Consider the following 72,089-nt stretch of genomic DNA (forward strand, 5'->3'; position numbering starts at 1 on the left):
ATGAATCAGATGGGAGTCATCCTAAAAACATCCTTCATGATACTGGGAAACTATCTGAACTATTTAGATAATAGCCCACCCGACTATCAATTGACTAAGGAAAATAAGTTTTCCTGAATGATTTATTGCCTTTATCTTCCCCTTACTTCACCTTTTCTCTTTGCTTCCCCATTCCCTTTTCCAACAGAGGAGGTTTCAGGTTTTAATGAAAGGAGGAAACCCCCCAAATCTGGCCCTAACCCCCTTAGCCCTTTTCATTGAGGAGAATGAAATGGTTTTTACTGGTGTTTTTTCCTGTCTTCTCATTCTTGGAAACCCCCTCCCTTCCCCAGACCTGCCTTGGTCTGGTCCCAGAAAATTTCTTCCTCCATTTTGGTTCCAGAATAGACAGTATGGGGGGGTCAACTCTCAACAGGAGCCTGGACAGAGGGCATGGAAGCGGACAAGAGAACAGAAGGAAGTGGGGGTGAACTCAAAAAGGGAAAAGAGAGGAAAGACTCAGGAAAGACCAGGGTCCCAGAGAAAACTCCCCTTCCTCTCCCCATTGCCCTCACTGGCTCCTGCTGCTCTACCCGCCTCCCTGCCCCACAGCACTTGTGTGTATGTATGTACAAATGTATAATTCAATTTATTTTTTAATGATGTGCATATATCTATAATTCTATTTATTTATAGTGATGTTATTGATACCTGTTTACTTGTTTTGATGTATGTCTTCCCCCTTCTAGACTCGGAGCTCATTGTGGGTAGGGATTGTCTCTATGTGTGGCTGAATTCTACTTTCCAAGCACTTAGGACAGTGCTCTGCACACAATAAGTGCTCAGTAAATATGACTGTTTGATAAAAACGTATCAACACAGTTAGGGAGGGATATTGGTTAGAGCTGGGCTAAAGGAATGGTTATCAAAATTTTGTTTATCATCTACTGTAGAGTGGAGAGAGAATACTAAGCTCATTTATGTTCCTGAATTCCCACCTGTGCATTATTTCCCAGGGCTTACTACAGTGATTTTCAGTAAGGGCTTAATAAATCCTATTACTATCACCCCCACTCTGTTTGTAAAACATGCTCGGCTTATTTCATCCAGCACTCTCCAGTTTTCCGATTAAGAAGAACATCTCTTCCCTCAGGTTGGAGCCCAGAGCCCTTCCTAGCAGCCCCTGCCCCTGAATGTGACCTAAGCTGTGTAGCTCTAAAAGGGAGTAAATGTTGAGGGTGGAGTGTGGATGAGAGGAAGACTTCAGCAAGCACACCAGTAAACGAGTATTACTATGGCCAAGCACTGAACTAAGCCCTGGGATGGATACGTAGAAACCAGATAACCAGATCCCTGTCCCATATGGAATTCAATGACTCAAGTAGAATGGAGAACAGGTTTTGAAACCCCATTTTTCAGGTGAGGAAACAGAGTGACATATCTAAGGTCATATAGAGTCAATCAATTGTATTTATTGAGCACTTACTACATGCAGATCACTATTCTAAGCACTTGGTAGAGTACGATACAAGATAAATTAGCAGATACATTCCCTGCTGCCCATAATAGGCTTACAGAAAGCAAGCAGTGGAACCAGGATTAGAACCCAGCTCCAATAAAGAATGCCAGGCCTCTAAACTTTTCATGGCATTAGTGAAAAAATTTGCATTTCATAGGTGGTTGAGACAAACTGTACCAAAGCAAGATATAAACAAGTATCCAAACACCTGCAAAACTGTACACAGCTACAGTGCTGAGTGCTATTTTATCTTCAGTGAGTCAATCAATGACTGCAAACAATCATGGTCAATTAAGATTAGCCTTATGTTTGCAAAGTAGTTAAGATAAACAAATGAATAGGATAGTTGGAGTTCGGTTCTAATTTTTTGTTGTTCTAGTTCCTTTCTCTCTAAGCAGAAAAGGCTGCCAAAATAGAGGTTGGATATAAGGGAAGGAGCTGTAATACTGAAAATGCAAATTGATCTTCTTCTTTGTAGCAGTTCATTCTGAACAGAGGCTGATATCTTTGTGTACCTTCGAATAACATTGTTTTAAAGAGGACCGGATATGGTTTTGGTTTTAAAAAAGCAAAACCCATTTTTAAACATTTTATTTGTACAATTTCATTACAGCACTGATGGGGCAGCATATCTAGAAAACATCCAAGGCTGTTGGATGACAATGGGGTACTTTTCCATCTTGCCAGATTCAGTGGTAGAAAGAAGCAGGACTGAAAGGAGAACATGCAGCTGAAGGTAGCTGAGCAAAATATTCTCCCTTCTACTGTTAGTACAGGATTCCAAGACTAGGGAGGTGCCATTGCCAGATCTAACGGCTGGCCACCCTCTGGTGCGAAGAAGGAGAACACAATGGTCAGATCAGAAAAACAGCCAACTAGCAGTATCACAGTCAGTGGGCTTCTCATTTGAAAAGACATAGTGGGGTTCATTGAAAATAGATCATGAAGAACTGAGGTCAGTGCCCAGTCATCATATTATACGACAGAACCTGAAGTCTGCTGTTTTAGGCCACAGAACTCAGGAAAAGCTTTTCCCAAGCCAAACAAAGGCTCTGACTTGCAACTAAGACGCATGCTTGTTCAAAAGGAGGCTAACCTAACCACTGAGGCAGGGTTCATGCAATCATATTTATTGAGCGTTCACCGCATGCAAAGCACTGTACTCGGCACTTCCTCCCCTCTGCTGTCATATATTTCTAGTTCCTTTCAGGATGGATAATAATGATGTGATTAAGACTTACTGTGAGTCAAGAACTGTGAACTCTATAGTAGATAGAAGCAAATTAGATTGGACACAGTACTTGTCCTCAAACTCTCATCTTCAAAGGAGGGAGAATGGATATTTTATTCCCACTATATGGGTGAAGAAAACAAGGCCCAGAGAAATCTAATGATTTTCAATGATCAAACAAAAGAGAAGTGAAGGCACTGGGTCTAGAACGCAGGTCTCCTGACTCCTAGACCTATGCTTTTTCCATGGTTGCATTTTTTATTTATATTAATGCCTGTCTTCCACTCTAGACTGTAAATTCGGGGTGGGTAGGGAATGTGTCTGCTATTTCTGTTGTACTCTTCCAAACACTGAGTTTAGTGCTCTGCACATAGTCGGTGCTCAATAAATACCATCGTTTGATTGATGCCCAGATTTCTGTACAGATTATAGTGCCTTCAGTTTAGCATGCTGAACTCAAACCTGATGCAAAATAGAAAAGGCCTCATTTAGATTAAGTAAACTACTCAAATTTATTTTAAATGGAGTTACAAAAATCCATTTGCTTTTTTTTTTGGCCACGCACTCTCATTACTTTTGAAAGTCAATTTAACTTGTATTTTCTAATTTGTTCATACCTGATGTAAAAAAAAAACTATATTTACTGAGTGCTTACTGCATGTAGAGCATTGTACTAAGTGACAGGGAAAGTACAATCTAACAGAGTTGGTAGACACAACATCTGCCCTCAAAATCAAATTTGAAAGTCGCAGAAGCAGGAAAGCTTCATTTCCATGCCCAAGGCAAAAGGTCTGTCCCGGGCCTTCCCAGCAGACCTGCCTCAGAATGTAACCCAAGCTAAGTAGCTCCAGAGAGAGTAAATAGTTGGGGTAGGATGAGGGGGCGAAGCTCAGTGGAGCAGCCCTGACTTTAACTCTTGTGGGTCTTTTGCCTCAGATCCTTTGAAGGTAATAATAAAAATTAGGGTATCTGTTCAGTGCTTACTAAGTACCAAGCACTGTTCTAAGCACTGGGGTAGATAAAAGGGAATCAGGTTGTCCCATGGGGAGTACAGAGTTTTAATCCCTATTTTACAGATGAGGTAACTGAGGTACAGAGAAGTGGCTAGCCCAAGGTCACACAAGAGATAAATGGCAAAGCTGGGACTAGAACCCATGTCCTCTGACGCCCAACCCCGCGCCCTTTTCACTAAGCCACTCTGCTTACGTTCCATAAATAAAGCAAATTAGTAGGAACCCATGGATGTGGAGAGATTGGGCAGGATCTAAAAATAGTTTTAAGATTATTTTTAAAATCATCTCTCTCTTATAGGTTAAGTTTCTCCATTAATTTTCATAGGAACCTATGAGTTTCCTTAGACTAGTGATATGGGGAGCCATAGAAGAGAGTAGATATGTCAGTGTCAGGTTGCAGTTGAGAGAGGGTAAAGAGTGAAGCCAAAACAGATTTTTGCAGGCCAGGTTGTATTTTGACCAGCACAAAGATTCTTGAGTGAAGCTCTGAACTGCCTGTCTTGCAGGGATACTGTGATGCATAATGAAATCATATTTCATTTGCCTAATAGTGTTGTTAATCGAGGACAGGATTGTGACTTCTTTCTAATATGTTCTCCAGCACTTGGTGGATCTTTAACAAGGATAGAGTAAATACCTCTTGTCTTATTATTAACAAATAATGCAATATTGTATAGAGAAAGAAAAGACTACATTGGCATAAAATGTCATCTTCCTAAAATTAGGAAGCTGTGTCTGGCCAAGGGAACGGGAATCAAACAGTGGACACACTTGACAAAACACTCTTCAACCACCCCCGTCACACAGATAATAACAATTGAATTTTTAAAATATTTACTACGTACCAAGTGCTGGGGAATATACAAGATAATCAGATCTGTCATAATCCCTGTTCCATATGGAACTCACAGTTGAAGAGGGAGAGAGAATAGTTATTTTAACTCCAATATTAGAGATGGGGGAACTGGCAGAGAGATGTTGAATGACTTGTCCAAGATCACCAGCAAGCAAATGGTAGAACTGGGAAGAGAACCTGAGTCTCTTGATTCCCAGACCTGTGCTCTTTCCATTTAGACCACATTCTCTCATCTCAACATACAAACTGCTTTGGGCCCACTGATCAGAGAGTAGAACCTGCCTGGGGACACTCTAGGCTTAGTTTTATCAATCAGTGGTATTTATTGAGCTCTTGCAGGACAGTGCACAGCACTGTACTAAGCACTTGGGAAAGTACAATGCAGCAGAACTGGTAGATAAAATCCCAGCCCACAAGGAGCTTACAATCTACGAGGGGAGACAGGCATTAAAATAGATTATGGAGTGGGGGATAAATAGAATGTAAGCGTATGTATGTAAGTACTGTTCATTTCAGCATTTCCTGTTCAAGAAAGTCGGTGGTTACTGCAGCTTTGTTCTGGGTTGGATTGGGACTTGAATCAAGGAAGTATCTGGCCAGGGGACCCCACTGCAAAAATGAGGCCTAGCTGTAACGTGAAAGCTTTTCTCTCTGAAGAAAGGGAAAACATCCAGGCCCAAGGCTGCTTGGATTCTTTCCCTCTCCTCTCTTCCCTTTCCTCTTATTTTTCCTGCTTCCTTCACCTTGTTTTCAATTACTCTCTAGAACGACCAAACAACATCCACAGATTTGACAAAACCCAGTCAACCAGGGTGTGGTTTCTAAGTGCAACGCCAAGACGTGGTTTCTACTTTGCAGACGTCTCAAAAGGAATCTCTCTCATGGCAGCTGTGAAATGGCATATGTCAAAACCCAGGGATGAAATAAGGTCCTTAAACTGGCATCTGGAGAAGCTTTGAAATGTTTCTCAGAATTGCATTTGCAATCATCTTGTTCCAGAAAATATATTGTGTGGGAAGTCTCTATAGGCCAGAGTCTCTTTGGGAAGATTTCCAGAGTTTCATAGGATGGGCACGTGGCCTGGAAGATAAAAATGTGTTTAGCAACCAAAAGTCTTTTAAATTTCCACTATTAATCCTTATCATATTGACTATTAACTGTGCAGCTCAGGTTCAGAAAGAAAAAACATTCACTTTCCATGTATCATTTGTCTTCCCTCATACCTCCTAACCCAACACTTGCAACAACCTGTTCCTATTAGCAATTTTAATATAGCTAAACCAGTCCCCAAACTCCTTCATCATAATGAATAGCACCTTAGGTGAGTATTCATTCTTCCAGGACATTTCCTGTCCTCAAATAGTCTGCTCTGTCCTTCCTTCAGTGGCCCCTAGGAAGTCTGAAAGAATACCCTTTCCAAAAATGATTTAACTTATTCCCAAGCAGAACCTGCCTTCTTGGGAGAAAAGGGAATCCCTTGGGGATGAAAATACAATACTCTGCCTCCTTTTACCTAACCCAAATTGGAAAATTTTTTAAAGGGAAGCTCTTGGTACCATGCTCTGCTCACAATAAGTACTCAATAAATACCACTGATTGATGAATTGATTTTAATGTGCTACAAATATATCTTAGCTTGTTGTAAATGGATTTCCAAAGCTCTTAAATAGGGTTGTTTTGCAAAAGAGAATTTGCAGTTTTGTTAGACAAAATGCCCTCTGTGGTAAATATTTAAAAGCTTTTGCTTTGAAGTTTTATATGTTCTACAACTATCCCAGAGGAAATCCAGATGACACCATGACAGTTTTTACATATAATATCCATCCTATCATCTTCTCTGCCAGTTGACTCTTGCATGCACAGTCTCTAGCCTCAGGATTCACAGACACGGCAGCTAGAGTGCCTCTTAGAAAAATCACAGGGAATTTTTGAGAACATATATGGCTAAGTGCCCTACAAAGTCAATACAGAGCCACTATAAAAATCAGGGGAGAGAAGAAAACAACCAGCCCTGTAACTTTCACTTATGGAGCTGAAAATTTCTTATTGAACTTCTCCAGTGCTTGGGGAAGGCAATGAATAATTACTGCGGAATCTGGACTAAACGACCTTACTTTCAGGACAAATTACATTGTTTCCAAGAATTTAAATTAGATGCCCTTATTCTGGATGTCTATTTAAATTGCATGATGCCTATGGTTAAAGCAGATCACCAAAATAAGAAAGATAATATTTAATTAGAAATTAAGTATAAACCTTAACATATGACACTATCTATGAGCTGTGCTACTCTCATGGGGGTAATCATAGACAAACATAATGTATAGGCCTTATGCTGAAAGTCAGGAAAGAATAAATGTCAAACAGGATAAAACATTTATTTCTATAATACATAATATCAGGAGAGTAACTTCTTAAAACTTATGAACTAAAATAGTTTTGGTTGATTACAATGACTTAGCTTGTGAGTACATAATATCTGACCAATAACTATTTACTTCCTGAAAAATGAAAAAAAAAAATCTTTGCAAAGCAATACATTTGCCTACTTTGGTATATATCCTGGTAGGTATAGTGAAAAGGTGCATATTACAAATGGTAGAGTTACACGAGTAAGGGCCATAATTTATGGTGATTTCTTTTTGGGGGTGCAGCACAATGAAAACTACATTTCAGTAACGACTGACACTGACACTCAGTGCACAACACTTCAGGTGACTTTATCACTTTGTACAGCACACTAAAAATTTGATAAATGTACAAGATGTTTATAATTATAACGGGTAAATCTGAAGTGATTTTTGTGTAACACCAACTGCTACAAAAAAGTACCTTTTAGGATGCATCATTTTAGAACAATAGAGGTGAAATGTTAGAATATACTCTGACATGCAAAGTGGAATTCAAAAGCAGCATGTGTTAGCTCCTGAAACTTTAATACTGCTTTTCAGGTTTCTGTAATTCTAAAGTGCTTTCATAGGCTTCACTCAATCTCATTAGATATTAAAAAAATCAACATATCTAAAACATGGCTTCGCCAGAGGATGGACCCACAACTTAGTCTATTCCCGATGCCTTGCCCAGAAAGTTAGCATTGCCATCTTCGATATCTCCCTTTTGGAACCAGGCCTTTGAATTTGTTTCTTGATGGTAAGCATCCAGAAAGTGACAAATTCCAGGGATTTCACTGGGGAAGTTTGGTGGTAGGTCCTCTCTCGAACGGGGAGTAAACACGAAACCAGGGTATTCTTTCAGTAACCTAAATGAAAATTAAAATAGTCATTCCATTTAACATTTAAAAATGTACAAAGAGTCCTTCCCAACTCACAGAGCCCAGTGGAATTATATGAAGGAAGAAAAGTCAAGGAGATGGCATACATGAATGCAGTTAAGACGTGTATATATATATATATATATATATATATATATATATATGAGACTAAATCTAGCATAGAGACCATAAACCTGACCAGAGAAATTCCTGTTAAGTATATTAAAAAGATTCCTGTTTGTCCCCTTCTTGTCTTGTCCCCTTTATGCTTTTTGTTTTCCTCTCCTAGAGTCCTAAAATCGTGTTTATTCTTAAACTGCACAGTCCTCTCTAGGCCCCTTTTTTGCCACTCAGCATCAATTGCATCTCTCAGGAATCTGACCTACTATGGTTCCCTCCCTGCCAAAAACCACTCACAACCCAACTCCATCTCTCTCCAGCCCCCCTCTGCCTCTGTCCCTGACATCATCCACCACAATATCCAGTCCCCCAATCTACTGTAAGCTCCCTATATTTTCATAAAATAGTAACTGAACAGAAATGACTAAAATTTCAAGCAGAAAGTGCTTTTGTATGTGAGAACTCGAACAAAGAATTTGGGGGAGACAAGCAGAGATGGATATGAAGTTGACATTTGACACAGACTTTAGTTTTACTGCATTTAGGAGTGGCAGGAAATAATTTTATTTTTAGCCAATAGAAGATATGATCAAATTATATGTTCCATTCTGAATCTAAATGCTGAAGCTGAATTTAACTTAAGGCTATTCAGAAACTGTTTGGAATTAGACAGTGGATCAGATTCTTACACAGATCTTCTGCCAGAATTCAGCTTTCAACTAACATGATACCAAGAGAAATTTGTTGAGAAATATTGACTTTCAATAATATCCTAATTTGTTTTCTACAAACTTCTATTTGTGTCTGCCATTTATTTGTGTGTCTGGATTAGAAACAAAATTGTATTCCTATATCTTTAAATCAATTTTCAAATCATTTGTTTACAAAGCCCAGATTCTTGATGGAAATTCCAAACTGCCTTCTACATTTTATTTTTGTGAAAAATGCAGTTTTCAGGGTATAAAGCATTAAGATACTACTAAAGACTTCTCAAATTCAATTATTTATTCTTGATAACAATGAAACCTGTTGTTCTATCCATATCCCTGGTGATTTAGTATGATTCTTTTCCTTAGAAAAAGAATAGGAAATGAAAAATAGTTTTCAATAAAATGGAAGACAACATTCTTGTCTAGCTCTAAAGGTATGAAATGTTCATTTAGTACATGTATCCAAGTTCAGTTTAGAGCAAAACACAAGTCCAATATTAGCTTCTCTCCAAAATGCAGAAAAATGCAGCAACTGCTTCCCAAATTGCTGAAGTACCATTCACATGTATTATTGAAGTTAGAGTACTGATATCAATTGCTTGGCTTTTTCTGTCAAATAAATGGTCAGAAAACATGGGGAGGAAAAGTGAACAGTGCTGAAAAAATGACTGGGCTTCCCAACAAGATTTTGCATACCCCACACCACACTCAGTACCTGTATGTTGTTGGACTGACATTAATTTTCCGTGGCACACTGCACGACTCAAATTTGTTAGCCAGGGTTACATTGTTTCCAAAGAGACAATAACGAGGCATTTTCACTCCAACAACTCCAGCAAAGACAGAACCAGAATGCAGGCCAATTCGCATCTGAAAATCAGAGAGAAAAGACAATGTTCTTGTTCACTATAACAACGATTATCCTTGTTTTTGATGGCCCATTCAAATGTAATGGTCAAAACCACCTTTGCCCTGAGCCATTCTGACCACACCACACTCTCCTTCCAAACTGATTTCTTGACAGCCAGGACTTTTACTGCCTCTCCTTCCATGCTAAACCCCATTTGAATTGGTGGCCCACGTCCGCCTTTTTATTTGGATATTTTTCTAGACTCATCCCTCTCCCCCCTCCTTTCCTCCACCTCATCGTTTTTGGACCACCCTTCCTGCAGCTCTTTTAAACATCCATCCCCCATGGTTCCCTGGCACTTTCCCTTCCTGTTAGGTTTGGGTAAGCAGGTTTGGTTTATAGCATCAGGGCGCAGGCGCAGTTGGAGAGGATGTGCAGGGGAATTATGGAGACAGGAGAGAGCTGGGTTTTGGAGACAGGGAACGTGAGGAACAGGTGCATAAGGGAACTGGGGGGAATGGACATTTAAATGAGCTCAAGCGATGGCAGAGCAAGTTGGTATAGTGGAGTAGGGAAGGACTGGAGACTCATTGAGTGTTCTCTCTGCCAGCTCTAGAGTCAACTGGGGGCTTTTTGGACCCACAGTGGATCTAGGGCTAAGGCGGAGGCATCTCTCACCACTAGTGAGCTCCACTCTCAAAAGCTCTTAGGGCACTCACTCTTAGGGTGGTGCCAGACTGGAAAAACTTTTCCCTACTAGCCAGCTCTGGGACTAACTAGAATTCCTTTTTCAGGCCCTCTCACCCATCATTTGGTTTCCAGCGATATTTTATGCCCATTGGACACTCTATTTCTCCCCTAGCTGCCGTTTCTCTTGTGATCCACTCCGCCTCTTTCTCTGTAAGAGCGAGCCTATATGTGTGGGAAGAATAGTGATTGGTTCAATAACAATAGGTGTGTGGAGAAAAAAGGGAAAGGAGAAAAAAGGAGCTTAGACTGTAAGTTCAATATGGGCAGCAAAAGTGTCCTCTAATTCTCTTGTACTCTCCCAAGTGCTTATAACAGTGCTCTGCACACAGTATGTGCTCAATAAATGTCACTGATTTATTGATCTTCTACGAGCTCCTCCTATATGTCCCTCACCCGCAGCCCTTGCTTTGACCCTCATTCTCTGAAGCTCGGTCATAAATGGTTCCCATGATCAGTAAATATACTTGGCCCTGCCTGCTGATCTGCAGATTCTACAGAGCTGCATATGCAATCAGTTACCTTCAAACTGAAAAATTCTGAGTCCCAAAGTCACAAACTATTATACGCAAATGTTTCAGAGTTGCATAATGGGGAGAAGACATTAGCCACAAGTTTCCAACAATCAAAAAAAATTGATAAAACCACACATTGTACTAAAAGTTTAAGAAGTGAGGATTCTACAGAGGCTACTGTTGATGATAGGACATATCATGTTTAAACATTCCTGTTTTTAAAAATAGAAAGAGGAAAAAATTGCTATTCCCATAAAAGGAAATTATAGAAATTGAGGCTGGAATGTTAGGCAGACAGATCTCTTCCCCAGAATTCTGACATTCCTGTGTTTTATGAGGTTTGTCACAAATAGGCAGTTGTAAACATCCAGCAGAGTTCATGGAAGGATTAGTCACAAGGTTCTCATTAAAGCGAATGGGAGTCACCAGCTTAAATCCCTAAATATTACAGCTGATTACAGTATTTACCATTTTACTAGACCGGGTCTTTCTGACATGCCATATAGCCTGGAAGGCTTCCACGTTTCTGGGAATAGGAGCACAGGCACCGAGAACCCTGTTCCTAAACACAAATTCTTTTAAATTTCTCTCATGGAAATGAATGACAGCTTTATTGCACATGAACCAATGAAAGATAACTTGCGTATGTGTGGCTACCAAGATGACATTCAACTTCTTGACCTTATCCGAATATCTCTAACCAAATCTAATTCTTTCCCTCAGTGGTTACACGCCATTCATTAGAATTAGCTACAAATAGCATTTTTGGAGTGATGAAATAGTAACTATTCGATTCCCCCAAGATATAACGGTTATTACTTCATCCTCAAAGTAACCAATTCATTTGCCTGACCTTGATAGGTTCTCCATGGGGAGACATCACTTCGTCTGACAGCTCCATCATCTTCAGAGCCATAAGGGCTATTTGAACAGCATGAGTCTCACTTTCTTTATGCAAACCTCCAGCTACACAATACGCATCTCCAATCGTCTCCACCTAAACACATAAATTTGTTTCAAAATAAACATTGTTTCAGGTAAAGAAATCAAGAGGAGAAAGAATCAGACCAAACATGAAATAAGTGATTCCAGGACACTTAAACGCCATTAACACATAGCCATAGGCAGTGTTTTTCAAATGTTTTAGTCAGAGAATAGTTTTGGTGGGACAGATTTTCTGAAGGTCACCTCTTTTGGGTAGGGGGAAGGAAAGGAGAGTGTGAGCGAGCAACCCAGAGAGAGAGAGAGAGAGAGAGAGAGAATATGCACACGTGTGCAAGTGCCCCAGTGGCACTATTGCCGAAGACCTTCACTTCCAGTAAGGTGACCAGAAATTGAACTGCCCAAGGAATGCTGGAGACTGGGCCAGTGAAGTGGGGAGTTGAGGTGGAGAGAAGAAGGGGTGGGGAGAGAAGACTGAAAGGAGCAGGGAACTGACCAAAGGGAGAGAAGGAAAAGGAAGAGAGAGGAAAAATGGAAAAGAAGAAATGGCAGGATGTAGAAGAAAGGGAAAATGGGATGGGCCAGAAGAAAGAGAAGTTGTAGGAGAAGGGGTAAAAGAGTAAAATAGAAAAGGGAAAAGGGAGATATGGGGAGGGAGACCAAGGAACAGGAGGGAGAACTTAACTGCCTTCACTACCATGTCCCCTGAGCAGTCCTACTGGTGGCCAGCCACGATTAGGCCAATTTAGCCTTTGCCAAGTTTGCGATGTCAAAACTGACAGCAGCCCCAGCCAATCAATGGTATCAATCAATGCACAGCAGTCTACTAAGCGGTTGGGAGAGCACAATACAACAGTGTGGGTAGGCATGTGCCCTGCCCAAAAGGAGCTTAGAGCCTAGAGAGAGCCATGTTGAAAAGCAGCGTAGCTCAATGGAAAGAGCCCGGGCTTGGGAGTCAGCAGTCATGGGTTCGAATCCCGGATCTGCCACTTGTCAGCTGTGTGACAGTGGGCAAGTCACTTAACTTCTCTGTGCCTCAGTTACCTCATCTGTAAAAGTGGGGATTAAGACTGTGAGCCTCATGTAGGACAACCTGATTACCCTGTATCTACCCCAGTGTTTAGAACAGTGCTCTGCACATAGTAAGCGCTTAACAAATACCAACATTATTATGTCACCAGGGGAGCCGTGCGACTAGACCCCACCCCTCCTGGGATTTCAGAACAAACCACTTCATCCAAAACTGCAGCTGGTACCACCGCCACTGCTATCCAGCAGACAAAGCCTAGGCAGCCTCAGTGGCCTCCTTGGCTGGGAGCGTGCCTGGAAAGGAGCTTCTTGAGTGAGTGGGAAAATCCTGTTCAAGCATGATTCCTCTTCTCCCTTTTTCCTTTTCCTCCTTTTCCCTGGAGCAGCAGTCATGCTAATATTATCACCAATGCCACCATGAAGATGGGCTTCTCTCCTACTACCTGCCCCCAACTGGGACCTTTAGTGGGTCCCACTTTAGGCTATCTGAAAACCCTGAAAAATCATAGGTATCCAGCCTAATGTGGGAAGTCGGTCACTATGTAACTCCAGGGATTGAGGGAGGAAGAGGAAGGGAAATTATGATGACACCAGCTTCCAGATGCTTTCCCAAGAATACCACTCCTTTAATAGGAATGTGCAGTGGTAAGCCTTCCCCTGCAGGGAGAGAATTCCCAAAGAAGAGGATAAGAATGAAACAGAATCCCATCCGCTAAGGTTGAATATCCAGGAGCTCTAGCAGAAGGTGATGTGGGGTTACAGAGGCCCTGTGGGTTCCCCATGGACCATGCTAAGAGAAACACTGACTGAGTAATGACTACAGCACTGGACTAGAAGAGAGGAGATCTGGCTTCTAGCTCCAGCACCGCTTTACTATGTGTCTTCTGGCATGTCCCAATCTAGGCGACTCAGATTCTCCCCTTAAATGTGGGCATTTGAAAGACAGATGAGGCAGACTTGCTGAAGACAGATTTAAGCAAAAAAGTCAATCACTGTTAGAGGTGTTTTTGCCCTCAAAAATATAGCATGGCTGCCCAAATTAAAACGGATTATGTAAAATGTGTAATTATTTACTTACTTTGATTTTAATGCCCGAGGAAAGAAAAAGTACAAATACACATGTATTTTTAAAGTCCCTGAGAAAAAAATGGGGCTTTCCTGAGCACCCTTAAACTTAAATACATCCTCTGGTTTGGATCCCATCTAATTATCCATTTTACTCTGCTGCAAAATGTTAACAATACGTTTAGTGAAGCAACCAACTGTAGTTAAAAATCTACCACAAAACTCTCCAGACAATATATTTCCTAACTTCCATGGCTACAGAGGATAACCACTCTATTCCTCACATTGCACATACACAGTGTATGCTTTCATACAAAACAATTCTTTGCAGACCATGTAGAAATTTTATTTAAGAATTTCACCTCCCTCATCTCCTCTCCTCCCCCTTAGCCTGTCATCCCACTTTCCCAGAGGACAATGTGGCAATCCCCTAAACTGAACAATAACATCCTGCTCCAGTAAAAACTCCACAGCTATTTCTGGCACTTTGTTTCTCCTAACTGCCTCCCCTCCGCATAGACTATGAACTTGGCTGTGTACCTTTTAAGCACTTGGATACTCACCCCAGCCCCACAGTTCATCTCCAGCCCTGATCTCTCTCCCCCTCTGCAGTCTCGCATTTCCTCCTGCATTCAAGACGTCTCTACTTGGATGTCCTCCCATTACCTCAAACTTAACATGTCTAAAAACAGAACTTCTTATCTTTCCACCTAAACCCTATCCTCCCCTTGATATTCACTTCACTGTAGATGACACCACAATCCTTCCTGTCTCACCAGCCTGTAACCCTGGCACTATTCTGACTCCTCTCTCTCATTCAACCCACATATTCAATAGGTCACTAAATCCTGTCAGTTCCACCCTCATAACATCGCTAAAATCTGCCCTTTCCTCTCCATCCAAATTGCTACCATGTTAATCCAAGCACTTATCCTATCCTGCCTTGATTGTTATATCAGCCTCCTTGCTGATCTCCTTGCCTCCCCTCTCTCCCCACTCTGGTCCATACTTCCCTCTGCTGCCAAATCATTTTCCTATAAAAATGTTCAGACTATGTTTCCTCAGGAAACTCAAAGTGGTTGCCTATCCACCTCCACATCAAACAGTACCTCCTCACCATTGGGTTTATAGCACTGAATCACCTTGCCCCCTCTCACCTCACCTCTCTACTCTCTACTATAACCCAGCCCACATACTTCACTCTAAAGGAGTTAAATGCTAACTCTAAAGGAGTTAAATGCTAACTTCACTCTAAAGGAGAAGATGCTAATCTTCTCGCCATACCCTGATCTCACTTATCTCGCCACCGACCTCTCGTCCACCTCCTGCCTCTAGCCTGGACCGTCCTCCCTCCTCCTATCCTAGAGACAATTACTCTCCCATGCTTCAGAGCCTTACTGAAGGCACATCTCCTCCAAGAGGGCTTCCCTGATTAAGCCCTCCTTTCCTCTTCTCCCACTCCCTTCTACATCACCCTTACTTGCTCCCTTTATTCATCTCACTCTCCGCCCACAGAATTTATGTACACATCTGTACTTTCTTTATTTGTTTATTTATGTATTCATATTAATGTCTATCTCCCCCTCTAGACTGTAAGCTTATTGTGGGCTGGGACTGTGTCTATTTAGTGTTATATTGTACTCTGCCAAGTGCTTAGTACCTTGTTTTGCACACAGTAAGTACTCAATAAATATGACTGAATGAATGAATTAAGTATTCTTATATTTTGTTTCCCTTATCCCTAATCTATTTTAGTATCTTTTTCTTTCATAGGCTGTAAGCTCCTTGTGGGCAGGGATCACATCTGCCATCTCTGTTGATCTGAAGGCACTAAATATCATTGATTGACTGATTGGCCCAGCAAAGTGTCACTGTGATCAGTGTAGTATATGCCCCCTTCCACTATTACACATATGGCCAAACCATCCAGGAGAAGCTGTACATTTCCATTTTGTCAGGAAGCAAACCGAGATCCTTTTATAGGATTTTATAGGATTATGGTCTAGGGTAAAATAATTTCCCAAGCTACCTCAAGAGGGACATTCACCGGCTTTTTTTTAAAAAAAGGTATTTGTTAAGCACTTGCTATGTGTTGAATTCTGTTGTAAGCGGTTGAATAGATACCAGTTCATTAGGTTGGACCCAGTCCCTGACCCACATGGGGCTCACCGTAGGCTCAAGTAGGAGGGAGAACAAGAAAACTGAGTCACAGAGAAGTTAAGTGACTTGCCCATGTCACACAGCAAGAATCTGGCAGAGTCAAGATTCGAACCCAAGTCCTCCAACTCCCCGAGAATGTTATTTTCACAAATTCATTCCCCTTACCTTGTAGACATCCAACTCTCCACACTGGTAATCAAACAGAGTATACAGTTCATTAAGCATGGTGATAACCTGCATAGGTGAGCACTGGGAACAGATTGCAGTGAATCCTACAATGTCAGAGAAAAGCATTGTGACATTATTAAATTTCTTGGCTTGCACAACTTGTCCCTGCCAGAGCTGCTGAGCAACCTCGCCAGGAAATATAGAGCACAAAAGATCTACCGTCTTCTTCTTTTCCTCTTCGAGTGCTTGGTGGGCCTGCTCTAGGGTGGCTTTAAGTTTTCCTAACCTCTTCTTTAGTCCATCTTGAGCTCTGGCCTGTTCTCCTATCAGGACCACATCCCTCAGTGCATTATGAATCGGAATATCTGAAAGGTAGAGACCTCGGCCGGTGAAATCGTCCAATCTATCAACACAGGGTGACCCTAAGAACAAGATGGTGCCGGATTCAATGATGTAGATCATTTGGCCTTTGAGATCCATGACCTGAAAAGCAAAGAAAAATCCACAGATGACCATCAGTCAGAGTTTTCAGAACATTTCAACAAAGGGCGAGAATAAATTGCTATAGATCATCTGGGCCTCGGAAAAGCAGAGACTCTTTGAGAAGCAGTGTGGCCTAATGAAAAGAGCAGGAGATCTGGGTTCTAACTCCGTTCCACTACTTCTCTGCTGTGTGATCTTGGGCAATCACTTAACTTCTCTGTGGCTCTATTTTTCTCATCTCATTCCTCCTATTTTGACTGTGGGCACCATGTGGGCCAGGGACTGATTCTGTCCTGGTATCTTGTAACTTTACGGAACTTAACACGCAGTAAAAACTTTAATAGCACAAGCATTTTGAAAAAGAGGTGCAGTTGCCTTTCTGCGGCATAAACACCATGTTCATTCTGCAATAGCTGGTAAATACGTGGAGGCATTATGCCATGAGAGTGGTCTGTAAACTGAAGTGAGATTCCTAAACCAAACTGCACCTCTGCTGAGGTCCAGGCTCCCCCAAAACATATACAAGGCAGTTTCCTTCCTGTAAACTGACAGCACCCCTGAATCTGTCCACAAGTGGCACTGTCAAGTATTTATTTTGCCATCTATCTCCCCCTCTAGACTGTAAAGCTCTTTGTGGGTAGGGAACATGTCTACCAACTCTGTTATACTGCACTCTTCCAAGGGCTTAGTACAGTGCTTGGCACACAGTAAGCACTCAAAAACTATGATTGATTGATAGATTACCTGCCTGATTGATTCCCTAGCTATCACTCCTAAGCCAGCGCTCACCATTGTACCGTGTTACATTGGACAAGGTGAAGTGCTAGTAATTCCAAAGCTGTAAGGTTGGATGGGGGTCAGGAAGGGTGGGAACTTAAGTGCAACAATGGAACTTTTTCCTCCCTTCCCAAGTCAGTTATACCTCACTGATTTAAAACATCTGAAAACAAGCTAATGTGTCTTCAGCCAATGACTGGGATTAGGGTTCATTCTGGATGATGCAGGGCCATTTCAGGGATGTGGGAAAGTGGGGTAAAGAAAGGCTGCTATTTAGTGGAGGGGCCAACAAAGCCATTGATGGGGATGAGATGCTTTCAGAGCACAAGTTTGAGGCTGAGATTCCCATCAAACTGGTATTTAATATCCAAGATAGGCTCTTGATATAAGCAGGCCTTAAAAATCACTCAGCAGGACAATCTGGACAACCTAGAAAAGGTGGTTACCTCAGTGTGGGTTATTTAAAGAAACTGTTCAGGGAGGTTCCTTGAATTGCTACCTTCAAAGTGTGTTGTTTCACAAATGTTGCCTTGGAACATAACCCAATTCAACTAATTAACACAAAAGTGTTAAGTTTTGTCTCCTTGAGTTGAGGAGCAATCCATGAATTTGCACTGAAGGATTTCTACCTGGACTGCCTCAGTGGTTTACACCGTCAGGAAAAGTTAACGGCCTCAGGTGCTAATGAATATGTATTTCTAGGGTTATGGGTAACATTGCTTTGTAGATGATCTGTCACAGAACCTAATTAAGTCACAAAGCAATGTGACTCTTTCCACTTCACAGAATTTGTCAACCAGGATTGAACGTGCACTGAATTGTATCATTTCTAAATTATTTTTTGAAATGCAGACCAAATAATTCAAATGATCATGGGAAGGTGTGTATATTAAGCTGTTTCAGGCCAGTTTTAAACAACATGATAGTAACCAAATTACAGTTAATTGGTCTTCTTGTTAGTTTCCTCAGCAACACATAAAAACTACTGAGGTAGCCAGTTACCATTATAAATTGCTTTGGAACAGCACTGAAAAAATGGGTTGCAAAGATTTGTTGATACATCCACTATCTGCTTTTTATAAAGTCATTAATGTATAAGGTGCTTCAGTTTATAGGACTCTGCCAATATCTTCCACCAGCCCAACAATCCACTGCTTCAAATCAAACTTCTTTTAAGAAGCAGCTTCTACTGTGATTGTGCAGTGCTACAGAAGACAATTTTGTCTGATCTTACACAAGGCACACATTAAGCTTTCACATTTCTGTGAAACCCTGAAATATTGGCAACCATAATCATATAAATCGACTTCATTATGAATGGAGATTTCAATAATACACTTATTCGCTATTAACTGGACAATTCTGATTCTTTCCTTATTCTGTATCTAAGTTTTCATATCCAATACAAATATGCTTTACTGCCTCATAAAATAGATTTAAATATACAGTGCCTCCTTAATATTACAAACTAACAGTTAATTAGTTGGCGATGTTAAACAGATTAATCATCATCAATGGTATTAAGTGCTTACTGCATACAGGGCACTGTATTCAGTGCTCGGGCAAGTACAATACAGAGGAATTGGTAGACACATTCCCTGCTCACAACTATTATTGTAGTAAAGAATACCATGGCAAAGAAATTCTCTCTCTGTGCACCATTTCCTCAAGGAAGTTCTTTTAACAGTCTTTAGAAAATCTCTCTAAGTGGTTTTTGTTTCGCTTGTATCTTCCCAGAAAAGGCAGCAGCTACAAATAAATGATCAAGTTGCATCTGTTCTTACCCTTGAAGATTTCTTCACAGAGTTGTCCCATCTCCTCACCCTTATGACAAACTGCATGTTCAACATAGTCATAATTCCACTAAATGAGTAGTTAATTTTAGGCGTTAGAATTTCAAAGTATTCTTCAAAATTTGGCTTTCCTTGGAAATCTCTCCTATTTAACAGCCTCCGTATGCCATTGCCAAATTGCAAAACAGCCATATCCTTGTCGAACATGAAATGGAATGGAAATGTCTTACAGAAGAGAGATGCAGGGATCACCAGGGAGGACTGGGGCTTACAAGGGGAGAGAGAAGGTTTTGTGCTTTTGACTTGAACAGAGTATAACAAATAGGGCTGGTTAACAAATTCACTGCAGTCACTGTGGTAGCAGGGAGGCAGAAGTTTCACTTCCACCTCAGTTTCATATAATGTGTGAGCTGCTGCTTTAATGATGCCAGGGAAAATCAGAGTCGTTATTTTTTTGGGAAAAAAATAGTAAACATTGAGGAAGTCTTGATCCTTCTCCAGACATAGTATCGAAGCTTCTTCAACACGGCCCCTTTTCTCTGCCTCTTGGCAGTGACCACTCTGCTTCAGGAGGGTGCTGAAGCTGTTTAGGAAATCCTTAAGGGTTCCTCCAACAACACCTAAGATGTGTTCATCTTCTTCATAACAGATCTTGAAGAGTTCTTCACCGAGAGATGCTTTGAGAATATCCACTGGAACACCTGGAAGTATATGGCAACTACTGGGTCACACCAATATTGTCATCAAATGCTGGTTTGAGCAACACTGTGGCTTTGAACTACCATTTTCTCTCATCTAAGTGGAGAAATGTATTTATCTAGGATCGGGGAGCCAAACAAACGTTTCACCTGGCATTATATCTAGGTCATCTACACACGTTGGCATTCCACCAATTTGTTGATGGTAGACACGTAGTCAGGGTCAGAAACTATGCCAAGGAGGAAGGTCGGTCAGCCTAGTGTCAAACCTCCCAGAAAGGAGAGTTACCCTTACGTCTTACCCAATCCAACTTTTTAATTATTTGTTACGCGGTATTTGTTAAGTGCTTCCTACGTGCCAGGACAGTACTAAGCACTGAGATGGGAACAAGCAAATTGGATTGGACACAGTCCATGTCCCATATGGGGCTCACAGTCTTAATCCCTATTTTACAGATGAGGTAACTAAGGCACAGAGGAGTGAAGTAACCTGCCCAAGGTTATACAGCGGAGAGAGGCAGAGCCAAGATTAGAACCCAGGTCCTTCTGACTCCCAGGCAAGCTCTCTCCACTAGGCATCGCTGCTTCTTCCATTTTATCTAGTGGCAACATATAGGGAAAAAGTGGGAAGAGTTACACCACAAATTGAACTCCTTATAGACTGGAAGAAAGTATTAAAGGCTTTATATTAGTGGGAAGCAATCATCAAACATATATAAATATCAAATTGGAAGATGACTACTGATTGTGGATTCTTCTGCTCCCAAAGGCTTGACAGCCTTTATCAATACTATTACCTGCAGCACTTGCTTGATCTGTAAGTATTTTTTCGAAATCTTCTTTTTCCAAAGACTTTCTATAAGGATTATAACATTTTGGATTAGAATGAGCAAAAAGGATAGGAAAGTTCAGTAAAAATCAGAGCTCCACATAAAAGAGTAAAGAAAATAAAATGAAATTACTTTTTTTTCTATTTGCTTTATTTTTTTTCCTGTAGCAAATCCATGTTTTCTTTGTTTCAGAATTGAATCTTCATTAAGCACATTTTATCCTCTAGGCTTGCACTAAATTAGAGTCCCAAATCTAGATTTTGAACTGAAAGTTCCCCAGAGGTTACTACCACTACTTTCTTCCTCCTTATTTTGTACTTTCCAAGCGTCTAGTACAGTGCACTGCACCAAGTTAGCATTCAAAACAATGCTACTATTTACTACCACTAGTACTAAAAACAGTAGCTTTTTCCCATAAAGGAAACATAAAAGTATTATTATATAATTCCCACATTCAGATATATTAGAAATTAAAGCCAGATTAACCAATGAAAGCCTGTTCTTTGTACTTTTTTGTCATCTCTCTTCAAATTTGCCCATTCTATCATCTAGATAACTTCTACTTTTCTTCAAAAGAAGATGCAGAAATGTATCCAGCATCCCCTGCTTTGGTTGGACAAATTCTTTACACAGTCACCCAAGATCATTTTAGTTTGCATGCCAAATAAAACATTTTATTTGTCTTGAAAGGGTCTGAAATCTGATCCCATTTTTACTAAGTAAAACTGTTCATAGTTTACAAAGTTTTGCTTTACAAAATTTTTCCTCAAAATGCCACCCAAGTATAAAGTGAGGGATATAGCTTAATGTTTTCAGGGGGTTCTTCCCATTACCACTTTTACAGAATTTCTAATGACTTTTAAAGCTATTCAAAAGTTTAAACAGACATAGAGTACAGGTTGCTTTAGTTTTCTCCATCTAGGTGGTGAAGTTCAAGTTAAATACAATTTAACTCAAATTTCTGTTCTGTACTTTATAAATTAAATTTATTGGGACTTCAGGAAATGTTGAAATTAAATAGTATGAATGAGAGACTTGTAAATTTGGCTATTGAAACCTTTTTTGAAGTATTTCAGAGGGGATTAACAGTGAGAAAGTCTTTCAAGACAAATTGAAAGGGGAAATACTAAAGATCAGTGAAGGAACTGCCCTTATATAGAACTGCCTTATGCACTTGGACTGTGATATATCTCTGATTATTATATTACCGATAATCTGTGGGCAGGGAATGTCACTGTTTATTGTTGCACTGTACTTTCCCAAGTACTTAGTACAGTGCTCTGCACACAATAAGCACTTAATAAATTCCATTGAATGAATGAATGAATGAGTCTCATAACTTTACTCACTAGTACATCTAGAGGGCATGGTTTATGAAACACAAGGTTCAAATAGGGTCTAGTTGTTCATTTATATTTGTAAGTCACTTACCTGTTTTCTTTAATTTTATGCCTTGCCAGTGTCCTCTGAAGTGCAAGAAACAACCTTTCAAACTGGAGATCAAAAGGGATTTAATTAAAAAAACCTATTTCAAGTTCATTCACATGATTATATAAACTCGACTGAGCATATAACTCAAACCAAAAGTCTCCTAAAATGAAAGAAATACAGTATTTATGCTTTAATGAATTCAATGTTCTCCTCAGAAATTACACCTCTTCAGTGGATTAAAACATGTCCCCATAAGCAATAAAATATCCAGATCATGAACTTGAATGTTGAAGCTTGTTGAGGGGTCAGGCAACCAATTCCACTCTGAGAGGACTCATCACCTCTCCTAAAGCAGAGCCAAACTGGTTCAGCATTAAGAGATAAAGCTATCAGTAACATATATTGAACTGTTACTGGTTGCTGAGCACTGTACTAAGCATTTGGGAGAGTACAGCAGCACACCTCCCCTGTTGAAAGCACATCTTCTCCAAGAGGTCGTCCCTGACTAAGCTCTCATTTCCTCTTCTCTCACTTCTGCGTCACCCTTGCATTTGATTTGCACCTTTTATTCACCTCTCCCTCAGCCCCACAGCACTTATGTACATATCTGTAATTTATTTATTTATATTAATGTCTGTCTTCCCCTCTGTACTGTAGGGAAGACAGAGAGGGAGTGTGTCTACCAACTCTGTTATATCGTACTCTCCCAAGCACTTAGTACAGTGCTCTGCAAACAGTAAGCACTCAACAAATATGATTGATTTGACTGATTACAAAACAATAGAATGGGTAAACATCATCCCTCCCCACAAGAAGCCTGCAGTCTACAAGAGACACACATTAAAATAAATTACATATTGGGGAAATGGCAGAGCATAAGGATATGTTGATTAGTGTTGTAGGGCTGGGATCAGTATTAAAGTGCTTAAGGTGTACACAGTGTATAGTCAATGCAGAGGGGAGGACTCTGAGAAATGAGAAAGGGAAATGAAAGCTTAGGGAAGAACTTTGATGAAGATATGATTTTAGGAGGATTTGAAAGATGGGGAGAGGGATGGATTGTCAGATATGAAGTTGGGAGGAGTTCCAGGGCTGAGGGAGAAGGTGGGGAAGGGTTTGGCAGCAGGAGAAACAAAATCAAGGTAGAGAGAGTAGGTTGGTATTAGAAGAGTAGAGTGTGAGGAGTGGCTTGTAGTAAGAGATCGGCGAGGAAAGATGTAGGAGGAAGAGAGATGATTGAAAATCTTAAAGCCAGTGGTAAGGAGTTTCTGTTTGATATGGAGGTGAATGGGCAACCACTGGTGGTTTTTGAGGAGTGAGGAGATAGGGACTGAATGGTTTTTCAAAAAAATGATCCAAGCAGCAGAGTGAAGTATGGGCTAAAGGCAGGAGAGACAGGAGACAGGGAGGTCAGCAAGGTGACTGATGCATCAGTCAAGATGGGAAATAAGTGCTTGGCTCAGAGTGGTAGTAGTGTGGATGGAGAGGAAACCACCATTAGGGTTTATGAACCCCTTCCATCTTACCCCTACATAGGCATGGGGCAATGCTCAAACCAAGTTCAAGAAAAGACTGAAGTAGAGGACAGGAGGACACTACTTGGCGAAGTCATCTCTATTTCTGATTTAGAATCCAATGCATGTCTTTTTCAACCCCACAGAACTGCTCTCCCAAGCACTCAGTACAGTGCTTGGCACATAATAAATGCTCAAAAAATATGATTGATTGATCAAAGTTTAAATTAAACTTATTTTTATTATAGTTGATATTCACAGAACTGAACCATGTCTAATGTAAAGTCATTTTAAAAAGAAAATGGGGAGTCGCCTGAAACGTTTTCTGTAAAAGGCAATATTCTATACCTTGAAATTTCCTGCTTATTGCAGGTACGAATTGGGAGTCTTTCATTCTACTTATTAAATATTTGTATTTAATCTCAGAAGTGTTATCATACTCACTGAAATGGAGTCACTTACCTCAGGGAAGATCAGTTTGCAAATGCTCTCTGCTAAAGTGTGCAAGTACACTCGACTTCTACTGGTTTTTCTTTGAGGAAGATTTCCCTGGACCTTCTTCTCATGAACTTCCCTGCAAATGGGCAACGCTGCACTACAAATATCCGACCCTTCCGCACATTCCTCTTCCCGCTCTTCAGAAACCTGACTCTGTGTCAGTAGGGAGAAAGGGCACTCTCCAGTGATTTTCAGATCTTTCAGTTTAGTGCAGAACATATTGCTTGCTATATCCAGAGACAACAAAGCTGCTGTTTGTATTTTGTCCCTCTTTCTTCTTAGTTGAAGAAAACAACTGCAGAAAGATGAAGGCGGCGACGGTGGTAATCTAGTTACAACACAAAGTCAGCACAGGAACAGATGTGCTTTTACACCTTTATAAAAAAGAGGGAAGAGAAGTGTGAGCGATATTGTCTACAACTATATTCACTATCAAGTTCAGTGCAGTGTTAACGCTCATAGCGATCTTGAATGAGGTTCCACTCAGCTGTGATGCTATGACTGGAAATAATGTCTAGTAGTAATAAGCGGCCCCCACCTCCCATCCCCCCACGCATCAGAGTAGAATCAACTGCAACATCCCTGCTCCATGATATCCCAGTTTGCCCTCTGTGGACAGCTTTCAGAAAATGGAGGCTCAGAGTTGACATCGACAAATGCCTCGGGGAATCTTTTTCCCCACCACAGTCCGTACCTGAGGATGAAATCTAATGGAATTCTGCGTCCTTTCTTGGAATTAGATGTCCCCAGAAGCACTCTGAATGTCAGACTTCAGTGACAGATGTTTTGATTAACCAACCAATGAAAACTATCTGGATTACAGTTTGGCAAATAATGGACTGGAGTTTAATAAGACATACGGGCACACCTTGCCCACTAGTGTAGAAGAGGGAAGGAAGTACGTGGTTGGAGAGGTACTATGAAGTGGGAACCGATTAAAGGTGGGAGGCTCCCCTACTAGATTGTAAAACTGCTTGAGGGCAGGGATCATGTCTACTAACTCTTTTGTATTGTACTCGTCCAAGGGCTTAGTACAGTGCTCTGCACCCAGCAGGCCCTCAATAAATACTAGTGACTGATTGAATGATGATCCTTTTGATATTTTTCCCCTGGGCCTTTCTCGCATCCCCAAAGCCATTCTCAGTCACGATTTCCTTCTGGAAAGCCCTAGAGACTTTATTAGTTAGAAATAAATGGCTAATTAACCATCAGTCATATTTACTGAGCAGTTCCTGTGTGTGGAGCCAAGGGAAGTAGCCAAAGTGTTATAAACACAAAAATTCTAACTGTGTTCCAATTTACACTACCCTTAAATGACCCCATATATCTAACATCAGACTTCCGTCAAAATATGGTGGAAGGATGAAAACTATGACAACTCCCTAAATCTTAATAATAAAAACAAGTGCATTTCACTCAGAAAGCTTCCTGTTTCCCCTCATTAAGAGGTCTCTTTTATAGTGGATGTTTTAACTCTTCCGATGATGTGCACAATTGCTGCATCAATAACCTGGCCTCCAGCTTGCTGTTGCTGTTACAAAGTAAGCAGCCACTAGGGAGCCACGAAAACAAATGAGACTCTGAAAGATTCTGAAAGATAATAGCCACATCTGTAAGGAAACATTATGCTTCGGGGACCAAGTCCATTACACCTACTGAAAGGTACAGGACATTTAATATAAGTGTCCCAAAGCAATGCAGTGAAATCAGTGACTTTGGTTGAGTATTATTTAACATCTCTGTTATGAAAATCATTTTAAGACCTCCTGATTATAAGATCTAAATTGCCTGTAAATTGTTGAGCATCAATTATTTTGGAGTAGACTGTCCATTAAGCCACACTGATTTAAGGAGGGAACTTGTCTACCAACTCTCCCAAACGCTTGGTACAGGGCTCTGTGCATACCGTTGTTGGAAAATGATTATGAAATCAGAATTGTAAATATTAATTAATACTACTACTACTGATAATAATATTTGTGATATTTGTTTAGCACCTTCTCTGTGACATGCACTCTACTAGGTGCTGGGGGAAGATACAAGATAATCAGGTAGGATACAGTCCCCATCCCACATGAGGCTCACTGTCTAAGGCGGAGGGAGAAAAGTCATTTGATCCTCATTTTACAGAAAAGAAAGTTGAGGGACAGAAGTCACTTGCTCAAGGTCACTTAACAGGCAAGTAGCAGAGGCTGGATTAGAACCCAAGTCCCCCAATTCTCAAGCTTATGCTCTTTCTATTAAACCACATTGCTTTTAATACTAATTTTATAATGCATTTTAACCAACTCATTTTTAGATACAACCTTTTTAACTTCAGAGCAAAAATGTACTGTAAACACATTGCTTTTGAAATGTATTAGATGATTCAAGTATTCTTGAAATGGGAAGGGGAGGAAGCCTGAAGTCTTTGGGTTAAATCTAACTGCTGGCTACCCCTCCCTATTTACTGTACATGCCCAGCTGCACTACTGATGCTTTAATTATAATAATAATATTGGTATTTGTTAAGTGCTTACTATGGGCAGAGCACTGTTCTAAGATCTGGGGTAGATACACGGTAATCAGGTTGTCCCATGTGAGGCTCACAGTTAATCCCCATTTTCCAGATAAGGGAACTGGGGCACAGAGAAGTTAAGTGACTTGCCCACAGTCACACAGCTGACAGGTGGCAGAGCCGGGATTCGAACCCATGACTTTACTGGAGTGTCAGGATGGAACTTGGGTCAGACTGTGGGTCCTGAGATAGTCTGGTTTACACACTTATAGACAATGCCTGAGTCAGTCAATAAACTAATCAATGGGCACTTACTGGTTGCAGATCACTGTATTAAGTAATCATCTACTGAAGCAGATGGTGTAGCGGATAGAGCATGGACTTGGCAGTCAGAAGTTGATGGGTTCTAATACCAACTCTGCCACTTCTCTGCTGTGTGACCTTGGGCAAGTCACTTCATTTTTCTAGGCCTCATTTCCCTCATTGGTAAATGGCCATTAAGACTGTGATCCCCAAGTGGAACAGGGACTTTTATACAACCTGATTTGCTTATATCCACCCCAGCGCTTACTACAGCACCTGGCACATAGTAAGCACTTAACCAATACCACAATTATCATTATTATTATTGAACTGCGAAAGTTGACTTTAAGTTGAGCTGTTTGTGATTTTTATGTAGGGAAAGGGTCAGAAATGTCCACCTTTCCCTATTTTGAATTATTTAGAAAAAGTGAGAGCTAAGATTCTGGGGTTGCAGGTGCTAAGGAAATCACATACCCTATCAAAATGTTTTATTCAAGGTGTCTGAATGTACTTTATAATAGAAAAAATTACGATGACTGGCTCGCTCCATTTGTCCTAAGAGTCATAATAAAATCAAATACGTTAAAAAAGTATGAGGCTGGAAACCCCTTCTCTTTCAAAATATAATAGCCCTAGATTCCTGACATTTCTGGCCACAATAAAAAGCACCTACCATAAAATAAACCAATAAAAGACACTGATGAATACAATTCCATTTTGAGTAGGAATCACTACTGAAAGCCTAAGTAGCAAAAAAATCATAGATTTATATCCTTATAAGACCACTGCCTCTAAACCTTCTCTATTTCCCTTATGTCATTTCCTTGGCCATGGACAATTTCAGCAGTGGAGAGTCAATATTTCACTTTGGCCCAATGAGCTAATTTACTTCTGACAGTTTACCCCAAGAAATACCCAATGAGGTGTTTCCATGGATCATTTCCTAAAGGCATCCTGTTGTCACAGAGGGGCCGGTGTGTAGTCAGTGTTATGACTACTGAAAGGTTGTTTTATAATTAAGCACATGTAGAATTTTTAGCTCTATTTATAAAAGATGATTACAGCTGGTATTGTTTTCATTAGTAGTATATTTCACTTGCAGCGAGAAAAAATTCCAAGGAAATGTATTTATGGAGTTAAATGATCAACTACCAAACTGAGTTCAGTCTTGGGGGATTTTTACAGCCATTTTTAATACATGAGGTTTTGAATGTTTTCTATCATTTTGAAATAACACTGTTGTTCAGCTAGGCAAGTATTTTCTAAAAGATACTGACCAATGGCTTCCTCTCCATGCCAACAAAACTATGAGAGCTGTGTACAACAGTATTATTCTTTTTGGATAAGATCAGAGAAATCAGTTTCTAATAAGAGGCCTTGACTGTAAGACTGATTTCCAGACACAACTATGATCAAATAAATGTGGACTGAGAAAAACCTCCAAAGCTTCCACTCATTCAGTACTCTCAAGTAAATGGGCTCTGTCCTCAGTTCAGCCCTCTGCCAAGAGAGAAGGCTTTGTCACTGTCCCCAATGTGACATGGGCAGATATTGGGGCTCTAGAAGATATCCGCGAGGAGCTCACTATGGCCATATTGGCTCCTGTGCGTAACCCAGAGCAGTTTAAAGCCCTTGGATTACTGGCCCCTGCTAGGATCCTTCTTGCTGGTCCACCTGGCTGTGGTAAAACCCTACTAGCAAAGGCAGTGGCAAATGAGTCTGGACTGAATTTCATTTCTGTGAAAGGTCCTGAGTTACTAAATATGTACGTTGGTGAGAGCGAGCGTGCTGTGAGACAGGTTTTCCAGCGAGCCAGGAACTCTGCACCCTGCGTGATATTCTTTGATGAAGTAGATGCCTTGTGCCCTCGACGGTCAGACCGAGAGTCAGGTGCCAGTGTCCGAGTGGTCAATCAGCTGCTTACAGAGATGGATGGACTGGAGACACGGCAGCAGGTTTTCATTATGGCAGCCACCAACCGGCCAGATGAAGGAACTGAGGCACAGAGATGTTAAAAGATATGCCCAAAGTCACCCAGCAGGCTCGCATCTCCTCCTGCCTCCAGGACGTCTCCACCTGGATGTCGGCCCGCCACCTAAAACTCAACATGAGCAAGACTGAGCTCCTCATCTTCCCTCCCAAACCCGGTCCTCTCCCAGACTTCTCTATCACCGTCGATGGCACGACCATCCTTCCCGTCTCTCAGGCCCGCAATCTCGGTGTCATCCTTGACTCGTCTCTCTCGTTCAACCCACACATCCTATCCGTTACCGAGACCTGCCGGTTTCACCTCTACAATATCGCCAAGATCCGCCCTTTCCTCTCCACCCAAACGGCTACCTTACTGTTACGGGCTCTCGTTATATCCCGGCTAGACTACTGTGCCAGCCTTCTCTCTGACCTCCCTTCCTCCTCTCTCGCCCCGCTCCAGTCTATTCTTCACTCCGCTGCCCGGCTCATCTTCCTGCAGAAACGATCTGGGCATGTCACTCCCCTTCTTAAACAACTCCAGTGGTTGCCTATCAACCTCCGCTCCAAACAGAAACTCCTCACTCTAGGCTTCAAGGCTCTCCATCACCTTGCCCCTTCCTACCTCTCCTCCCTTCTCTCTTTCTACCACCCACCCCGCACGCTCCGCTCCTCTGCCGCCCACCTCCTCGCCGTCCCTCGGTCTCGCCTATCCCGCCGTCGACCCCTGGGTCACGTCCTCCCGCGGTCCTGGAACGCCCTCCCTCCTCACCTCCGCCAAACTGATTCTCTTTCCCTCTTCAAAACCCTACTTAAAACTCACCTCCTCCATGAGGCGTTCCCAGACTGAGCTCCTCTTCTCCCTCTACTCCCTCTGCCATCCCCCCTTTACCTCTCCGCAGCTAAACCCTCTTTTTCCCCTTTTCCTTCTGCTCCTCCACCTCTCCCTTCCCATCCCCACAGCACTGTACTCGTCCGCTCAACTGTATATATTTTCGTTACCCTATTTATTTTGTTAATGAATTGTACATCGCCTTGATTCTAATTAGTTGCCATTGTTTTTTACGAGATGGTCTTCCCCTTGACTCTATTTATTGCCATCGTTCTTGTCTGTCCGTTTCCCCCGATTAGACTGTAAGCCCGTCAAACGGCAGGGACTGTCTCTATCTGTTGCCGACTTGTTCATCCCAAGCGCTTAGTACAGTGCTCTGCACATAGTAAGCGCTCAATAAATACTATTGAATGAATAATAACAACTGTCGGGTTTGTTAATTCATTCAATAGTATTTATTGAGCGCTTACTATGTGCAGAGCACTGTACTAAGCGCTTGGGATGAACAAGTTGGCAACAGATAGAGACAGTCCCTGCCGTTTGATGGGCTTACAGTCTAATCGGGGGAGATAGACAGAGAATTCATTCAATAGTATTTATTGAGCGCTTACTATGTGCAGAGCACTGTACTAAGCGCTTGGGATGAACAAGTCGGCAACAGATAGAGACAGTCCCTGCCGTTTGACGGGCTTACAGTCTAATCGGGGGAGATGGACAGACAAGAACAATGGCACTAAACAGCGTCAAGGGGAAGAACATCTCGTAAAAACAATGGCAACTAAATAGAATCAAGGCGATGTACAATTCATTAACAAAATAAATAGGGTAACGAAAATATATACAGTTGAGCGGACGGGTACAGTGCTGTGGGGATGGGAAGGGAGAGGTGGAGGAGCAGAGGGAAAAGGGGAAAATGAGGCTTTAGCTGCGGAGAGGTAAAGGGGGGATGGCAGAGGGACTAGAGGGGGAAGAGGAGCTCAGTCTGGGAAGGCCTCTTGGAGGAGGTGATTTTTAAGTAAGGTTTTGAAGAGGGAAAGAGAATCAGTTTGGCGGAGGTGAGGAGGGAGGGTGTTCCAGGACTGCGGGAGGACGTGACCCAGGGGTCGACGGCGGGATAGGCGAGACCGAGGGACGGCGAGGAGGTGGGCGGCAGAGGAGCGGAGCGTGCGGGGTGGGCGGTAGAAAGAGAGAAGGGAGGAGAGGTAGGAAGGGGCAAGGTGATGGAGAGCCTCGAAGCCTAGAGTGAGGAGTTTTTGTTTGGAGCGGAGGTCGATAGGCAACCACTGGAGTTGTTTAAGAAGGGGAGTGACATGCCCAGATCGTTTCTGCAGGAAGATGAGCCGGGCAGCGGAGTGAAGAATAGACCGGAGCGGGGCGAGAGAGGAGGAAGGGAGGTCAGAGAGAAGGCTGACACGGTAGTCTAGCCGGGATATAACGAGAGCCCGTAATAGTAAGGTAGCCGTTTGGGTGGAGAGGAAAGGGCGGATCTTGGCGATATTGTAGAGGTGAAACCGGCAGGTCTTGGTAACGGATAGGATGTGTGGGGTGAACGAGAGGGACGAGTCAAGGATGACACCGAGATTGCGGGCCTGCGGGACGGGAAGGATGGTCGTGCCATCCACGGTGATGGAGAAGTCTGGGAGCGGACCGGGCTTGGGAGGGAAGATGAGGAGCTCAGTCTTGCTCATGTTGAGTTTTAGGTGGCGGGCCGACATCCAGGTGGAGACGTCCCGGAGGCAGGAGGAGATGCGAGCCTGAAGGGAGGGGGAGAGGACAGGGGCGGAGATGTAGATCTGCATGTCATCTGCGTAGAGATGGTAGTCAAAGCCGTGAGAGCGGATGAGTTCACCGAGGGAGTGAGTGTAAATGGAGAACAGAAGAGGGCCAAGAACTGAACCTTGAACAATGAGAAGAACAATGGCAATAAATAGAGTCAAGGGGAAGAATATCTCGTAAAAACAATGGCAACTAAATAGAATCAAGGCGATGTACAATTCATTAACAAAATAAATAGGGTAACGAAAATATATACAGTTGAGCGGACGGGTACAGTGCTGTGGGGATGGGAAGGGAGAGGTGGAGGAGCAGAGGGAAAAGGGGAAAATGAAGCTTTAGCTGCGGAGAGGTAAAGGGGGGATGGCAGAGGGACTAGAGGGGGAAGAGGAGCTCAGTCTGGGAAGGCCTCTTGGAGGAGGTGATTTTTAAGTAAGGTTTTGAAGAGGGAAAGAGAATCAGTTTGGCGGAGGTGAGGAGGGAGGGCGTTCCAGGACCGCGGGAGGACGTGACCCAGGGGTCGACGGCGGGATAGGCGAGACCGAGGGACGGCGAGGAGGTGGGCGGCAGAGGAGCGGAGCGTGCGGGGTGGGCAGTAGAAAGAGAGAAGGGAGGAGAGGTAGGAAGGGGCAAGGTGATGGAGAGCCTCGAAGCCTAGAGTGAGGAGTTTTTGTTTGGAGCGGAGGTCGATAGGCAACCACTGGAGTTGTTTAAGAAGGGGAGTGACATGCCCAGATCGTTTCTGCAGGAAGATGAGCCGGGCAGCGGAGTGAAGAATAGACTGGAGCAGGGCGAGAGAGGAGGAAGGGAGGTCAGAGAGAAGGCTGACACAGTAGTCTAGCCGGGATATAACGAGAGCCCGTAACAGTAAGGTAGCCGTCTGGGTGGAGAGGAAAGGGCGGATCTTGGCGATATTGTAGAGGTGAAACCGGCAGGTCTTGGTAAGAGATAGGATGTGTGGGGTGAACGAGAGAGACGAGTCAAGGATGACACCGAGATTGCGGGCCTGCGGGACGGGAAGGATGGTCGTGCCATCGACGGTGATAGAGAAGTCTGGGAGAGGACCGGGTTTGGTAGGGAAGATGAGGAGCTCAGTCTTGCTCATGTTGAGTTTTAGGTGGCGGGCCGACATCCAGGTGGAGACGTCCCGGAGGCAGGAGGAGATGCGAGCCTGAAGGGAGGGGGAGAGGACGGGGGCGGAGATGTAGATCTGCGTGTCATCTGCGTAGAGATGGTAGTCAAAACCGTGAGAGCGAATGAGTTCACCGAGGGAGTGAGTGTAAATGGAGAACAGAAGAGGGCCCAGAACTGACCCTTGAGGAACTCCAGCAGTTAAAGGATGGGCGGGGGAGGAGGCTCCAGCGAAAGAGACCGAGAATGACCGGCCAGAGAGGTAAGAGGAGAACCAGGAGAGGACAGAGTCCATGAAGCCAAGGTGAGATAAGGTGTGGAGGAGGAGGGGATGGTCGACAGTGTCAAAGGCAGCAGAGAGGTCAAGGAGGATTAGAATGGAGTAGGAGCCATTGGATTTGGCAAGAAGGAGGTCACGGGTGACCTTAGAGAGAGCAGTCTCGGTAGAGTGGAGGGGACGGAAGCCAGATTGGAGGGGGTCTAGGAGAGAATGGGAGTTAAGGAATTCTAAGCATCGATTGTAGATGACTCGTTCTAGGATTTTGGAAAGGAAGGGTAGTAGGGAGATAGGGCGATAACTGGAGGGGGAAGTGGGGTCAAGAGCGGGTTTTTTTAGGATGGGGGAGACGTGGGCATGTTTGAAGGCAGAGGGGAAGGAGCCATTGGAGATTGAATGTTAAGTGCATACTATGTGCCAAACACTGTAACACTTGGGTAGAGATGAAGATCCTCTTGAAGAGACTTTTGGGGAATTTAACTCAACAGGTTATAACAGCATTTGCCCCATTAGTTTTCCCTGGGGAAATATAAAATGACCCCCACACAAATTTGGTATAAAAAGAACGAGTGACAGAAACAAACAGCAAGCATTAGGATATGAAGAACATAAGGTGACCCTCTCACCCTTTATGGGGAAGGAAAATGAGGGAAGAAGCCAAGTGCTTGAATGGTCCTTAAGATCCCTAAGGCTTAACCTGTTTATTTCACAGTTGCTTGCTAGGGGCAGAGAGGCAGAGTCTGGGGACCAGATCTCAGCTAGGGCAGGAGGGAAAATGGGGTAACAGGCCATTCAACAAGAAGAGTTGGTTTAGAAGAAGACTGGATGCCAAGAGCTGCTGCTGTTGCTATTACAGCACAGCTACTCTTTACTGCTCTTGTTTCCTGCTTCTGCTTTTGTAGCTCTCTGGATTTAATAATGGAAAACTTACAGGTTAGGAGTATGTGTAAACAGATATTCATCATTTTTCATATGTTCTTCATCCCCCAATGGTCTCTTGGCATCAAGATTCCTGGTCAGTTGTCTTCCTTTCTGCTACCCCCTCCAAGAAGAAGCTCTGTCCCCCCGACCTCCACCAATAACCCAAGGGTGGGGAGAAGCTACCTTCCTCACAGTTGGAAGATGGGGGAGATTGTGACAGGTTTGTACCCAGGTCTTTGGTCCAGTTCATGATGATTTTAAGGGCTGTTTTAACATTTACTATTAAAACTGTTCCATTGTTCTATTTTATCTTTGTTTTCCTAGGCCTCCCCCCTCCCTTCTTAGATTTCCAGCTCCATGTAGAAAGGGTGGCCCCTTCATCCAGTTTCCTACCGGACACTCCAGTTTTCCACTAGGCTGACCTCTGCCCTGTATGGATAGGGCATCCTACACCTTGAGGTTCAGAATTTTTATCTTCAACGTCCAGACTCCCTCCACCTCAGCAGGGACCTGAAGGAAGGGAAAGCATTCATGATTCTGGGACAGTGGGGTGGATCAGGAGCCTCCCCAGAGAAACACCCCTTGCATCAGGCTGTGTGTGTACAGTATAATACATATAATGTATTACATGCAGTAACAAAGACTCCCCTGTTTGAAGGCCAGGGGACTCATCTGAATTAATATCCATGTATTCATTCTAGCACACAGTAGGAATAATAGTACTTAATTGTTTACTGTGTGCAGTACTAAACGCTGGAAATTAGGTACAGACGCTGACTCTCAAGGGGCTCACAATACAGTCTTTACACATTGTAGTGCTTAGTCCCTGTTACTGACTCCACTACATTGCGACCCAAAGCTAGCTCTACTCTACAGTATCTTCATTTTTTAATGTGCCACTCTTAATAAGCCCATGCTCTTTACTTCCCTTTTATTATGCTTAAGAATGAATATCTGTAAACACCTATGAACTAGGTCTGAAGTGGTTTTGCAGGTGGGTGAGCCAATCATCTGATTAAGGAGACTGTCCCTGACCTATGCCTCAGACTTTAAAAGTTCCCTGTAACTGAGAAAGATAAGGTTCACTAGTCTCTTGTTTATCCTTCCAATCCAGGCATCATTTTCTTTAATTTTCTTATTCATCATAACTTACTTTTAATTACCCAAACTAAGGGTCTCTTTCCCTTCCATCTATTAATCAATGCATCTATTAGTATTTAGGGCCTCCGGTGTGCATTATACTAAGTGTTTGGGAGAGAACACCAGAAGCTAAAGGAAAAGGTGCCTGTCTTCAAGCTGCTTACCATCTAACATGCTATGTGAGGCCTTCTGCTAGCACTTTTATATGCTCCCCATTGACTTTAATCATTCTCAATTCTATATATTTATAATGTGGGGGTCTTATTCCATTTCACTTATCCAGCCACGTCTTTGACTCTGGCCCATCACTTTTCTCTTTTCCATCATTGTTTCTTAGATTTTTGCCTTCTGCTTCTTAGGTTTCTTCTTCTATGACCTCTAAGATCAATGGTATTTCTTGAGTGCATACTGTGTGCAGAACACTGAACTAAGCACTTGGGGAAGTACAATACAACAAAGTTAGCAGATGCATTCCCTGCCTACATGCAGCTTACAGTCCAGAGACAGACATTAATATACATAAATTACAAATAGTACATAAATGCTAAGGTCCTGAGGGAGAGGTGAATAAAGGGTGCAAATAAAGGGTGCAAGGGCGATGCATAAAGGCGTGGGAGAAGAGGAAATGAAGACTTAGGGAAGTCCTCTTAGAAGAGATGGGCTTTTAATAATAACAGTTATTATTGTTATGGTTTTTGTTTAGCACTTACTATGTGCCAGACACGTACTAAATAATGTTTTGAAGGTGGGGAGAGTGATCTCTTGGTTTCATACGCTATGTAAAGGAATAAGAAAGCTTCATGTTCCAAACATTAATCTACTCAAAGTAAATATGGAATGTAATTTTTCCAACTCTGAGGAAAGGGTTACCTCTAGGGTTAGATTGAGTCATTTTCTAAAAACATAGAACAATCTCCTCCTAGCCTTATATCTTCGCTAACTGAAATATGCAAGTGATATAGCTAAATCAACTACACATACAAAATGATCAAGAAGTCAATCATTCAATGGGTGGCTCATCTAAGCAGAGATGTCTTGGAGGTAAGAGGAGAGTGGGACTGCAGATTAAATGAGAGGTCGGGGTTAGAAGGCAGAGCAAGGATTGGACGTGGATTTCATTGATTGGTTTCAGAGCACTACACTAAAACCCACCGCAATCCTGATTTCCAGAGTCAGGTTTCCCACTAGGATTCCTCTCCTGGCCCTTATCCCATACCCTGTATCAGGACCAAGCTCTACTAAATCCATATCTTAATATGGAGAAAACGGGGGCTCCCGCTAAGACTTCTTGGCAAATTCTTGCCAGAGTCCAATCAGCTGGTGATTGGAAGGTGATCAGTGGCTGGAAGTCAGAAGGACCTAGCTTCTAATTCCGGCTCTGCCAGTTACCTTCTGTGTGACCTTGCACAAGCCACTTCCCTCTCTGTGCCTCATTTACCTCAGCTGTAAAATGGGGACTGTGAGCCCCATGTAGGGCATAGAGTGTGTTCAATCAATGGGAGCACCACATCCCATGGGATCCTGGAAGAGCAGCTGGCACCTCCACACTGCCACTACCCCTAGAAACCCTCAGGTCCGGGATCAACAAGCTCCCTGATGCTGGAAAATGTGGGCAGCAGGGGTGGAAACCCTAGTTGGCTATGGGGCACTCTGCAGTGGAGGCCAGGGAACAGAGCTGGAAGGCACTGCTGTTCTGGAACTGAGGGTGGAAGATTACTTGGGCCCTAGGTTTCCACTACTTGGGGGATTTCACTGGTGCTATTTCCAGAGGTGGTGGTGGTCCAGAGCTGGCAGCAATGTGTGGGTCCCAAAGAAAGCATCGAAGACACCTCTCTGTCTCCTTGGCCACCACAGGGCCATTTAGGGCTGTGTAAAATCATACTCAGTAAAGGTTCTTTATAGTGAACTCCTTTTCTGTTTTTTAATGGTACTTGTTAGGAGCTTACTCTGCTCCAGGCACTGAACTAAGTGCTGAAGTAGATACAAGTCAATTAGGTTGGACACAGTCTAATCAATAGCTTTGGATTAGATTAAGCTACAACTCTATCATTTCAAAAAACCTCTCCAAGAACGATTTTTTATATATCAAATTCCCCTCAAAATTGGTCTTCTTAGTTTTCTTGTAAAGAGAACCTCCTATAATGGAAAAGTCTATTTATAACTACAACTTGTAATTACAATTACCAAACACAACAGTCATTCTTATCAGTATCAAATAGACAAAGTGGTTCTGATAGAATCAATCATATTTATTGAGCACTTGCTCTGTGCAGAGCACTGTACTAAGGGCTTGGGAGAGTACAATACAACAGAGTTGGTAGATATGTTCCCTGCCCACAACAAGCTTAGAGTCTAGAGGGGGAGACAGACATTAATACAAATAAATTACAGATATGTACGTAAGTCCTGTGGGGCTGAGGAAAGGCGAATAAATGGTGCCAATCTAAGTGCAGGGATGACACAGAAGGGAGTGGGAGAAAAGGAAATGTGGGCTTAGTCAGGGAAGGCCTCTTGCAGGAGATGTCTTCTTCAGTAAGGCTTTGAAGGTGGGGAGAGTAATTGCCAGATATGAGGAGGGAAAGCATTCCAGGCCAAAGGCAGGACATGGATGAGAGTTTGGCGGCCAGATACATGAGGTCAGGCTACAGTGAGTAGATTGGAATGAGAGAAGGGAAGTGTGTGGGCTGGGTTCTAGTAGGAGAGCAGTGAAGGGAGGTAGGAGGAAGCAAGGTGATTGAGTGCTTTAAAGCTGTTGGGAAGGAATAGAAATTAAGGTGATGCTGTCAAGAGCTGTCTTAGTTCCCAAATTCTCATCATGAAATGTACCTTCCTGGTTTCTAACCCTCTGGTTCCAGAGCTCCTGAGAATTGGGAACTAATTACAGATTTCTAAAAATGTACTAGGCTCCAAGGCATGCAATGAAATAATGGGTATGTTTGCTCCCACTGATGATTTCCCTTGGGACAAATCAATTTTTAAGAATTCCAGAAATACACATTCTCGGCAGAAAGTTCAATTATTTTTGAAAGCAAAGTAGGAGATCCTCCCTTTAGAAGTTTACAGCAATGTGCAATTTTGGTTTTAGAAAAGGATATGGTGCTTTGTCCCTAGAGAAGTCTGAATTTTTCTTTATGTTGTCACTAAAAAAATCACCTTATGAGATTCTTCTTAATTTCCCTGCACCGTGCTTCTGTATTTAAAATATTTCCATCCTTGGTGCAGCTGGAGAGCAAATACAACAAGGCTCAAACGATGCCTGGCTTCTCTTTGCAACCAGTTAATTTCAATTAGCCTGGAGGTGGAGCGTCATCGCTCAATATGTGTACGGTATTAATCGGGAGAGAGAAAGTGACTACGGTGTTCCGTTCAACCACTTCCTCTCTACTCCTAATAGACACTGTTCAGGAAGCAGGGTCCCTGTGCGTGAGAAGCTTGCGGTAGGCTGCATCCCTCGCCTTTCCCAGGAGGATGAAGCCTAGACTAGTTGCCTTCAGCTGCCAAATAAGAAAACAAAAGAGAGAGAAGGGTCTCTGGAGACTAACTGGAGTACATGGTTGTGTTGAGAAAGAAGATACACTATTAAGGGCTTTTGGTCCATGGTGCTAATTTTTGGAAGATTACTCATCACTATTAGTATGCGAGAACTCCATGCCTCCGCCGCCGCCACCACCACTCCTAAGTGAAAACAGAAACTAAGGATGTGGACGACATCCAATTATCAACCAATTAAAACCACCTTCATCATGTTGCATACCTGAAACACTCACATATTTCTAAATCACTGAATATGAAGTTGACTTCAACAGCCAACAGCTTCAAGATTACAGAATTTAAGAATTATAATTTATGACTACATTTGAAATTCTTCATTCTATTTAATCTTAAGGTAAATGATAAAGCACTCAACTAGTGACCACTGATCCAACTCAGGGAAACACACTAATTGAAGAGTAGGGGTGAGGTCTTAAAAACAATTTCAACATAGCATTCCTTCCTTATTATTTTTTGGCCAGTTTGATACCATGCCATGTCTAATGGATTATCTTGGTCTTGAAAACTTTGATGTTTCTAAATTCTAAATTTTGATTTTTACATGAACAGTCAAAATAGTACAGAGCTTTGCACACAATAAATGCTCAATAAATATGATTGAATGAATGTATGGTCAAATCAAGGACTAGTCTGGAAAATGGGGATAACTGAGAGCCTTACTCTAAGGATAGCCATGATCCAAACATTTCATAAAACCTTCAAAAATTAGACTCCTTTGGTCTCTGCAAGTACCTACCACATTAAGTGAAACTGCAACTCAAATAGCCTTAACCTCCTCACACCCAAAAGCCCTTAAAAATCCAAATGTTCCCTCAACTACTCATCCGGGAAGATATAGAACAATAATTCAGAGTCCATGGTATCTATGAGATTTCAAAATTATAGAAGACCTGGTTCTAATTTTATGGAAGATGTTAGAAGCAGGAGTACAAGAAACAATACAGTCTAGTCATTCTGTAGTAACTGCTGTCTCTGAAACAGAAAATGGGTCATATCTAAGAAAACAAATTCTATTAAAAGTTTGGAGAGGTTAGCACTGTAATGAATGAGAGACAGGAAGTGTTCTATGGAAAAGGTACAACAAAGCCTCAGACAAGGCTGGCTGCACTCTGGCTGAAAACTGGAAGCCAGTCAGCATGGTTCACTGCTATCAGAAAGGGAGTCACTCATTTCGAGCAAAAATATCTTAAGGAAAGAGAGGAAAGGAGACAAAAGAGAACACAGCATGAAGTGCTGCCAACATTAAGCATGACAACACTACAAGACACAACCATTTTGTGACCACAATGTGCCCAAGACTGTGGGTCCCTCATTGGCACATACACCTACACACGAACTGTACATAAGTGAACTTCACCATCATTGGTGTCTTCTTTGAAGAAAAAGGGTGGTTCCATAGTCTGTTTGATTTAAAAATCTTAAATATAAGTATTATTCTAGAATGACCATTTCCAGCAGGTGACATATAATCAAAAAGTATGACAGAGGTAAAAGAATCAAATGGAAAGGCAGTTAGGAGTGGTCATTAAGAGAGCTCACCATTAGGGATTAATTGCTGCATGTGCAATTAAACAGTGGTGCAAGCTGAATCACAGTAAGAATTAACAAAGGGAATAAGAATCACCAGTGGCTGGTTCCACTCTTAGCAGAAAGAGGAAGGAGGGAGCAACGTAGCCTGCTCCAGTCCTCCACCTTCATTCACACAATCATATTTACTGAGCACTTACTGTGTGCAGAGCAGTGTACTAAATGCTTGGGAGATTACTGTATAACAATAAATGGACACATTCCCTGTCCACAACGAGTTTACAGTCTAGATGGGAGAGACAGATATTAATAGAAATTACAGATATGTACCGAAGTACTGCATTGTGCATCTGAGCCCACCCCTTCGAACCTAACAAAACACTTGCCCCCTTCCTTCTTCCCTCCCTGACTGCCATCTTCATCTGTTCACTCTCCAATGCATCTTCCCCAATGCTTTCAAACATGCTCATGTCTCCCAATCCTAAAAAAAATCCTCCCTTGACCCGACAGCTCCCTCCAGTTACCGTCCCATCTCCCCCTCTACGATTCCCCTACAATTCTACAAACTCCTTGAGCAAACTGCCTACGCCATGCTATCTCAAGTTCCTCTTCTCCAATTCTTTATTTGACCCACTCCAATCTGGCTTCCCACCCCTTCACTCCCTTTTGAAAGATCACAAATAATCTCCTTCTTGCCAAATCCAATGGCCTCTTCTTAATCCTAAACCCCCTTGACCTTTCGGGCTGCCTTTAGCACTATTGATCACCCCATTATCCTGGAAACATTATCCAGCTTCACTGACAATATCCTCTCCTGGTCCTCCTCCTATCTCTCTGGCTGCTCATTCTCAGTCTCTTTCACGGGCTCCTCTGCCTCCCATCCCCTAACTGTGGGTGTGCCTCAAGGTTCAGTTCTGGGTCCCCTTCTATTCTCCATCTACACCCCTCTTTGGAGAACTCATTCGCTCCCATGACTTCAACTACTACCTTTTTACAGATGATCCCCAAATCTACATCTCCAACCCTGATCTCTCTCCTCTGCAGCCTTGCATTTCCTCCTGCCTTCAAGACATCTCTATTTAGATGTCCCACTGTTACCTCAAACTTAACATTTGCAAAACGGAATTCCTCATCTTCCCACCTAAACTCTGTTCTCCCCCTGACTTTCCCATCACTGTGGACAGCACCGCCATCATTCCTGTCTCATAAACCCATAACCTTGGTGTTACCCTTGACTCCTCTCTCTCATTCAACTCACATATTCATTCTGTCACTAAATCCTTTGGTTCAACCTTCACAACATCACTAAAATCCCCATTTTCCTCTCCATCAAACTGCTACTTATCCTGGCATCAGTCAGTGATGTTTAGGACATGGGACAAACGGTAAGTAGACAAACCTAGACTTCTTGCAGGCAAATAATAAGGGCTTAGTTAATTATTGTTCAGTTTAGGAATGATGATGAAATTTACAATTTCTATTAGGTATTTTTGTTGTTTGCCAGTTACTGGACACTAGGTAGTAATTCATTTTAGATTCAATGAAAAACAGTCATGTGTCTCTAAAACTAAGTTAAAAGTAGAAGGAAATTTGCAGATTTATTTATATTAATGTACATCTCCTCCTCTGGACCGTAAACTTGTTGTGGGCAGGGAACAAGTCTACTGACGCTGCTATACTGCACTCTCCCAAGTGCTTAAAACAGTGCTGTGCACCAGTAAGCTCTCAATGAATGACTGACTATCCTCCTGAATCTCACATTAACCCTATACTAGGGAGTGGTTTTGTGGAAATAAGTTTTCTGATGAAAGCCATTCCATCCCCTTGACCCTCAGAAAAAGACTGGTCCTCAGCATTGAAGATATGCTTATGTCAGGTGGACCACATAGAGGTGAACAAACTATTCAAGTCACATGGTTGGTCCTAAGGAATCTGGATGTTGACATATTGAGCTGACTGATAGAAGGAATTTAAGGCTTGGTTATTCCTCATCTCTGACCCACTACTCCATTGTCAATTCGGTAGCATCAAGTTGGTTGAAGAGGTGAGAACTGCATCCCTAGAAAATCCAGGCATCAACTATCAATCAGGTGGACTTCTAGGCCAATCAGGAGGCACAAATCAGACTGACTACCACAAAGATTCTGTCTTATTTCCTCAAGGCTGTCTGTTTGCGAAGTTATTCAGGTACCACTTCAGCAAAAACACTAGTAACCAACCATCCTTTTGTAGACTGATTCTGAAGCAAGATAATAACTCTGTAACTGTTAAACAGCAGATGAAACGGCTAAGATTTTTTTTGTTGGGAACACCAACACAGTTCAACTTTTAGAGGCATGTTATTATCTCTCATTTAATTGAAATGTACTTCAAAACTAAAACTTTTTAAAAACAATTCTAATTTACTAAGAAAAGTTTTATTAGCTTTTACAGATGGGCAAAAAAGAATGTATGCAGTGGGAAGCTAAAAAGCAAAAGCTGTGAAACAAAAAGCACAGGAATTTTCAAATGTGGGAAAATCAATATCAAAAACTATAACACCACAAGAAAAGTGAAAGAGAAAGTTGAAAAGTAATCAGCATTCCATATGAATAATTTTGGTCAATAACCCCTTAATTTTCCTCAAAAGCAGCTTATGATCACCACAATTTTCTAGATAACAGCTCACCCTTTAAATTAACTTTGGCTCTATTGATGCCAACTTCATATTCATTTGATTTGGAGTACCTGCCAAAATGATTGCATTTGGAAAGAATGAAAATGTGATATAAAAGGTAAACCATGATATCATTTGGCTTCATGTACTTTACCACTCAGCTTCAAAGTTAGGTGACGCTGAAACATACAGTATTGCATTTTACATATGATATCCATAAAACCCAGAATTCTGTTAGTTTACGCTCACATTCTTTGGATTTTGGTTGAAAATTTTCTTTGCCAAAACTATTCCCATGCCAAAGTTGCCAGTAGTTTAATTTGTACAGCATTTGCACAAAATAGTTACTTCCTTACTCATGAGTATGACTATTAAAAATATATAATCTTATGTTTTAGCACAGAGAATTGATTTTGAGACATTTACCATAATAGACTAGGCACATTTTGAAAGACCGTTTCAAGAATTAACACTGATCATTTGATAAACTAAAGTCCAACAGAAATATGCACGCATTGCTTTTCCTGTGCAATCAAAGAGTAAAAGAAACGTTTTCAGTGAGTTTTAATGTACTTTTCTCTGTTTTAAAAACACTTTTAAATAATGTAAATTCATACTTATGTAAATAGTTCCTTTCAGAAAGCTACATTAACTGTAAAGGTATCAAAAGCTGCTGTTTTCTTAGACTGGCATTCTTTGACCTTCCTTATTGGAAAATTCTATTCAAGTGGAAATAAATACTTGCACGTTTGGCCACCCAAAGCTTTTAAAAGGAGAATTTAAATCAGTTGTACCAAGCCTTAACCCTTTTATGCAACTGAATGTCCTAAAAAATCCTAAAACCTCATTAAGTGAAAATATGTTGTTGTTTTTTTCCGGTCATTGTTCGGGTGGCATTTTAATGATTCTAAAAATTGTGCCCCGTCTCGGACCAGTGAACGAGATATTGTTTTCAAGGAGCAAATCATCAATTCCAAACATCTTACTCGTTCTCACTAAACAGACAGAGCCAAAGGGATGTCCCAGACACGGGGCAGTATCATAATTTTTCGTGTTCTTAAATTTTATTGCATTTAATGCAAAACTTTAATCTTTCTTTTTTTTTCTTAACATTTCCAGAGAACATGTCAATTCAATTTCACCCTTGACAGCCACCTCAGAAAATACAGCCATTTTAGAGAACAGGAACAGATCCGCTCTGAGCTGTGAACAAGCATAACAATTTGTCAGAAAGTTTCAAAAATGCTTGAAATGTTCATCTGCCTATAACTGGCTAGGTAACTATATGCCTAATAGAATCAGTGCTAGTAATATGGGTGGAAAGTACAAGCTTGGCACACAGTAAGCGCTTAACAAATACCATTATTATTAAAATCATGAAAGCAAAGGCCCAGGAACTAGAACCCTCTGTCCTCAAACCTTTCATCTTTTTTTTAAAGGTTCTACCCCTTTAACATTCTGCTCTTTTACAAACAACGAGTTTAAATTGGCAAAATAGTTGTCTGTAAAGGTATATGACGAGTCCTAGGTATCATATTTGGGTTTCACTTAAAGCAGGCAAAGGCCCTGGAACTGGAACCCCCTGTCCTCAAACCTTTCGTCTTTTTCTTTTTTAAAGGCTCTATTCCTTTAACATTCTGCTCTTTTACAAACAACGAGTTGAAAATTGGCGAGATAGCTGCCCGTAACGGAATACGACGAGTCCTAGGTAGCATATTCTGGTCTTACTTAAAGCAGACGGTTGGAGACGGTACGGAGTAACGGTGAAATTCTGCAAAAGAAGCGAAGCCTTCGGGACCTACCGAAAGACGCGCTCCTCATCACGAGTATAGGGTACTTTGTAGGTTCTAAACCACAACGTTCATAGCAAGGCGCTTTCCCAAAGGGTTGCACCTACCAGTGGCCCAGGCGCTGCCCTCCCCCCCAACCTCCGGGCTGACATTTTTTCATTCATTCATTCAATCGTATTCACTGTGTGCAGAGCACTGTACTAAGCGCTTGGATTGGACAAATGGGCAACAGATAGAGACAATCCCTGCCCAACGACGGGCTCACAGTCTAAAAGGGGGAGACAGAAGGCAAAAGAGATAGAAAAGAAAAAGGGCCAGCCGTGTGACGATCAATTCCCCAACCCCAACAAGTCCCTTTCCCAAAGCGCACACCGCCCTTGGCCGAAGCGGAGGTGGAATCGTTACCGTTTCGTCGGTCGCCCGCCGATTTTCCCTAAGTTGCTGAGAGGTGGCCGTGGTCGACGGCCGTTTTCGGGAAAGGGCTCGGCTCCGTTGACGGAAAACGGCGGCCCCAAAGGATGAAGCGTGGTCGGCTGCCCGTCGGCAGGCTCCGGGAAGGAGCTGCGTGCGGGGGGCATCGATCGCCCCCTCCGAGGTCTAACTGTCCCCGAGATGGCCTCGGCCGGGCGGCGGGGTGAGCGGCGGGGGGGCCGTGGGAGCGGGCGGGCAGGCCGAGCCCCCCGGGGCGGCGCCTTCCCACGGTCCGGCCCCCGCGGACCCCACGGGCGGACACGGCCTCCGCCGCCGCTCCTGCCAGGCCAGCCCAGGGCAGGGCAGGGCAGGGCAGGGCAGGGCAGGGCAGGGCAGGACAGGGCAGGACAGGACAAGACAGGGCAGGACACCCTCCCCCGGGCCGGAGCGGCCCGGCCCCTCCTCTGTCCTCCCCGACCTCCCACCCGGCGCGGCCCCGAGCGTGGGAAACGGGCGCCCCGGGGGCTCCGCCGCAGCTGGGAGCGGGGCAGGACCGGCCCTGCCTCCGGCCGGGGGAGGGAGGGGACCCCAGGGGACCGGCACCGCCGCCCTCTCTCCGTCTCTCTGTGTGTGATGTGTGTCTGTGTGATGGGTGTGTGTCCGTGTGTGTGATGGGGGTGGGGACGCCCTCCTCCCCTCCTGCCCCCCTCCCCGAGGGCACTTACTTGATGTCTCCCCAGACCTCGGGGCCGTAATCGCGGATCACTAAGAGCTCCAGGGCGCGATTCACGAAGCCGTACTGCAAACACAGCGGGGACCGGGAGGGGGGGGGGGGGGGCGTCATTCATTCATTCATGCATTCATTCATTTATTCATTCAATGGTATTTACTGAGCGCTCACTCTGTGCAGAGAGCCGGACCGAGTGCTTGGAATGGACAATTGGGCAACAGCGAGAGACCATCCCCGCCCAATAACGGGCTCGCAGTCGTTCATTCATTCAGTCGCATTTATTGAGCGCTTACTAGAGGGCCGAGCACTGGACTGAGCGCTTGGAATGGACAGTTCGGCAACAGAGAGTTCATTCATTCATTCATTCAATAGTATTTATCGAGCGCTTACTATGTGCAGAGCACTGTACTAAGCGCTTGGAATGAACAAGTCGGCAACAGATAGAGACAGTCCCTGCCGTTTGACGGGCTTACAGTCTAATCGGGGGAGATGGACAGACGAGAACAATGGCAATAAATAGAGTCGAGGGGAAGAACGTCTCGTAAAAACAATGGCAACTAAATAGAATCAAGACGATGTACAATTCATTAACAAAATAAATAGGGTAATGGAAATATATACAGTTGAGCGGACGAGCACGGTGCTGAGGGGATGGGAAGGGAGAGGGGGAGGAGCAGAGGGAAAGGGGGAAAAGAGGGTTTAGCTGAGAGTTGCCCAGTGACGGGCTCACGGTCTAATCGGGGGAGACGGACGGCAGAGCGAAACAGAACGAAATAAAAACAGGACAACATTATCACGATAATCACAGTCGAAAGGGGGGGGATGCACAGTGGATGCACAGGGTCCCCCTCCCCCTCGTTAGCTCCCGGGGTGGGCCGCCCTCCTCGCCCCACCTTCAGGCCCAGCTCACCTGCACGCCCACCGACAGGGGCCGAAGCAAAACCCACGGCCGCCTCGACTCCACGCTCCGTGTGTGTGTTTTGTCTCTGTGCGTGCCTCTGTACCTGCCAATCAATCAATCAATCACCTTGACTGAGCGCTCCCTGTGGGCAGAGCACTCTCCTAAGAGCTTGAGACAGGACAATCTAACCGAGTTGGTAGAGACATTCCCTGCCCCTTTCTTACACTGGGGAGAAAGAGTGTGTGTGTGTGTGTATGTGTGTGTTAGTGTCTGTCCAGTGAGGGTTTGTACGTGGGTGCCTATCTGTCCAGCGTGTGTGTGTGTGTCTATCTGTCCAGTGAGGCTGCGTGCATGTGGGTGCGTGTCTGTGCAGTGTGTGTGTGGGTTTGGCTATCTGTCCAGTGAGGCTGCGTGCATGTGTGTGCGTGTTTGTCCAGTGTGTGTGTCTGTCCAGTGAGGATGTGTGGGCCTGTCTGTCCTCTGTGTGTGTGTGTGTGTTTGTCTATCTGTCCAGTAAGGATGTGTATGCCTGTCTGTCCTCTGTGTGTGTGTGTGTGTGTGTCTGTGTATCTGTCCAGTGAGGCTGTGTGCATGTGTGTACGTGTTTGTCCACTGTGTGTGTGTGTGTGTCTGTTCAGTGAGGATGGTGTGTGCCTGTCTGTCCCCTGTGTGTGTGTTTGTCTATCTGTCCAGTGAGGATGTGTGTGCCTGTCCTCTGTGTGTGGGTGTGTCTATCTGTCCAGTGAGGCTGCGTGCATGTGTGTGCGAGTTTGTCCAGTGTGTGTGTGTCTGTCCAGTGAGGATGTGTGTGCCTGTCCTCTGTGTGTGTGTGTTTGTTTATCTGTCCAGTGAGGCTGCGTGCATGTGTGTGCGTGTTTGTCCAGTGTGTGTGTCTGTCCAGTGAGGATGTGTGGGCCTGTCTGTCCTCTGTGTGTGTGTGTGTGTGTTTGTCTATCTGTCCAGTAAGGATGTGTATGCCTGTCTGTCCTCTGTGTGTGTGTGTGTGTGTGTATCTGTCCAGTGAGGCTGTGTGCATGTGTGTACGTGTTTGTCCACTGTGTGTGTGTGTGTCTGTTCAGTGAGGATGGTGTTTGTCTATCTGTCCAGTGAGGATGTGTGTGCCTGTCCTCTGTGTGTGTGTGTGTCTATCTGTCCAGTGAGGCTGCGTGCATGTGTGTGCGAGTTTGTCCAGTGTGTGTGTGTGTCTGTCCAGTGAGGATGTGTGTGTTTCTGTCCTCTGTGTGTGTGTGTGTTTGTTTATCTGTCCAGTGAGGCTGTGTGCATGTGTGTGCGTGTTTGTCCACTGTGTGTGTGTCTGTCCAGTGAGGGTGGTGTGTGCCTGTCTGTCCTCTGTGTGTGTGTTTGTTTATCTGTCCAGTGAGGCTGCGTGCATGTGTGTGCGAGTTTGTCCACTGTGTGTCTGTCTGTCCAGTGAGGCTGTGTGCATGGGTGTGCGTGTGTGTCTATCTCCCTGTCCCCCCACTTCATTTGTTAAAAGTGTCCCGGTTTCCCTCCCCTTTCCCCGTCCCCCTTCCCGCCGTCGTCCCGCCCTTTGAATGTGCCGCCCGGCAGTTCCCCCCGCCCGGGGGACCGGCCCGCTCCGCCCCCGGCCCGCCCAACCCGCCCGGGGAAACCTGCGCAACTCCCGCAACCCCTCCGCGCCCCGCCCACCGACGAAACCCTGGGAAATGGACAAACTGGTGAGGGCACTAAACTCCCTCACCAATCAGAGAAGAAGCCCTCCTCCTCCACCCCGCAGATGTCCCCTACAATCATAATAATAATGATGATGGCATTTGGTAAGTGCTTCCTATCTGCCAAGCACTGTTCTAAACGCTGGGGTGAATACAGGGTAATAATAATAACGTTGGTATTTAAGTGCTTACTATGTGCCGAGCACTGTTCTAAGCGCTGGGGTAGATACAGGGTCATCAGGTTGTCCCACGTGAGGCTCAGTCTTCATCCCCATTTGACAGATGAGGGAACTGAGCCACCGATAAGTCAAGTGACTTGCCCAGAGCCATACAGCTGACGGGTGGCAGAGCCGGGCTTAGAACCCATGACCTCTGACTCCTAAACCCGTGCTCTTTCCTCTGAACCACGCTGCTTCTCTAACATGGGGCTCACACTTTTAATCCCAATTTTACAGACTTGCCTAAGGTCACGCAGCAGGCTAGTTCATTCATTCAATAGTATTTATTGAGCGCTTACTATGTGCAGAGCACTGTACTAAGCGTGGGAGGGCCGGGATTAGAACCCACATCCTTTGACTCCCAAGTCCGGGCTCTTCCCACTAAGCCCCGGCCCAGCAACCGTCTCCTCCCGTGGCCCAGAAAAGTGCTCATCGCGGAGCTGCTTCTAAGGGAGCTGCAGGCCAGCAAACCACAGACTGGTCTCCTTAGTCTTCTCCTACTCCCCCAACCTTCGACCTCCCCGACCCATCCCCTCCTCCATCAGAAGGATTCATTGAAAGGTTCCACTTCCCTATCCCAGTCCCTCGGGATATCCAGGCTGGAGGGAATTGTGCGTGCCCCTTTGCCAGCAGGGAAGAGACCTGCTGAATCTCTTCCTCCCCCTAAGCCCTCCCTTTCCTGCGTCTTCTTCCCTAACGTTTCCCTTGGCTCTCTGCAGGATGGAGGTCTATTTCTTAGAAACTCTCTTGGCCTAGGTAGGGGTCTCTCATTATCCAACAACACTCTCTTTCATTAGCGATCGATAGATGCGGTTGGGTTTCCCGACTTTGAAACTGGACTTAAAACTTAAGGTGCGACTAGGTTGGGAAGCTGCCTAGTCTCTGTAATCATGCTGTTCCGGACCTTCATTCAATCGTATTTATTGAGAGCTTACTATGTGCAGAGCACTGTACTAAGCCCTTATGCCACCCCCTGTCAAGTTAAGCGTGGTGCTCCTAAGACTGACATTTAATGGGCCTAACAGACTGACATTTAATGGGCAATCTATCCACCGCTATCACCACTCTGGGCTTCCCTGCTGGATATGTCCCAGAGGCAGGCTACCTTGTGGGCACAGTACTCTGTTCTTTTCCTTGTTGACAGAAAGATCGCTGCTCTGAGGCAGAAGGTAACACAGTGTTTGGACTGATTCTGATCAATCGTTTTGTCAGCTTTGTTCCGCTGGAATCCACTGGGCATCTTTTAGCTTGGCTTTATATGAAATTAAACACACATTATAGCAAGGACAAAAAAAAAAAATCAGTGCGGTTACAGGCAGTCGTGCTTTATCCCTAACTTTTTTCCCCCTTATTTTAGTCAATTAAACAACTGAATTTATTGAGCACTTGCTGTACATTAGTACAGAAGAGGTTAATAAGAATCAATGGGCATCATCCCTTCCCTCAAGGAGTTTACAGTCTCATGGGGTAGACAGACATTAAAATAAATTCAGAAAAGGGAAGCAACAGTATAAGACTATGGGAGGTGGGGGTGAGGTGTGAGCGTCAAAGTGCTTACGAACTCGAGTGCAGAAGAGCAGGAGAATAGGGTGGAGAGAAGAGAAGTTAATCGGGGGGGCTTTCAGGAGGAGATATGATTTTAGTAAAACTTTGAAGGTGGGGATTCCCCCCACTGCCCAGGCTCTAAGCTAGTTGTGGGCAGGGAACGTGTTTACCAATACATGTTGTAAAGCGTTTAGTACCGCGCTCTGCAAACAGCAAGTGCCCAAGAATAATAATAATAATGTTGGTATTTGTTAAGCGCTTACTATGTGCAGAACACTGTTCTAAGCACTGGGGTAGATAACAGGGTAATCAGGTTGTCCCACGTGAGGCTCACAGTTAATCCCCATTTTACAGATGAGGTAACTGAGGCCCAGAGAAGTTAAGTGACTTGCCCACAGTCACACAGCTGACAAGTGGCAAAGCCGGGATTCAAACCCATGACCTCTGACTCCCAAGCCTGGGCTCTTTCCACTGAGCCACGCTGCTTCCTAATCAATAAATATGATTGATTGATTGGGAGAGTGGTGATCTGTCAGATATGAAGGGGAAGGGAGTAACAGGCCAGAGGGAGGAAGTGGAAAAGGGGTTACCTGTGAGGGAGATGAGATAGGGACACAGTAAATCGGTTGGTGTTAGAGGAAAGAGGTGTGCATTCTGGGTTGTAGTGCGAGAGGAGTGAGATTAAGCAGAAGTGTAACAACTGGTAGCGTTTGTTTCCAAATATTTGTTTGTCCTGCATTCATAGAAGTTTCCCAGCCAAAGGTTTTCTGATAGATTGTCATGTCTACCTTGGAAATTAGCAATGTTCCACCACGTAGTCACATTTATACTTTCAGACAAGACAAGCCTGGTGTTCATGGTGTTTAGACTATGATCTCTTTCTGCCTATCCATAAATTATTTCACTGTCTCCCTCCACTGCTAGAATGTAAGATCCTTGAGAAGGATCCCATCTTTTAACTCGTTGTGTTCTCTCAAGTGCTTGGTTTAATGCTCTGCACACAGCAGGTGTTCAGGAAGTGCTACTGATTGATACTGCAGTGTGGCCTAGTGGGAAAAGCACAAAGTGGGGTCAGAGGACCTGGGTTCTAATCTCAGCTCTACCTCGTGCCTACTGTGTGACTTTGGGCAAGTAATTTAACTGTTCTGTGCATCAGTTTCCTCACCTGTAAAAAGATAAATACCTGTTCTCCCATAGACTATGAGCCCCCTATGGCACAGGGACTATGTCTGATATGATTGATTTATATTTATCCCCACACTGAGCACAGTACTTAGTAATAATCATAATAAGTATTATGGTACTTGTTAAGCACTTACTATGTTCCAGGTACTGAACCAAGCACTGGGGTGACTATAAGCAAATAGGGTTGAACAAAGGTCCTATCTCATATATGGCTCACAGTCTCAGTTTCCATTTTACAGATGAGGTAACTGAAGCCCAGAGAAGTGAAGTGAGAAGTCAAGTGAGAAGTGCCCAAGGTCACACAGCAGACAAGTGGCGGAGCCCGGATTCGAACCCATGCCCTTCTGACTCCCAGGCCTGTTCTCTATCCACTATACCACTAATTGGCGTGTATTAAGCATTTAGCAAATCCCACAGTTATTGTTCTTCTTCTTATCATTATTATCCTTGTTATTATCCTAATAGTCTCCCCCAAGAATCCTAGTGATCCTGAGTTGACATCCTGTGACATTTCAGCGTGTTCCACCTTCCCTCTCTGCCTCACCTTCTACCTCAGCTTTGCCCTCCTTTCTGTCAGCCTGAGTGGATTTCTAAAAGAGTCAGGATGTCTGATGGAAGCCATGGCTGCTAAGGTAATTCCCAGCTGACCTGTGGGAATTCTGGGCCCATAAAGAGGAAAACATGGTGGGCTTGATGCCTTGGTGATATTTACTGAAGATAGATTGTGTGCAAACCACTATACTATTTGGGAAAAGTAAAAAAAAACACCATGATTTCTACTTTCAGGAGCTTAAAATCAATCAATGGAATGAATTGAACATTTGCTATGTGTAGAGCACTGTACTAAGGACCTGGAAGAATACAATAGGATAGATTTGATAGGCGAGACCCTTGCCCACAAGTAACTTACAGTCTATAGGAGACAGACATTAAAACAATTAAGATAGGGGAACTAGTAGAGTATAAATCAAATTGAAATCTTATGGGGGAGGTAATCAGACACATATTTAACTACAAATAGTTGGGAGCAGAAAAAAGAAACATAAACAACCAATAAGAGCCAGAATTTGGAAAGATGAATAGCTAAATGAGTGAATGAGTAAGTAGAGTACCTGGTTTGCTTTTCAATATATACACATATTACCACAGATGGTGGTTTATTCACAAGACTTATGCATATCTTGTTGGGATGACATTACCTGGGGTGAGGACAATTAGAGAATGCTTTCCAGAATAGGTGGGATTGTAGGAGGACTTTGAAGATTGGGAGAGTTGTCGCCTTGTGGATTTGAAGAGGATGTCCCTGGATGAGAAAAGTTTTTGAGCAACGGGTCAAGAATGGTAGAGTGGAGAGTGAGGCACATTATGAAGGTGAGCTTGGGGTAAGTGGAGAGCCCTGGCTGGGGAGTAGTGGGTGAAGAGAGCAGATACATGTGAGATCAGATCCTAACCTGCCCTATTTTTGACACTTTCTTGAACTGTGCATGGGGAAGGATGGACAAAGTGGTTGAATAATGTCATAAAATGTGAAAATAACCTCTTGTCCTATGTGAATTTACCTGCAGTTAACTCAAGAAAAGAATACAATTATTGACAAAGATGCTGAATTTCCAAACATTTGAGTTTGAAAAAGTAAGAAAGAATTGGACTAAAAAAGTTAGACATGATGAAGTCAAACAGGACCAGCCCTAAGGATGGCTTATATGGGAAATTAGGGGTGTCTCCGAAGAACAACAAAATTGGCAAGGCAACAGATCTTTCCCATTTACCAGTAGGGTTTCTGAGTGGTTTTTCATGTAAACTTTGAATAATAAAAATAATCTAATAAGCAAATAATGGAGAAATCATTTATTTGCATATTTTCTCAGAAACAAAATCTTGTTCATAAGAGGAGTAAATACTTGATTCCATTGTAAATGTAAGGAGAATATCTGCACATCAATCAATCACTGGCATTTACTGAATGTTCCCTGTGTGCAGAGCACTATACCAAGTCCTTGTGAGAGTACAGTACAATACAATGTAGGTCACATGAGGCTTACACTCACCAATTCATCCAGATGTCAAAAATAAAGTTCTCAAGTGTCAATCAATCAAAAATATTTATTGATTACCTATTCTGGGCAGAGCAGTGACATGAATAGTTAAAACAAGCAGATGATCCCAATTTTCCTGCCACTTAAGGAAAGTGGTATCCCCTATGGCCTGCAGTTTGGTAGCTGGGCAAGGCAATTCTGAGTGGACAGAAGGAGTTCAAGAAATACAGCTAGTAAGAGGAAGAAATGACCACGGATGTGGCCATGTAACCTATAATGCAGAAAATCCACATTCAGTGAATCTTAAGGGAGTCAAAGCAACTAGGAACCCAAAAAAAGAGTTTCCAGTTAACCAGATCGGATTATCTTATATTCAGTTTGTTAAAGAACAATTGAGAATCCCCTCAAGTGGAGAACTGTAGTAACTTTGAAATGCATGCCATTTTGACTTCCATTAGCAGCTTAATGGTGCACGGCTGTACTAAGGCCTAAATTTGGAAATTTATGTTTTCGGTTTAAAATCGGCAGCTCCTAGTAAGTCTCTACCTGCATTTTATCCATTGCTCAATAAAGTAATAAAAGTAATTTGGGGATTTCTCTTGGGAAACCTCAGCTATCCCTATTTTCATTCATTAGAAAAACATTATTTTTATCCAACCAAGCAGTAAAACTCCCAACCTCCGCAGTTTCTCCATTTGCCACAAGTGTAACTACTCAAGAAAAATGTCACCAAAGAATGTCCTGAAGCATCTGGATCCAATTCTCATTTTCTGAGGAAATTGATTTCTGTAGCCAAATGAAATCTTCTAAAGCCATTTCTTCTGCTAGAGGAAAAGGTTGGAATATTACTTGGGATGCTAAAAATAGTTTGATCTTTCCTGGCTGGGTTTTATGAAACAGGGGTGAGGAAATGGGGATGAGTAATTAATTTGTGGACATAGGCTGGCTAGACAAGCCATCCAGATAATTCAGGGGCTTCACTTTGCTTTGACTACAGGAACTTGTCATGACAGCATCATTCTGCTTCAAATATATTTCGCACTGCTTACACTGTTGACATTCGTAGTGAGTTATTCAGGTCATGAACTTTTTCGAAGGAAAGATTTAAATGACTTCCTTTAAATAATCCTCAAGAGATCCCACTGATAGAGTAGAATATTGCCACACAAAGCAAGACAGGAGGTACTAAGTAGCCCTGGACAAACTAGAATTTACCATATCTTGAGTATGCTCCTCATTAATAGTCAATCAATCAATCAATCATTCAGTGATACTTACTGAACACTTACTGTGTGTGCAGAGCACATTCCTTGGGAGAGTACACTAGATTTGGTAGACACGATCCCTGCCCTCCAGTAGTTTATTGGTCTTGAATATTTTATTTATTATTACTTTGACCCACACATGCATGGCCCCTTGAACTCTACAAGATTATGCGGTTCTGTTTTCAAAACTTTGAAGTCAAGTTTCATAAGGGAGTGATGAGTCAGGGGGCTGTTTAGAAGAATCATATTCTCTTTTATCCTATTATGAGTCACAAAAGAACAGAAAAGCTCCACTATGTGATATTAAGTAGGAAAAGTGGCTATTTTTTATGCTAGCCTTCCAAGTTTAAAACAACATATTAGTTTTACAAACACCAAATAGGAAAATAACCTCATGAAATAGACCAAGAGGATTAAAGCAGAACCACCACAGAAAAGAAAAGCATTTAAAGCAAGGCAATTTATAATAACTCATAACAAGAAACAGCAGTTATGAGAGCAGGCTTGGTAAGCACATAAAATGAAAAAAAAAATTTTTTTTTAAATTAAAGTGCTAGCTCTGTTACTGGGGCACTCAACAAATATTGAATCATTAACAAATTATTTACTAAGAAACAAATGATTTTTTGCTTTTTATAGATTAGTGTTATGAAAAGGCTCCTCTTGGGCAGTTTCTTCCAATTATTTTGTGGATATAGAGTTAATTGGGAACTCAGTTGGCCACTTTTACCTTAAACTGAAAGGTGTGTAATCAATTTATATGGTCCACTGCTTGCTGGGGAAGAGGACTTTCATCTGAAAATATTGGCTTGTGCAACAAATAATTGACAGACCAGATAGAGAAATCATCATTTAAAAGTGTATTTCAACATATCTAAAAGTTAGCTCTTTTAGATTTTGTCTTTGTTAAGCACTTACTATGTGTCAAGCACCATTCTAAGCTTTGGGGTAGATACAAGTTAATCAGGTTAGGCACAGACCCTGTCCCAAATGGGGCTCACAGTCTAAGAAGGAGGGTCGACAGTGATTGAATCCTCATTTTACAGGTGAGAAAACTGAGGCCCAGAGAAGTTAAGTGCTTGCCCAAGGTCACCTAGCAGTCAAGTGGCAGAGCCAGGATTAGAACCCAGATTCTTTGATTCCCAAGCCCATGCTTTTTCCACTAGGCCATTCTGTTTCTTCATTTGATTATCAGGGGATCTAGCAGGTGATAGTTCTTCCTTCCACATCCAGGAGTTTAGCTGGGACCAATTCAGCCTTTGGCATGCTAACAAATGGATACTTTAGCTATTCAGAGAGTACCCTTATAAGGAAGAATTGGACATACTAGGCTGACTCTGTGTTTGAAATCCAGAGAGCCACCAAGGGAGAGCTAGCTTCTACTCCTCTCTGCCCTCTTCCTCACGCTCCACTTAGACCAGGGACCATCACCCACTCCAGAAACTCATCAGGAGAACAAGTCAGCAGTGGCACCAGGGTGAAGTAGAGACTTCACCCTTTTGCCCACATTCAGGCAAATCCCTAAGCGACCCTGTGCCTTTGTGCTGGGGTGGGTAGGTTACGTGAGTGATAAAAGCATGGGACTGGGAGTCCTACCTTCAGCTCCACTTTCCTGTTTGTGACTTTGGGCAAATCACTTAACTTCTCTATGTCTCAGGTTTCACATCTATACAATGGGAATGAAATATCTGCATTCCCTCCCTCATCTTCTGTGAATCCCATGGGGAACAGGAACTGTGTTCCATCTGATTATCTTGTATCTGCCCCAGGACTTAGCCAGTGCTGGACACACAGTAAGGGCTTATGAAGTATCCTCATTATCATTATTATTGTGAAGAACACAGTGGAAATCCTTCATGGATTCCTTCAAGTCCTTCAAAGCTGCCCACCTCCAGAAGAGGAGAAAACTGTTGTCAATCATTACAGTATCACAATGACGAAGAATGAGGGTTTCAGAATTCAGGTAGTACAATACAAAACTCAGCCAAAGGGGAGCCAATATTTCCCATATCATAAATGTCAAATGAAAATCGCTCTCTACGTTTTCCCCTTTTCTCAGAGCTTACTTTTGTACTTTCTGGAAAAGGGCGGTGCTTTCCCAGGGAGGTTAACTTCACAGTTTGAGTAACATCATTTTAAAGGAATTAATCAGCTTCAAACAAACTAGCAAGCAAAGTTTACATTAACAATTACTAAATGAAGGAATTAAACAATGAAAAGACCAATCTCGTGGCTCAGTGGAAAGGGCACGGGCTTGGGAGTCAGAGGTCATGGGTTCTAGTCCCAGCTCTGCCACTTGTCAGCTGTGTGACTTTGGGCTAGTCACTTCACTTCTCTCTGCCTCAGTTACCTCATCTGTAAAATGGGGATTAAGACTATGAGCCCCATGTGGGACAAACTGATCTCCTTGTATCTCCCCCCCAGCACTTAGAACAGTGCTTTGCACCTAGTAAGTGCTTAACAAATACCATCATCATCATCAAAAATAATAATTTTAAAGAAAAAGTAGCCACTGGAAAAAAATGACTATTAAATTTTCATAGTTGCCAAACTCCAACATTAGCCCCACAGTATTTATGTACATATCTATAATTTATTTATTTATATTAATTTCTGTCTCCTCCTCTAGACTATAAGCTTGTGGGCAAGGAATGTGTCTACCACCTCTGTTGTATTGTACTCTCAAGTGTTTCATTAGTGTGGTATGTGTTCACTAAATAGCATTGATTGATTGATTGACTGATTCAGCCATTCTTTTATTATGGTATTCATTAAGTGCTTACTATGCATCAAACAATTCTAATAAGTGAGGTAGGTAGCCAGTACCTAAGTGGAACACATTACCTGAAAGGTCCATCTGACTGCATGTATCACTATTGTCACCATCCATTGCCCATCCATGTCTAAGCACACTGAAATCTCACAACATTGCACTACTAGCCAGAGAGCTTTTTGCCTCATTAAAGAAGTTTGGAATGCAGGAGTCGTGATTATCAGCAGCCAACAGCAGAGCTTTAGAAAATGGTATAGAATCAATGTCACCTTAGAAACCCAAAGATACAGCCATATTGGTGTGGCAGCACTCAAGTCCCCCTCTCCTGGCCCAATTCCTGCTCTAAACAGAGGCTAAGATGAGGAAAGGGAGAAAGAGAGCAACTGAGTTTAGCCTAAGTCCAGCCAGGTTTTGGAAGGTCTTTGTCTCTAAGTGGAGTTCTAATACTCGGGGAAAAAGTACAGAACAATGTCCTGGCCATTGGACAGTGTTAACCCAGAGAATGGTAACTTCTGATAAGTTTGGAACATATCCAAGATCTGAAACTATATGGTGTGACCTAGATTGAGGCAAAATAACTACAGGACAGTATTCCACATGGAAGAAAAAAACAAGCCAGCTAAATTGAAGATATGGAGAAACTGAGAACAGGTAAATGATTTTGAACCATGCTTGGGCATAAAGACTTGAATTATAGAAATTGAAATAAAACAAGATGTAAATCGACTTTTGAGTTGGTCCACAGCATTTGGTAGGTCTTCCCGCCTCGAGCATCCTCAATATATCTTCCTGACCGCAGACTAGGTCAACTAAGACCTAAAGCACTGGCATCTTGCTTCCTGACTCACTTGAAAACCACTGGGCTGAAAGTCAGGAGATTTGGGTTCTAATCCTGGCTCTACCATTTGCCTGCTTTGTGACCTTGCGCAAATCACTTAACTTGTGTGTCTCAGTGGTCTCATTTGTAAAATGGGGATTAAATACCTGTTCTCCCTTCCCCCTAGATTGTGAGCCCCAAGTTGAGCTGTATCCAATCTGATTATATTGTATCTACTCCAGCACTTAGTATGGTACTTGGCACATAGTGAGCTACCTTAACAAATAACACAATTATTATTATCAGTTTCATTATTATAACCATGACCAGGCTCTCTACACATAATTAGGAAGGTTGCCCTGAGGTACAAGTCCCACCTGAGTCCCAAATGACCTGAGAAATGATTAGTAAAAGCAGAAATAGCTTGGTAAGGAGAACTTGGTTTCTAATTCTAGCTCTGCCACTGGTCATGTGTGTGATCTTGAGAAAGACACCGAATGCCCATAACCTTGGTATTACAGCCTATACTTTGGCATTATCCTCAACTCATCTCTCATTTAACCCACCTACTCATTTTGTCCCCATATTCTAATGGTTCTACCGTCACAACATTGCTAAAATCTGCCCGTTTGCTCTCCAACCTTATCATATCTAACCTCTACTACTGTATCAGCCCCCTTACTGATCTCCCTGACTACTGTCTCTCCCCACTCCAGTCCTTCACTCTCCTGCCAAGATTATATATATAAAAAAAACTGTTCAGTCCATGTCTCAGCGAGGCTCAGTGGAAAGAGCCCAGGCTTGGGAGTCAGAGGTCATGAGTTCAAATCCCGGCTCTGCCACTTGTCAGCTGTGTGACTGTGGGTAAGTCACTTAACTTCTCTGTGCCTCAGTTACCTCATCTGTAAAATGGGGATCAACTGTGAGTCTCATGTGGGACAACCTGATAACCCTGTATCTACCCCAGCACTTAGAACAGTGCTCTGCACATAGTAAGCGCTTAACAAATACCAACATTATTATTATTATGTCTCCCCACTCTTCAAGAACCTCCAATGGTTGCTCATCCACTTTCACATCATACAGAAATTCCTTACCATCAGATTTAAAGCTCTCAACCACCTTGTCCCCTCATAACTTACCTCACTGATCTCCTATTAACACCCTCCCCGCACACTACACTCCTCAAATGTCAACTTATTCACTATGCTTTGGTCTCATCTATCTTGCCACTGATCCCTTGCCCAAGTCCTTCCTCTGGCTTGACACTCCCTCCCCCTTCACATGAGGTAGAGCTCCACTCTCCCTACCTTCAAAGCCTTGTTAAAATCACATCTTCAAAAGGGTTTCCCCGACTAAGCTCTCATTTCCCCCATTTCCTCTCCCTTCTTCATTACCCAGACATTTGGATCAGTTAAACTTTAAGCAGCTGATATTCACCCACCGTTAGCCCCATAACACTTATGTACATATCCATAATTTATCTTAGTGTCTGTTTCCCCTCTAGATTGTCCTTGTGGGCAGAAAACATTTATACCAACTCCATTGCTTTGTACTCTCTCAAGTGCTTAGTACAGTGCTCTTCCTGCAATAAATACCATTGATGGCATTTTGAATATCTGCAAATGCCTGTGTAATACTTAAGAGAAAAATGGTGATTAGTGGGTTTGAAATCTAATTACCAACACCAGCTTTTTCAACTCCGTATATGGGATTGAAGGTGACTGAACTCAGTACCCATGCAATTCACAGTCAGGGCTGATTCACAAATTGCCTGCAGCTTCTCAAGATTGTTCAAGGTCCTTAATGATACATTAGTCGTGTTGTTAACTTTGGTCTCTGCTCGCTGTGTTCATTTAACCTAGACTCAGTGATTAAAAGTAACAAAGGTCTTAATTTTTAAAAACTTGAAAAACAGCAGTTCTCTCTGCTAGATTCTTTTATTTGAAGATATCTTTTTTTATAGACAATTCATTGTTTGATGTAATTGATGCCTTACTATGCTAATTAGAATGCAATACTGAATAATCTCTGACAATTTATTATGTGATTTCAAAGGATACTGTTGAATTCAGGGTAAGGTGTTTTTGAGAAGTGGTAAGAAATGAAAATTTTGAGTAACTAAATTAGGGTGGAAGCAGCAAATCTTTAATATTAATCATGCACCTGTCCATAATTAGAAGGTTAAAAACTATTCCACAACCACCCTGACAAAGCATTCTGGATGTTTCTATTAAAATTGGAACAATGGAGCATATTCTCTCATTAATGCTAATGGGATTTACATATTAGTATCCAAAGGAGAGCAGAGTTCTTTAAAGGAATTAGCTTTCAAGGATTTAGTGAATCTATTTTAATCTGTTTTCTTAGTTTTTTTAATAATATTAGATTTTCTATGATGGAACAATAATTTTTGAAATTAATATTGTGGTTTAATTCCCATGCCCTGGAGGTTTCTTCATTTTTATGAGCTCGTAAGTAGAGAACACACTAAATAAAGCAACAGATCCAATGGGAAGAGCACTGAGCTGGGAGATAAAAGATAAAGGGCTTAGCTCTTGGTCTCACACTGATTAACTGGGTGATGACATGAGGCAAAGAAGCAGTGCAATCAGCATGGCCAAATGGAAAGAGCCCAGGCCTGGGAGTCAGAGTATGTGAGATAATAATATTAATAATAATGGTATTTGTTAAACACTTACTCTGTGCCAAGCACTGATCTAAGCGCTGGGTAGATACAAGGTCATCAGGTTGTCCCATGTGGGGCTCACAGCCTTAATCCCCATTTTACAGATAAGACAACTGAGGCACAAAGAAGTTAAGTGACTTGCCCAAAGTCACACAACTAAAAAGTGGTGGAGTTAGGATTAGAACCTACAACCTCAACCTACAACCTCTGACTCCCAAGCCTGTGGTCTTTCCACTAAGCCATGCTGTTTAGAGTGATTGGCAGAGAGAATCCTGTGCCACTTGTCTGCTGTGTGATCTTGGACAAGTCACTTAACTTCTTTGTGCCTAAATTTCCTCCTCTGTAAACTGGGGATTCAATCTTATTGCTTCCTTCTTTGACTGTGAGTCCCATGTGGGGCAGGGACTTTGTCTGACATGATGATCTTGTGCCTACCCCAGCACTTAGTACAGTGCTTGGCACATAGTAAGTGCTTAATAAATACCATAATTTTTAAAAAACACACTATGTGATAGACTATCATCACAGTGTTTTCAGTTTGGTTGCAAACCAAAAAACAGACATTATCCATGATAAATGCGGGATGTATTCCTTGAACATGTGGATATACTGTGAATGGCTGAATCATAGACTATGCTTTCTTATAAACTTTCTTGTTATAAATTAAAATCCTCTTAGTCAATCCATGGTATTTATCGAATGCTTAAAGAGTTCTGCACTTTACAGCACTCTGCACCCAGAAGCAAGCTCTCCTTACATTGACCTTAGTGTACAGCCCCTAAGTTGATGAATAAGAATACCTTCCTAGTTGATAGATAGGAATGCCTTGTGAAATGAAATCAAAATCCTTAATGAAGGTGGCATACCTATTAGAGATAGTATTTTTAAAACATTTTCAATCTAAGATACTGAGCCACACCTCATTAGGCGTCTCAGTCCTAAACAGTCTTAGTCTTCAAGGCTCTCCATCACCTTGCCCCCTCCTACCTCTCCTCCCTTCTCTCTTTCTACTGCCCACCCCGTAGGCTGCACTCCTCTGCCGCCCACCTCCTCACCGTCCTCCGTTCTCGCCTATCCCGCTGTCGACCCCTGGGCCACGTCCTCCCACTGTCCTGGAATGCCCTCCCTCCTCATCTCCGCCAAACTAATTCTCTTCCCCTCTTCAAAGCCCTACTTGGAGCTCACCTCCTCCAAGAGGATTTCCCAGACTGAGCTTCCCCTTTCCCTCTGCTCCCTCTGCTGCCCCTCTACCCCCTCTTCACCTCCCCTCAGCTAAGCCCCCTTTTCCCTCCCTTTCCCTCTGTTCCTCCCCCTCTCCCTTCCCCTCCTCTCAGCACTGTGCTTGTCCACTCAATTGTATATATTTTTATTACCCTATTTATTTTGTTAATGAGATGTACATCACCTTGATTCTATTTATTGCTATTGTTTTAATGAGATGTACATCCCCTTGATTCTATTTATTGTTATTGTTTTTGTCTGTCTCCCCCGATTAGACTGTAAGCCCGTCAATGGGCAGGGACTGTATCTGTTGCTGATTTGTATATTCCAAGCGCTTAGTACAGTGCTCTGCACATAGTAAGTGCTCAATAAATACTATTGACTAAACAGTCTCAGGACTTTTCTCATTATTTCATGAATTTCTAAAGGGGTCATCATACCAATCCCTTTAGATCGTCACCATATGGTTGTCCTCCACATTGAAGAAGACACCACTGATGGGATAAGTTTCTTGTGGCTAAGCCCCTGTTATATTGTACTCGCCCAAGCATGTAGTACAGTGCTCTGCACACAGTAAACACTTAATAAGTGCAATTGCTTGCTTGATTGATTGATAGGGAGGTTTACCTAGGAGGGCATGTAAAACTGAAATTGCTAATGCAGGTCCTAAAGTCCCAGACACATTGTACACATAAAAAGGCTATACCTTGTTGTGTTGTCATGCTAAATGTAATCCTGCCTATTATTGTTTTCACTGTCAGGAGCCAGAACAAAGCCACTCTCTCCAGTGTGCTGGAATCACAAGGACTAGAAAGATGCAAAAAACTTTTTAGTTTATGTGGTCCTCCACCTATTTATTTTCCTAAATCCTACATAATTAGGGCCTGGGTAATTATGTTCTCTTTGTCCCAGGTTTCATATTGGGTCCAAGATTTCCAGTAAGTGCTGATTGTGCAACTGTGCATGAAAGCAGCTTGGAAAGTTGGCAGCGTATTTATGCTGGTTGGCTCTGTATCAACCCTGTGTGAAGTGGTGGAAGATATGATAGAAGAAAATCATTGAAAATGTATGAAAAATGATTGAACTCCTGGCTGGTATACTTGAAGGGACAAATTATAACCCAGTAATAGAGGTTTTCTTAGAAAAAACTCTCACTAAATTCAAAGCCAGGTTATATAAATCACAATTCATGTGGTACATCTATCATGCACTGGCACAAAGTTTTTGAAGTCAAAATTGCAGGTACGTATTCATAGAGATTGCACATTAGGAGCTCTTGATTATGGTGCTACAGACTCAAGTGGTATTATTACGTGATTTGTCCATGATGGCTTGAAGCCCTATTTCATGCTGCCAATCAGAAATTGTGCATTTTTCTATGGAGTCTAAATGTTCACGGTCAGGAATAATTCTGTAGTACCAGTTCCTGGCAAATCTATGAAGTGACAAACGAAACCTGTCTTTTGACCTATAGACTGATATTTAGGAACTATGCTTTAGATCCATGCTCTTTCCAGGCATTTACTGCTAAATGAATATGACCTAGGTCATTGTAGAAGTTTCATCTAAAAGAAGGAAGAAACTTAAAAAATTTAGTTAGGCAGATGGATGGGTCAAACAGAAACAGCTGCACATTTTCAACTCATTTTCCTCGCCAGTCAACTGGTGAAGAAGTTTAAGCACTTCTGCAGGACAAGGAACAATGTTGGAGATAGTGTGATGTGTTGCTAATTCAATGGTTTGCTGAAAGATAGATCGTGGACTTTACTTTTTAGTCAGGCCAGGAAAAGAAGTAAGGAAAAAGCCAGATAGAGTTACACTAGGGACAAAGAACTAATCTTGTTAGAATGATGATTACTTTCCACATTAGTGCATATTTACATGAAGGTTTTATTAGTCCTGTGCAAACAATTCTGGAAATGTCTGTGAAATGAAATGATAAATCGCAGGGACAGAAGTGGTAAAATAAAAATCACATCGAGGTTCACCTTTAGTAGATTAATACCTTCCAGTTAAATGAAATAATTATATGTACATCATATATACTATGGGGGCAGTGTCAGCAGGTGGCAAAAAATATGTAGACCTTTGCTTTGTTTTTGGAGGAAAAAAGCAACTTGAACCTTCACTGTCCCCTTCACTGGCCTTGTAGAAATATTAGGTGTAAACAAAGTGCAACAGAGGATAGCAAGAAAAAATTTATGGATTTTATATTGGTGAAGAGATTAAGACATGATTCCCTTTGATTATTGGCTTTCTAAATCAAGTAATATCTACTATCTGATTGATTGAACCACACCTACTAGTCATTTAAAATTGGATACTTGCCTCCCTGCCTGATTCTCATTTAAAGTCAAACTTTTTCAGGTAGGCCACCAAAACAAATCTTAAGAAATAATCAAACAGGCAGGATCTATTAACCAGAGGAGCTGTGGATTCATAAATTTCCCATTATATGTAAAATAATTGAATTCTATTTGCTAACTCCACTTTCATAGGGCTTGCATAACAGTCCTAGCCAACATCTCTTTTCCTTTGAGACAAAGATATGGAGGGAGAAGATGTATAATAAGTTATATTATTGCCGCTTTTATCTGTATCATTTTTGTAATACACAAATAGGGCCTCCCCTATTTGGCTATCTTGGGGGAGAATTAAAGTCTAGCAATAAGAGGTGCAGGAGAAAAAGGAGGAAAGGAGGGAAAGGTAAGAGGACACTTCTCTTGCATTCTTCCAAGTGCTGAATGCAATAGAAACTCAATAAATTACTTAATTCTCACCATTCTTCTTCTTCCAACCCTGTACTGGCAAGCACATTTCTAAAAAGAAAGCTTCATAGCAAAAGCCTGTTTCCCGACTGCCCTGTCCCTAAACCAAAGTTGTACCTCAGTGAATGCACTGCTTATAAAACCAATCTGTAATTTCCTCTACAAAAATAGGATGGGGAAGAGATTGTGTGGTGCAGGCAATTATGTGAATCATTCATTCAGTAGTGTTTACTGAGTACTTACCATGTGCAGAGCACTGTACTAAGCGCTTGGAATGTACAATTTGGCAATAGATAGAAACAATCCCTCCCCAGTGACGGGCTCACAGTCTAAACGGGGGGGGGAGGGGGGAGACAGCCAGCAAAGCAAAACAGAACAAAACAAAAACAAGACAACATCATCAAGATAAATAGAATCAAGGGGATGTATACCTCATTAAGAAAATAAATAGGATAATAAATAATATATACAAATGAGCAGAGTACTGAGGGGAGGGGAGGGGGAGGAGCAGAAGGTGGAGGGAGGGGGAAGGGGAGCAGAGGAAACGGGGGTTCAGTCTGGAAAGACCTCTTGGAGGAGGTGAGCTCTTAGTAGGGTTTTGAAGAGGAGAAGAGAGTTAGTTTGATAATCCCCAAACGTGTCCATTTTACCTTTAAATGTGAGAAGATACATTTGGCTAGAGATGTAGAAATGCAATGGTCTTCCACAGAAGTCTTATTGTTCTGCCTTTTCTTCCAAGCTCCAGAGAGTTCCTAGAGCTGCTAAGATCTGAGACCCCAAAATGCACTTGAAAATTTATGTAACCTTAGTTACTCCCTTCACAATTACAGGAAATTTACCTAGGGGTGAATTAGGGGTGTTCCACTTCCTTCAACCTGTAAAGTACTAGGAGTTTTATGTATGAAAGGAGATCAAGTGGATAGGTTTTATAATGGAATTTTCTCATCTCCTCAACTGAATACAATAGCAACATGCACACCGCTCAAGACTACCTGTTCATGAATAAAGGGCAGTGATCATTGGGGCCTGGTGGGTTTGGACATGCATTTTTCATAGGGCACTCATTCTTTTATTTACATTTTCTGAGTAATGGAAAGGCAGGCATAAGAACAGGAAATATTTCTAACATCCACACAAATTAACACAGACCCAGAGGAAAAGGAACCCAGAAGAACTGGGCTGGGCTCAGCCAAAACTAGGCTGACAGCCTGAATTTTAAATAAAAAAATCAAATTTCAACCCACCGGACAGGTGGATTGCTGCTCATAGTTGGCAAGTTTAGCATCAGTGATGAAAAAAGTGGTAAAATCAAAGTATGGTCTGATAGATTTTCAGAATCTAGTTGTAAAATGCCATCAAATCCAAGAGGCTGGTTTCAATTTATAAATAGCAACTCTTTAGGGAGAGGAAATTTTAGGCATGACAATGGAAATAGCTCTCAGTCATGTTAGGCTCCATAAAAACAAATACTTGCAAATCAGGTGAGGTTTGATTTAGTTTTTTTATTCTTCTTTCCTGATAATCTATCCCCACTGTGGGGAATGATACCTGCTTTGGGCAGCTTACTTTTACAGGGATCTCAATTGATATGGTACCTAAAATGTCAGCCAGATAAACATCTGGATTTCCCTGCATAATTCCAGAGAGTGCAACTCTGGAGCAAAGGATAACAACCTATACTGATTTTCCCCATGTTCTCCAATGGAGTGGTCCCAAACCAACTTTCACTGGAGAAACATTCCCTAGGCTGTGGTGGCCCACTTGTGCAACCCCTCCAGGGGTGAGGAACACGAGAAGCAACATGGCCTAGTGGATAGAGCACAGGCTTGGGAGTCAGAAGGACCTGGGATCTAATCCCAGCTCTGCCTCTTGTTTGCTGTGTGATCTTGGGCATGTCACTTAACTTCTCTGTGCCTCAGTTGCCTCATCTGTAAATGGAAATTTGTACATTCCAAGCGCTTAGTACAGTGTTCTGAACATAGTAAGCACTCAATAAATACTACTGAATGAATGAATGAATGAAATTGAGTGTGAGCCCTATGTGGGACAGGGATTGTGTCCAACCTGATTATCTGTATCAACCCCAGGGCTTAGTGCAGTACTCGGCACATAGTAAGTGCTTAAAAAATACCACCGTTATTATTATTAAATAGGAGTTTTCTCCGAGAGGGAAAATGTTCCCCATGGGTCCCTGTCAGAGTTGGCAGGATGAATGTCTGCACTCCATCCTCGGTCAGTCTCTTACAGGAGGTGCTCTTGGAGCAAGAGGAGGAGCACATGGCACCCCTCCAAGGACTTATACTAGTTTGATGCCCTCAATGCAGAAGGGAGAATTGAGGTCAAAGTTGAATGGGTTTCTTGATCCATAGGTTATGTGCTTAGTGAGCAGCATTCACTCAGTAAGGGACTCAGTCATTTACTCGTTCACACCTGGAGACCATTTGGTACACCACCCCAAGTTCATGCCTTATTTGGGCTGAAATCTTCTGACCCAATCCGGCCCAACCCAAGCCCTAACTGAATCTTAGGAGCGATGTCCCTTATCCATCCTCAAATCTTGCCTCTTTTCCAAAGAGGGGCAGAGTCATGCTTAGGGATTCATTTTTTTTCTCATGTAAGAGGATTTCTGGGGTCTCTTATCAGGCAAACTATTTGAGATAGGCCCAAGAGGCTACTGTATTCTACAGCCTCTAGAGATGTGGTTCATGACATTTGGTAAACACTGCTGATGGATGGAATCTTCCATCAGAAAGGACAAGAGAGTTTCAGTCCCGAAACATCAGCAGAAGTAATTATTATAATGTTAGTGACTTGAGCAGCCCCACTCAAATGCTATTTGCCCTACCAGTCACCTCCCTGCTGGGGCTTGTAACTGTGTAAGGGTGCAGCTTGTTTCAAAATGGTAATTTGGTCTTTGCAAGCAGCATGGCTTAATGGAAAGAGCGTAGGCTTGGGAGTCAGAGGTCCACCTCTGCCATTTGTCAGTTATGTGACTTTGGGCAAGTCACCTAATTTCTCTGTGCCTCAGTTTGCTCATCTGTAAAATGGGGATGAAGTCTGTGAGCCCCCACGTGAAACAACCTGGATTACCTTGTATCTACCCCAGTGCTTAGAATAGTGTTTGGCATATAGTAAGCACTTAACAAATACCATTATTATTATCATTATAACATTATAATTATCCAACTACAGGCAGACTCAGGATTCAGATCCAGCCACCGGATTTCCAAAGCACTGCACCAATATGGGGCATTGGCTACTGAGAATCCTGCACCACCAGCTGAAAAAGGTTTGATTATATACAGAAAACTGAGTGAAGAAATGAGGAAGGGAGGGAATGTTTTCATTATTATCCAAGTAAAAGGCACTTAGAAAATCAGCAAGTTGAAGACCTGAGGACCTTTTAGTGGATTCTTTTCTTCAAATTCCTAGAATTTACAAGGTGTTGGTTGTCATTTATTTCATTTTGTTTTTCCTGGTCCGAAGGGGATGATATCTGCAAAATTACAAATTTTGGCTTTTAAGGATTTCATAAAAGACTTTCTATTTTCTCCACATTCATGACGCCTAAAAATAAACTCTGGAATTTCCATTTTAAAAAGTGCATTATCACTTGTCCATATATTATAATATCCACATGACAGGAAAAGATATAGGGAAGATGAGTTGCTGTATTCTATTTCAGGGTCCCCTCTAGTTGAGTTTCTTTCCGAGGAAATTTATAGAAAGTAAATGCCCATTGGCTACTGTGCTGATTTAGGATGATGCATTGAAATGGTAGAAGCATGAGGAACTATCAGAGAAACTCCTGTCATTTGAATATGAACTTATTATGGAAACAGATGGAAAATTGCCAGAAGTCACATCCTCCGTTTCTCTTTATTCCACATTCCCAAATATATACAACCTCAATCTCCTTTCAGTGTCTCATGTTTGATAACACAGTGATGTTACTATTCCCAGTTAAGGCACTAATTTTTTTTGTTTTGTAAGATTATAAAATGGATTATTTTATATTCTAGTTTCCATTGAACCAGTCAGTTATGGTCTCATCTTTCTCCTTCCATTCCTATCCAAATTCCTTGAATGTGCTGTGTACACCTGCAGTCTCTATTTCATCTTCTCCAATTCCTGTTTTGACCCTCTACAGTCTCATTCCCAAATAATCAATCAATGGTATTTATTAAGGGTTTACTGTGTAGAGCATTGACTTAAGCACTTGGGAAAGTACAATGAAATAGAGTTGGTAAACACATTCCCTGCCCACAAGGAACTTGCAGCCTAGAGCAGGAGAGAAATTTATACCAATTTCTTCTTGTTTGGACCTCTGTACATAAGAAAAGTCTATCAACATCCTCGCCATAAGAACCTTTCACATCCTTTCAGGTAGTTCGGAAATCACTCTTAGCCTTCTCTTCTCCAAGCTATACAACCTTAGTCCCTTAGCCCAAACCCTTGGGATTTATTCTCTAAACCTTTTAGTTGTGCAGTTTCCCTGCATCTCTCCCCAAGCCTCAGCATGACTGTGAGAGCTGAAAGGAGAGGGAGGAATTTAAATCCATCAAACATTCTGGGACTTGCAATACTGACTGTTTTGGGCAATGGGGTCCCATAATACTTGTAGTTCCGACCAGACAGTGATAACAGTCCCAGAATACTTGATATACCTTCACATCCCCATAGACATTCAATGTGACCTGCCTAGTTTGACTTGATCAATCCTGATTCTTGTATCACCAGAATTACCTGCTCACCAGTCTCTAAAGACTTAGCTAAATAGGGAACTATCAACCACCTATGGTCTATAATGATTTGTCTGCCATTCTTGTACCCAGACAGTGTTTCCCTATCCTGTATTTGTGGTGTTTGATTTGTTTTGGCCCCAAGCACACAAGCTTATACTTGTCCCTATTGAATTCCTTAATCTCTTTTACATTCTTGGTTTATGAGTCCTTTGAATTTGGCTTGGCTTTGAATTTGGGTAGGCACAAAACTGAACTTAGATCATTTAGGTAAAAACAACCAAGGCTATTTTAGTGTGTGACCTTTGTTTTTAGTGGCCCTTTATGTGATATTGCCGAAATTCAGGGGAACATGAAACTGGTTTCAAAGAATCATCACTTTAAAAGCTTAAACTCCCGAAGAGCTGATGTTTGACAATTATTTTCAAGACTAGAATTAACATGAGCTTCAGCAAGGAATATGAGAATTGAGTGACTTTCTTGAATCATCAAAACAATAGAAATATACTTCTGCATGATCTTTTTGTGAATACCAAAGTGCTAAATTGTTTTTTCTCTCCATCATTCCCCTACATTTTAAAAGTGATGTATGAAAATCAGTCTATGCATCTCATAGAATGGCAAGTTGTTATTTAAAAGCTCTTATTTGTTAGACTGTAAGTTCACTGTGGGCAGGGAACGTGTTTTACCAATTCTTTCGAATACTGTACTCTCCCAAAAGCATTGTTCAGTGCTCTGCACACAGTAAACATTCAATGAATACCACTGATTGATTGATTAGTATCCAATGGTCTTTTCAATAAACTAGGGAGTGTTTAATCAGCACTGTACATAAAACCTAAGCCAATAAATAGTTTCTGAACTCATTAAAATGTCTTTCATTCACACCTTTATCTGATTTCATTGTTCACTTTTCTAAATTTATCTGTTTACTGGAAATTCATCCAAATGACTTACCTTTAAAAATAGGTTCCCTGAATGCTTTTCGTGGCAATTTATAACAAGCTATGTCATTAAGAAATTCTCCCATCTAAACTCTGGTGAAATAAGATATTAGAAAACATCTTCATGATACAAACCAACCCCAACAAAACTGAAGAGGCACTTTGGGAGTGTTTTGTACCAAAAATGATTTGATGGCTTTTCAGATACTTTTCTTTACCTTCAAGCCTTTGAAGGGAACATTTTCATGTTATTACTTAAAAAATCATATTGTATGATATTTTAGGGGAAACAACTGGCCCTTGGGGGAAATTCCTTTCCCTGAAAATTTCCCAGAATTTAAAGACGGAACCACTGCAATGTTTAAAATAGTGTCTTCAATGGCATATTGCTAGTCTATTATTAACTAAGCAACATGAAGACCATATTTATTAGTCCAAACCCTCAGAAGACCCTCCTCAGAACACAAATAACAATAATAATAACAGTGGTATTTGTTAAGCACTTACTCTGTGTTAAACACTGCTCTAAGAATTGGGAGGCCATGGCTCAGACAAGAGAACTTTATTGCCAAGCGGCATCTACTGGCAAAATGCTTGTCCTGGGATGCAACCTGACCTTACATCCCGTCCCCGTCCCTTTTCCATCTTATTCTGTCTACTGGATGGGCATTACCACAGTTATCCTCTGAGTCTAACATGTTGACTTGGTATGCTCAGACTAATGAGGTGCCAGTTATGTCAAATTTATCATTCAATCAATTAATCAGTTGTATTTACTGAGTGCTTACTGTGTGCAGAGTACTGTCCACAAGAAACTTACAGTTCCGAGAAGTGGGGGGCTGGGGGATTTCTGTGCCTGCTCAGTTGCCATGGTGAGACTACAGGCCTGTGCCTTGACTGGAATTTGCTGGCTGCGCTTTCTCAATCTCTCCGGCAATGAGTCTAGTTTCTGGAATCTCATCTCTTTTGGACTGAGGTCCTGGGACCCCTTCTTTCTTGTCTCTTATCTAGTCCATCCAGGCTAGAATAGGTTCCTCTCCATAATGACTTGGTGCACATGTCAGGAGAAGCATTTTGTTATAATATGCTTATTAACCCCTTCATTCCCAACTCTATTTCATTCATTCATTCAATAGTATTTATTGAGCGCTTACTATGTGCAGAGCACTGTACTAAGTGCTTGGAATGTACAGTTTGGCAACAGATAGGGACAATCCCATAGAGCAAATATTAAAAAATATTTTTTCCTTCAACAATTCCAAATAGAAGCATTTGATAAATCACATCTATAGCTCAAAATTTAGAAGAACTAGGAGAAGCATCTGGAAGATAGCTACCAAACGTGCTCTGGTCAGAGATGGTCAGGAAAACCAAAATGAAATCATGAGAATGACTTTGGGTTTAGTAGTCAATCTTTTCTTCAACTCAAGGGCAGAAACTGCTAATTTTCAGTGACATTTTTTAGTAGAAATTATTATTTTAATCTCAATTTCATATGGATAAGAGTGACAGTTAGGATTTATTTCATTTTGTCTTGTTCGGGCTGAAAACTGCAGCTATCTGTTAGGGAGACAATCATAGCTG

The 72,089-nt window shown here is 42.4% G+C and overlaps 1 protein-coding gene across 3 annotated transcripts; it reads right to left on the reverse strand.

Moving 5' to 3' along the window:
* Positions 1-6,951: 6,951 nt before the first annotated feature.
* Positions 6,952-47,229, reverse strand: GUCY1A1 (guanylate cyclase 1 soluble subunit alpha 1). Of its 3 annotated transcripts, XM_007673060.4 has the most exons (10): positions 46,618-46,790; positions 45,703-45,776; positions 24,164-24,573; positions 22,188-22,249; positions 20,724-20,782; positions 19,220-19,929; positions 16,173-16,658; positions 11,665-11,808; positions 9,415-9,569; positions 6,952-7,857 (listed from the first exon to the last, which is right to left on the reverse strand). In XM_007673060.4, exons 3-10 carry the CDS (start codon positions 24,416-24,418, stop codon positions 7,656-7,658), a joined length of 2,073 nt encoding a protein of 690 aa, XP_007671250.1. In that variant the 5' UTR covers positions 24,419-24,573; positions 45,703-45,776; positions 46,618-46,790; the 3' UTR covers positions 6,952-7,655. The 3 variants fall into 3 exon arrangements, with proteins under 3 accessions (XP_007671250.1, XP_007671251.1, XP_001510214.1); XM_007673061.4 differs by lacking the exon at positions 45,703-45,776 and having other exon boundaries at positions 46,618-47,229; XM_001510164.5 differs by lacking the exons at positions 45,703-45,776; positions 46,618-46,790 and adding an exon at positions 44,972-45,165.
* Positions 47,230-72,089: the final 24,860 nt, after the last annotated feature.

This window comes from Ornithorhynchus anatinus, chromosome 12 (genome assembly GCF_004115215.2).
Source record: "Ornithorhynchus anatinus isolate Pmale09 chromosome 12, mOrnAna1.pri.v4, whole genome shotgun sequence".
In the NCBI taxonomy this organism is placed as follows: Eukaryota; Metazoa; Chordata; class Mammalia; order Monotremata; family Ornithorhynchidae; genus Ornithorhynchus; species Ornithorhynchus anatinus.

Bases quoted from the DNA above. Each gene is read 5' to 3' on its own strand.
- GUCY1A1 (XM_007673061.4), bottom strand. From the start codon at position 24,418: ATGTTCTGCACTAAACTGAAAGATCTGAAAATCACTGGAGAGTGCCCT. The intron at 16,659-19,219 runs GTAAGAACAGAT...TTTGCTTTTCAG, and splicing joins CTGTGAAGAAATCTTCAAGG to GTCATGGATCTCAAAGGCCA. The intron at 11,809-16,172 runs GTAAGGGGAATG...TTATGTGTTTAG, and splicing joins GAGAGTTGGATGTCTACAAG to GTGGAGACGATTGGAGATGC.